This window comes from Rhodamnia argentea, chromosome 5 (assembly GCF_020921035.1).
Source record: "Rhodamnia argentea isolate NSW1041297 chromosome 5, ASM2092103v1, whole genome shotgun sequence".
NCBI lineage: Eukaryota > Viridiplantae > Streptophyta > Magnoliopsida > Myrtales > Myrtaceae > Rhodamnia > Rhodamnia argentea.
In genome coordinates, this window is record NC_063154.1 from 10,121,367 (window position 1) to 10,188,314 (window position 66,948).

At 40.9% G+C, this 66,948-nt stretch overlaps 8 protein-coding genes across 12 annotated transcripts; 5 read left to right on the forward strand and 3 right to left on the reverse strand.

Moving 5' to 3' along the window:
* Positions 1-16,088: 16,088 nt before the first annotated feature.
* On the forward strand, positions 16,089-19,719 carry LOC115747462 (putative ankyrin repeat protein RF_0381). Its single transcript, XM_048279068.1, has 9 exons — positions 16,089-16,247; positions 16,598-16,768; positions 16,946-17,077; positions 17,257-17,396; positions 17,996-18,082; positions 18,468-18,596; positions 19,086-19,232; positions 19,303-19,404; positions 19,600-19,719. Exons 1-9 carry the CDS (start codon positions 16,217-16,219, stop codon positions 19,717-19,719), a joined length of 1,059 nt encoding a protein of 352 aa, XP_048135025.1. The 5' UTR covers positions 16,089-16,216.
* A 5,628-nt stretch (positions 19,720-25,347) lies between these two features.
* LOC115747463 (glycine--tRNA ligase, mitochondrial 1-like) lies at positions 25,348-29,022 on the forward strand. The gene is made up of 9 exons (XM_030683647.2): positions 25,348-25,527; positions 25,622-25,983; positions 26,075-26,192; positions 26,385-26,579; positions 26,666-26,890; positions 27,330-27,389; positions 27,512-27,592; positions 27,689-28,094; positions 28,645-29,022. Exons 1-9 carry the CDS (start codon positions 25,348-25,350, stop codon positions 28,881-28,883), a joined length of 1,866 nt encoding a protein of 621 aa, XP_030539507.1. The 3' UTR covers positions 28,884-29,022.
* Positions 29,023-30,958: 1,936 nt separating this feature from the next.
* On the forward strand, positions 30,959-34,193 carry LOC115747519 (translocon-associated protein subunit beta-like). 4 transcript variants are annotated; one of them, XM_048278902.1, is made up of 6 exons: positions 30,959-31,197; positions 31,973-32,071; positions 32,159-32,267; positions 32,351-32,422; positions 32,551-32,557; positions 33,812-34,193. In XM_048278902.1, the coding sequence occupies exons 1-6, from the start codon at positions 31,013-31,015 to the stop codon at positions 33,886-33,888; spliced, it is 549 nt and encodes a 182-aa protein (XP_048134859.1). In that variant the 5' UTR covers positions 30,959-31,012; the 3' UTR covers positions 33,889-34,193. The 4 variants fall into 4 exon arrangements, with proteins under 4 accessions (XP_048134859.1, XP_030539574.1, XP_048134860.1 ...); XM_030683714.2 differs by having other exon boundaries at positions 32,551-32,556; positions 33,743-33,918; XM_048278903.1 differs by having other exon boundaries at positions 32,551-32,556; positions 33,712-33,883.
* Positions 32,293-37,071, forward strand: LOC115747523 (protein CYSTEINE-RICH TRANSMEMBRANE MODULE 10-like). Of its 2 annotated transcripts, none has more exons than XM_048278904.1 (4): positions 32,293-32,313; positions 35,007-35,143; positions 35,306-35,552; positions 36,703-37,071. In XM_048278904.1, the coding sequence occupies exons 2-4, from the start codon at positions 35,101-35,103 to the stop codon at positions 36,806-36,808; spliced, it is 396 nt and encodes a 131-aa protein (XP_048134861.1). In that variant the 5' UTR covers positions 32,293-32,313; positions 35,007-35,100; the 3' UTR covers positions 36,809-37,071. The 2 variants fall into 2 exon arrangements, with proteins under 2 accessions (XP_048134861.1, XP_030539578.1); XM_030683718.2 differs by having other exon boundaries at positions 36,751-37,071.
* Positions 37,072-38,736: 1,665 nt separating this feature from the next.
* Positions 38,737-40,581, forward strand: LOC115747522 (cysteine-rich and transmembrane domain-containing protein 1-like). The gene is made up of 3 exons (XM_030683716.2): positions 38,737-38,952; positions 39,052-39,301; positions 40,236-40,581. The coding sequence occupies exons 1-3, from the start codon at positions 38,910-38,912 to the stop codon at positions 40,315-40,317; spliced, it is 375 nt and encodes a 124-aa protein (XP_030539576.1). The 5' UTR covers positions 38,737-38,909; the 3' UTR covers positions 40,318-40,581.
* An 872-nt stretch (positions 40,582-41,453) lies between these two features.
* Positions 41,454-45,600, reverse strand: LOC115747516 (protein AUXIN SIGNALING F-BOX 2-like). The gene is made up of 3 exons (XM_030683709.2): positions 44,154-45,600; positions 42,476-42,971; positions 41,454-42,373 (listed from the first exon to the last, which is right to left on the reverse strand). The coding sequence occupies exons 1-3, from the start codon at positions 44,603-44,605 to the stop codon at positions 41,603-41,605; spliced, it is 1,719 nt and encodes a 572-aa protein (XP_030539569.1). The 5' UTR covers positions 44,606-45,600; the 3' UTR covers positions 41,454-41,602.
* An 8,228-nt stretch (positions 45,601-53,828) lies between these two features.
* LOC115747518 (acidic leucine-rich nuclear phosphoprotein 32 family member B) lies at positions 53,829-54,856 on the reverse strand. The gene has a single exon (XM_030683711.2). It carries the CDS (start codon positions 54,709-54,711, stop codon positions 54,055-54,057), a length of 657 nt encoding a protein of 218 aa, XP_030539571.2. The 5' UTR covers positions 54,712-54,856; the 3' UTR covers positions 53,829-54,054.
* Positions 54,857-59,966: 5,110 nt separating this feature from the next.
* LOC115747521 lies at positions 59,967-60,648 on the reverse strand. The gene is made up of 2 exons (XM_030683715.2): positions 60,463-60,648; positions 59,967-60,370 (listed from the first exon to the last, which is right to left on the reverse strand). The coding sequence occupies exons 1-2, from the start codon at positions 60,625-60,627 to the stop codon at positions 60,008-60,010; spliced, it is 528 nt and encodes a 175-aa protein (XP_030539575.2). The 5' UTR covers positions 60,628-60,648; the 3' UTR covers positions 59,967-60,007.
* Between the last annotated feature and the right edge of the window lie 6,300 nt (positions 60,649-66,948).

Consider the following 66,948-nt stretch of genomic DNA (forward strand, 5'->3'; position numbering starts at 1 on the left):
TCGAACTCCCCATCTCTCTCTTTCCAAATGGGAGGAGTAGTCACGGGCGCAAATCTCCAATGATTATTTAGACTTACTTAGCATGCCTTTGTTTGAGTGAAATAATTTTTTTGAGAATTAATTTTTCGAAATTTTATTCGTTTGGTTAGCTGAAAACGATTTAATCGACGGAAAATACTTTATAGTCAATAGAAAATTCATGCATAAAATTAGGAAATTCAATTTCTAAATTTAAAAAGGTGAAGATGTTTTTTGAAATTGTTCATCTCAACTTTTTAATAATTTATTAATTATCATTTTTTTATTTATTTTCTTTTCCCTAGGCCGGCTGCCAACAATGCTCGACGTCTCTTGTCTCAAGTAAGACCAAGCCTCGTTGGATCCGGTGAGCTCGAGACTAGCGAGGCTCGACCTCAAGCTCTCCAGAGCTCCAGTTCACCCGACAAGGCTTGGGCTCTCCGTGGCTCAACCACCGGCCATATAGAAGGAAAAAAGAAAAAGAAGAAAATAAAAAATTAATGTAAAATTCAACTTTTTTTTATTGCTTGAGATAAAATTATGAGATTGAAATCATTTCTCAAAGGAAAATTTTCAAATAAGAGCCCGAAATGCTCTTATTTTCTCAAATGAGGGCCTGAATTATTTAAATAAGGGCTTGAAGTGGCGTAACAGTTTCAAATGAGGCCTGAAACGACCATGTAATCTCAAAAAAGAGCTTGGTCTCAAGGGCATTTTCATAAATTATTTTTATTTTTTTCCTTTTTATTTTTTTTAAAAATTAAAAATGATAAAAGTTAAACAAATTATAATAATATATGCCCCTCCTGCTTATGGCCACCACCCCACTGCCAATGGATTGTCAACGATGGTCGGCCTTTTGTAATTCTAAAACAATGAAAAAAAAATAATTAAAAAAAAAGTAAATGACAAAAAATGTCATTGAATCCATGCCCTTTTTTGAGACTACATAGCTACTTCAGGCCCTTATTTGAAAACATATTCATTTAAGGCCTTTATTTAAGAAAATGAGGGCACATCAAGCATTTTTTTAAACAATGTTCACTTTAAATCCTTAGAGAATAATGGCTCTTTAGGCCCTTATTTATATATTTTTTCCTTTTCTAAATGAGATCCAAACATCAAAAAATATTTTCGGTTACATATTACCAAATAAATGAAAACTAACCATTTTTTTATAAAATGATATCCCGGAAAGCATTTTCCTTTAACATTGAGTTTTCTATGAAACAAACGCACTCTTAGGTTGATTTACAAATTTAACTTAGCGATTTAGGTGTTAGGTCACTATCGATTCTTCAACGTGGCCTACTTATGCAAAAGGGTGACTCACAACCTTAATACCTCACGTGATGAAGTGATTTCTTATGTTGTTGCTAGTAAGTCATAGCATTACTTATAAAACAATGTCGGAATAGAAATTTTGTCCGCATGATTCGGTACATCAGGCACGTAATGTGGGTTGAAGCAATTTAGATATGACAAGATTTGGCTTAGGAATTAGCATGATTTTAGGGTAAAACCAGAAATCGGAGAATTGGACTGGTCCGATTGCAAGTTGTATGATCTGTAGGGTAAGTTCCTAGTTTCAGAAATTGAGGAATAGGTTCTAATGAGTAGATTTCAAGTGAAACCTGGAACATGAAACAAGATTTTATGTTTTTCTTAGTCTATAACTTCGCGTGACCCCGCGATATTTCATGACGTCCAATGATAAATGTGCTTTTTTGGAACCACTAGTTTGATGTTGTATTTTCAATGATATTCATGACTGAGACTTTTACTTTGTTAATATTTTATATTATGTGTGTCTGAATATGAGTTCTGATAAGTTGATTGTAGCAATAAACACTAAACAGTGATTATGAGAGACGATGATTCACTATAATCATCCAATTAAGAATACATGTTAAACCCGTATAGACCTTAGAACCGACCCTAAAACCCGTAACATGGTAGGTTCTAGGTTTTAAAAATTTGACCACCGATTATGACAAGTAAGTTCCAGGTTTTATATGGAACTTGGACTAGCCGTGGAATGACTCACCCTTAATTGGGATATTATCAAGATTCCGTATATCTCGTAACTGGTTAGACCATTGATGGAATAAAATAATGTGTATGGTATGTTGTCTGTTAAAAAAAATTATTCGGAGGTAGACATGGTCAAGAAGAGCCTGACACCACCATTTAACACCGATTTTAACCACCACGAGGTTGTTGTTTTGAGAAAAGAGAAGATGGGGGGAGGGGCAGTCATCAAGCGGTAGTCGTGCTCTCACATGAAGGCGAGAGATGGGAAAATTACCAAAAACGAACTGCATTGAAACGAGATACGAAGAGATGGGAAAATTACTAAAAAAGTCAAACCTATTGTAATTGTGCCAATTTAGACCTTTTTTTTTTTTTTTGCCGATTCAGTCTTAAACCTTTTACAATTGTGCCAATTCAGTCTATCCGGAGAATTTTTGCAGACCAGCGCTAACGTGAATGCCAGCTGATCGGCGATCTAATAATTTAATAATTTTTGTAAATTTTTATGTTTTTTTTTCCTTTTTCAACTTTTTTTTGTTTTTTTGTTTTCCTCCCCTCCCCTTTGTTTTTCCCTTCCCTGTTTTACCTCTAGCCGGCGACCGACCGGAGGACGATCGGCGAGGCCGAGCCTCGCCATGGCCGGGCAAAGGCCGACCTCGCCAACCCAAATCTAGCAAGGTCCGGCGAACACGCAGCCGTGTGTTATGTGGATCAGCGTGGTGGCCCTCGACACGTAGAGCCACACCGGGGGCGCAACGGGGGCTTCAGCTAGGAGGTGCGAGGGCGGGGAGAAGGCAGAGACGATAGGTTGTGGTTGTATACGGTGGCGTGGTGAGTGGCCTACTGGTTCGGTTCTTCTTCTTCGGTGAACTGGTGTAGAAGAAGAAGAACAGTGAACTGGTATAGAAGCAGAAGAGCAAGGAAGTTGAAGCTGAAGAATAGGGGAGGGGAAGGGAAGAAAAAATAAAAAAATAAGAAAAGGAAAAGAAAAGAAAAAAATCATTAAAAAATCATAAAAATTTACAAAAATTATTAAAATATTGTGTCGCCGGCCGGCCGGCGTCCACGTTAGCGCCGGCTGGTTGAAATTCACCGGATAGACTGAATTGGCACAATTGCAAAAGGTTAAAAACTGAATCGGCCAAAAAAAAGGAAAGTTTGGGATTGAATTGGCATAATTGTAATAGATTTAGGACTTTTTTAGTAATTTTCCCATGAAGAGGTCGACACAAATTCGATCTTGCGAAGAGGTGATCGTTGGACCACATAAGATCAATTGGCCAATTTTAAGCACGTGGAGGATTACCCAAAACAACAAAGCTGCGTTTGGTCGTCCGTATAAAACTCGGGATATGATATGTTTTATCCTATCCCGTGTTTGGTATGTGTTTCGGATAGTATAATGTCGGATATAGGGGGGATATAACCCGGATAAAAAAATCCTAGGGGAGGGAGTAGGATAAGGTCGGATAGGATTTCTCTTATCCGTCATATAAAAGCTAACTTTCTTGTCTCATTTGTTTTTATTTTCATTTTATTTTATTTTTTTGCAAAGAGGTTTGAAAATCTAATAAAATGTGTATATTTTCAAGTTTTTTGTGTGTGTATGAGAACATTATTTTTATAGCAATAAGATCGGAATATTTCATGAGCATCACGTATGGCATATACGTCCTTTATATTGATATACAATTTCTACCAAATGCGGGATAGGATATGATATGAGAATATCCGACTTTAAATTCGTAGTTCACCAAATGATGGATAGGATATGGCCAAATCCTTAGATTTTTTATCCTATCCTATCCAATCCTATCCCGACCGTAAATCCCGACGACCAAACACAGCCCAAGTACATGGAGGGACTCTTAGACGCTCCGAGTTTCCAACCATAGTTAGCTATGATCTCCAATCAGAATCAACTCGACTCGAACTTGTCTACAAGTTTCCAACCATGTTTAGCTATGATTTCCAATTGGAATCGACCGGATGCGAACTCGTCTACTCATATCTAAACATAAATAAACATTCCGCGTTTTGTAGCTAAATTCAAATGATATGTAGTAGAACGCCAAGATAATTCAAATCTAATTACAAAAGAGCCTTTCATCTTTTTTGGAAGAATTACCAAAAAAATCATAAACTTATTACAATTGTGTCAATTCAATCCTAAACTTTATGTGTTTACATCAATTCGATCCATCCGACAAATTTTCGCCAAAAATCGCTTTAATACGCGCCAATCATCCTACATCATACTGCCGTCTGTTAGAATCGGTGCATAATTACAACGAAGTAAAATGAGCGAGAAAGAGAAAATTGAGACACAAGATTTTATTCTAATTCACTCTTAAATTAGAGTTACGTCCAAAGTAGGATTCAACTATATCGGCACCTCGCACATCTCGTTACATTATTCAATTATAAGAGAAAAAAAGTATATATATAACAGTAGCTATTCACGAGCTCAAGCCCAAATTACTAATGAAAAATTACAGACTTAAATCGTAAAAATCCTTTGATGTCTAGGGCCCACGTGCTTTTCTATCGCTCGGAAGTATAAACTTCACCCCAACAGGTGTTATATGGACACTTTAAAATATTTTTAAGGTACTTTTTTTCCTTTTTTTTTCCTTGTAGGTTGGACCGACAATGGAGTCTGTCCTAATCCAATTTGGGTGGGGGGCGTGTTGAGTTAGTCGCTTGCTTGTCTTGGACAAGGAAACAATGTGTAAAACGTTGTTCTAAAACGAAACGCGGGATCATGGGACAACGCGCTCTAGAAGGAATCAAGGGGTCGGCCCCTTTTAGAAAATCGAGCGAATCGCACGATATCGTGCCAAGAAATTCCATCGTCTTTCGGTCCACAGAAACCCCGACGGGTCGTGGATCTGTTGGCAGCCATTGTATATAGTCAGCTCGACCAGATTTGAATGTCCGGCCATGAGAAAGAGAACCAGATTTGAATTATGACACGTGATGTTGAGAAGGGCGGCGATTCTTCTTTCGGGTTGTGCTAATTCAGTCAGATGATGCCCCCACGAGCTTCACATCTCGGAAAATGAATTTTATCGATAGGCGATGAGAGTAATATTGCGTAAAATACCGGTACTTATATATTTTTATATTCGGCTTCAACCCTTTTTCGTAAAATGAAATAAAACACTAACGTGTGTTAAGATCTTGGGATTTTAGCATCATCTAAAAATCCGATTTCGAATTCTCGACATTTAATTAAGAAATTCGGATGGCGTATATTTTTCTTTCCTAATAAGCTCGGACTGAGAAACCTCAGCTCGGATATTTATCAAATTGTTTATTCTCGAGAGATGTGGTGATTACTTGTTAAAGTATTGTTATTAGAACCGAACCAATACTATTGATGTATCAGACATTTTAACAAACCGCCCACGCTTATGTTGGTTTTGGCTTTAATACTATGCGTAGGAAATATATCACACTGTAAACTTCCCTTCCCCGTTCTTTGCACAGTCCCGTATGTGAAGAAATCATTATTTTTGCTCTTCGCTCCCGCCATCAACGGCAGAGTGTCCGGGCGGCGCAACGATGCCGAATATGAACAACGAAATGTGAATTTTACAAATTGAATATGAGAAAATTACCAAATGTGTCTATACAACTTTAAAATGGAGCCGTGACATAACCCATTCTCTGGATTCGCACGGTGTTCTTGTGGGCCTTCCGGATGGTCAAACCGAGCCAATTCACGTAATAAAGAACTCTCCGTTCCGTTCCGTCGTGGGGGTTGTTGGAAATCCGGGGGAAACCATCATTGTCCAGCGACTCGCGAGATTACTTGCACACAGGAACGTGGGAATCGTGTTAATTTTCACATTGGGATTCGGTGTGCCATAAAGTCAGCAGCGGAGTGGCGCAGCTGTCGTGTCGTGCCGGGCGCTCCGTCAGTGGCGTGACGCGCACGTTTCAAAACCTCGAACCGAATAAAAAGCACGTGGTCGAATCGAAGCACGCGCCCGCTTCTCAACCCGCCACCACGCTGCCCACGTGCTTAATTCCGCCAAAGCCCCCGGTCCGGGACCGGGTCCTTTTTCTTTGTTCTCTCTCTTCCGTCGTCGCGTGACGACGGCAGGGCACCACGCGCGAGGAATCAATGCCGTCACCAACGGCGCCCACTTGGATTTGGCTAGACCATGGCAATAAAGTCGTTCGTGTTCAATTTGTGGCTCGAAGTTCTGGCGAATTGTGGAAAATTCGGATCGAGTATGGAGATCGAGATGGGTTGGGGCCGTGATTGGAGGCGCGCCGTGGTGCGAGGAGGCAGGAGATTGGCAGCTCGGGCTTTCAGCTGAGAGCGTCGGCAGCTTGGAGCTACTAAGCAACGAGCGGGGACTGAGCCAGAGGCCTAGATAAACCTCTCGAGTTTGTATATCTTCGAGACTGGTGCTCGAGTGTCACATCGACCTCTTAAAGATAGGGTTCCTATCTACTAAATTACATGTTAGAGTGAATATGATTTTTATCGTAAGATCCCCGTGAAAAATTATAAGAAAACACTTGTGAGATAATTTAGGGCTGGGAACACTTGAGCGATTTCGCAATTGTACTCTGCGATTCTTCAAATTCATAGTGAATTTCTTCATGATTAGCTCTCATCGTGGAGTAGGTTGACACACAATCGAACCACGTACCGTACTTCGTCGAGTTCTCTGATAATTTTTTCTTCTCCCGTTAGACTTGAAAACGGACCCCGTTACTTTCTGCGTTATATTTCCCAGTGGTGTTAGCTCACGGCAATGACTTGATTTATAATGGTTGCCATTATGTATGCGACCACCACCAAATGCCAGGCACAGGTAGATGGCCCCGCAGCCGAATGCAGCATGCACAAAATGACGCAGCGGAAAGAAAACGAGGATAGCGCAAATGACAGCTCGCATATAAAGACGCAACACGTTTAAAGTGCACAGATAAACTTCGTACATTGTTCTCAAAATTCTATGTCAGAAGCCGTATTAACAATGGAGAAATGAACCAATATACAAACTACAAATCCTAACAACCTCTACAACATGTCAAATCATATACAAGGAAACAAAATACATTAAAATTTTGGTAAATGCGTCCTGGTCAACGACGGCGAGAATGATAAATATTGAACATTCTGTTTCTTGAAATACTTTTGAAACAGGAAAGATAAGTTAAAATTTTCGATTTTCCTATATTTGGAACAGAAAGAAACGAGAATATCATTCACTCCCTTTCTCTCGTGTCTCTTTTGGCGGTCCGCTTGCCGATTGTCAGCCCGCCGGTCGCAGTCCGCCAACCCACTGATTGCCGACAATACTAGAAATTTTATACTATTATGGAACAGAAAATTTGCGTCGTCACCAAACGCGTTTGTTTGCTTATAAACTAATCCAAAAACTAGAAATAGAAAAATCTATTTCTGACCGTAAATCGATTTTAGAAACAGAATGGTTACCATTCAAGCCCTAAATATTCGACTTGTATTTTGAAGTGCTCAATGATTACCCCGATCCGATTTTCTCTTCAAGCCAAGATTACTGTCGAAGAGCCTACGCCTTCCAATCTCGTTTAACGAGATGGTTGTCTCTAGATTAGCTGGTCTCGAGCCTTGCATTGCCATGATTGACCAACGTTATTACGCTTGACATGGTGAAAACAAGAATAACACGAATCGCTATTCGCAAACACGAGTTGAACAAGAACAATACGAATTGCGATTCGCAAACACGAGTTAACGCTCGCTAAATTACACGAAGGCGCAACATGCTCGAGGCATACAGTGATAAACTTCAATACCATCTTCAAATTTCAATGTTAAGAAGTCGTCTTTATAACGTTAATATAATCAATATATGAACTTTAAACCTAGCAAAGGTTAATTCCATCATAACTATAAAAATGGAAATAAACAAATAAAATTTTATAAGAATCTTGGTGAATACTCGGTCCGAGTCATAAAAGCTAGCCTTGTCAGAAAGGGGAGGAGAGTGTGTGTTTGGCAGACATTTTGGATGTTAATCTCTGTACGTTAGTTATTTTGCTGTGGAATATACCTTTCTCCACCTTTCGACTAAGGTCACGATTAGAAAAATTCCTTTAGCGAAGCACGCGCCACGCGTGTATTGATTACTGATAAGTGCATAGCAAAATTAAAAATTACAAAAAAAAAAAAAAACAATCCTAAATTTATATTACGGATGTCAATTCAATCCTAAGTTTTTCAATTTGTTCAATTAGTCTTCAACCTTCCAATTGTTGATGTGGACGTCCATGGTCTTACGTGAATTTTCTTTTTCTGAATTTGCTATAAATATTTCTTTCTTTTCTTTTCGTTTCGTTTTTTCCCTCTTCCATGGCCGTCCTTCGAGGTCATCTGAGGCCGGTCATTGACCATTATAGAGGCGCAACGGCTGATGGAGAAAGAAGGGTAAAAATTAAGAAGAGAGAAAAGAAAACAAATAAAAATTCACAAAATTATAAAAATATCCAAAATAATTGTCCACGTTAGCTTCGGTTGTCGCCTTACCACATAGGACAACCATACATCAGCGATCATTGGTAAACCGTGATTGGAATTACCGTATTGATAAATTATCGAAAGATTTAGGATTCATTAGCTAAATTGAACGATTTAAGGCTGAATTGGTACATGCACAATATGTTTAGAACTTTTTTGGTGATTATCCCAATTGGAAAGAATGTGTGCATTTAGGATAGTTATGTACAGAAATCGGTCGTTATTTATTGAGCGAGTATTGTACACTAAAGTGGGTAATTTTGAAAAACCAAGAGCGAGACAAACAACATTTTGATGTTGAGGATGTACTCGCAGCAGAAGAAGCAGGAGGAAGAGCGCTAAGGCTGCGTTTTGTCGTCCCAACACGAATAGGGATATGATAGGATAAAGGGAGATTTAAAATCCTCCGAATATCCTCCCAATCGTAAAAATAACCCATCATATTTTTGGTGCGACCTAAGATAGGATTTAAAGGTAGAGCTACCGCAGCAGGGGAGCCTGATGGAGGAGGGCAAGCTACGGAGTGAAATGGAGGAGGGTGCCGCTTCCATGAAGCAAAATTCAGAATTGAAGGCGAGGAGGATCTCAGTCTGGCGTTTCATCAAACACTTGGTGAGCGCCTGGTTCAGAGTTGACCAAGAGAGAGATCGTAGAACAATGGAGGCTGAGAACGAGCAATCGGAGGTGAAGTGGAGAGAGCAACCTGAGAGATAACTCAGTGATGATGGAAAAGCTGAAAAAATCGACTGAGAAAGATAGGAGGCCACAGATGAGGTGGTGAGCCCTCGCCTTCCAAGTGAACCGTGAGCAAGGACACTGGCGAGGATACTCGAGGACGCTGGAGTGAGGGACCGTCACAGCTGACTGCCGCTGGAGTGGTGGTGGGGTGCCGCCGGTGAGAAATAAAAAGGACGGCGAGTCTTGTGGGGGTGGGGTTTTCCTAGTGCGAGGGAATTGTTAAGCTATTTTTTAAAATTTTACATCTCATACCCGTTTTATCCCATCCCCTACGCTGAATTTCTTATCCGGCATTTCGGGTTTATTCAGTCTGGAAAATATTACCAAACACCAAATAAGATAATTTGTTATTTTATCCAGATCAATAACGAAAATTTCGTAAAGAGGCTGAAGCAGGCTATCATGAGACAAAAGATCTTCTTTCTAAAAAGATTTGATTCGGAACTATTATATGTCCAAAGTCCAATATTGAAATAATTTTAGAGGTTTTCCTTGACTTTGTCTGTGTCAACAAACAATTCGAGATGCCTCGATTTTTTTAGAACAGGTCCGAGTCAAATAACAATGATTCGAAGCATTTCTTTTTATTTTTACACTATTTCGGAAACCCAATGACTCAATCATATGGATATGTAAAATATAGGATTTCCAATCTTAGCAGGAAAGGGAGGGAAATGGATACTCAATTTTAAGTGTGTAAACAGAATTTCATACTTTCTGACAAAAAAAAAAATAAAATAGAATTTCATACTTGAGCTCATGGATATATATCGAATTTTGTGGAAAGCCGTATTCGATGAAAGTCGTATGTACAGCCTGGAGGGAGATCTTTCTTTCATATCTTTCGAGATCTACTTTATAATAGGAGGTCCAAACACGGCACCGAACGCGGCCTTGGAATTTTCCCCTTTGAGATGTCCGTGATCAATTAAATATGTCAGCTGAGTTATTCGAAAGGGAGTCGACTCCCCATGCGGGCAGAGAAGTTGTCAACCAAAACGATTTGCCAAAGAAGAACAACAAAAGCAAATCTGAATGTTCCGACCAAAGAAGAAACCGGAAGAGCGACTAGGAACGACCGAACCACCCCCATAACCATAAAACACGCGACACGACGCCGCTGAACCAACGTGGTCGAGCTCTCCCCGACTACTTCACCCACCATCGTCGAGTTAGGTGATGCTCAGTTACGCCCGATCACGACGCGCAGCACCCTCCTGCATCTTTTCCTCCGAGGAGCAGATGGAGTGACGAACGTGTCTTCTGCGCCATCAAAGACGATCGGGTCGACACGTTTATGTCGCAGGTTTTTTAGGTGAAAAATAGATGGCCGAAAGCGATTGGACAGGAGAAGCAGGACCTCCGGTTCTAGACAAAACGTGTTTGGTGAGGATTGACTTTATAATTAAAGTGAGTGATCAGTAATAAATATGGAATCAGATGCCTAATCTTGTTCGATTCAGGGCACGTTTAAATTCCCGTGGCCCTTTGGGGACACGCTTTAGGTACGTCCTCACTGTTCAGAAAGTCATTTTATGTAAGGTTTCACGTTTCGCGCACGAAACGATCATCTCGGATTTTTCATGATTTCGTCACGAAAGACCCCGATGGATGCGGTGTCTTGAGCATTTATTATCTCATGTGGGGACTTCTCGACTTCTAGGGCTTCCGCATTGCTACGAAGACCGGCTCATATACCTCTTGGCGGGCCGAATAATTATCGATTTGAATAAGTATTATGACCACGTTCGAAGGGGTAGTTGCACAAGTCTCCCCTCCTCATCCTTTTTACCAGTAAAAGAGACATTTCATAAGAGGAAAAGGATACTAAAATAGGTAATAATCTATTACTTATTCAAGATAATGCCCGTTCAAACGTCCTGTTGTCATGAAAAGCTTGCCCGTCACATGTGACGGCAAAGAAATGATTCTCATCCTCATCGAGCCAAAGTAAGTCATTCTCTTTTTAGCACAGGCCGCTTTAAAGCCTATCAGTTCGGTGAATAGGACTGAACATAAATCTTGCTTGAATTTTTACTTTATGTTCATTTCGCACCCCGAGTTTTCACCTTGAGTTTTGTAGTTAGGCACCCCTTCAATTTGCACCTCGAGTCCATATACCATGGCGGCTTTATTTCCAAAATAGGGCATCTTTTTTCGAAAAATAGGATGCCATGGGGCCATTATCGGCTCCGTGCCGATCTCCACTTAGCTCGTCGTGCGCCATCGATCACCTTGGAGCTCGCATCTCTCTCTCACAATCCCCGACGTGACGACCTTTTGTTGGGATTGTGCTGTGGTGCCACCGCCCTCGATTGGAGGTCGCCAGCCTCGTTCAAGCCATGGATGACTTTGATTGGGGTCGCGCATCACGGTTCCCGGTCCATATTCATTTCATCGTGTTTGGCAATCCGTTAAGGGTATAAGCTCGTTCGATTCAAATACGGCAAATCATGCAAGTTAATGTGAGAAAATTCTCATCGTCATCTCTATAAACTTCCTCTCAATACATAGTTGTTTTTTTTTTTCTTTTTTGGGTCATACAATACATAGTCAATTTGTTAGTTAGTGCTGTTCTTTTCGTCACGTTTAATATGTTGGGGTCAGGTTCACCGTTCTTTGGTGACGTGGCCAACTATGAAATTTGCACGCAAGTTTTATTTTGTACTTCCTTGTGTAGGTACATCCTGGAAGACAACGTAACATATACTTTAAATATATGTTTGCAGTAGACACTACAAAATATCTCATTCCATTTGATTTCATGATTATTCCAAAAAAAATCTTCCATATTGGTCGGAAGAAGAAAGCTTTCTATATATGACGACAGAAAATGTTTCAATTGACATGTGAACAAGTACCCTTATTGAGTCATCCACAAGGGTCACCTGATGTCTAACATGTGTCCAAGTTTTGACATTACACATGATTTCCATTAACTTGCTTAAAAGAAAATGAAAATGAGACGGGGCTTTAATTTTATTTAAGGTTTGCGTCGACGAGGGCTGGCAAGCACCCGCCAAGGTAGGGGGGAGGGGACAAGCAACCACTCGCCTACTTGGGGAGGCCATGACACTCGCTGATGGACTGGTGAAAGCTGATCGCTCTTGCATTGACAATAGAGGAGGCAAAATGGGTCTAGGATCCATATCTTAGGCCATATTTAGTGGTACGGGTTGCATTATGTGTTAAAAACAAGCTTAGGCGATATCATAAATATGTTACCCAACTATGTTGAGTAGCTGATATCATTGTTTACTCAACTTTACAGCAGTTAGAATCAAACATTTAGTCACATTTTTGGGGATTATCCGAAGTAGCAAACAAATGGTGTACTTTCGATATGTCTTTCGCTGGCTAAATATGTTGTTCATGTCTTTTTTTCTGGAGAAAAGCATAAAAAAAAGTCTTAAATCTATTGTATTCGTGCCAATTTAGTCCTAAATCTTTTGATCCAGTGCCAATTCAGTCCTTTAGGCTAATTTTGGCTGAATATTACGGATTTGGATACCGGCTAGCCTACGTGACACAACCGATACTAATGTGGACATTTTTAAATAATTTTTTTATTTCTCTTTTTAATTTTTTTCCCTCCTCCTTCCAGTGGCCAACAAGGTTGGCCTTGCTTGAGCGATGGCGACCCTCGCCTCCACAAGTGAGTGCCGGTGAGGCCAGGAGTCACTTAGGCGAGAAGAGAGTCGGCCTCGCCAAGCCTTGCTCCGACCTAGGCGACGCTCGATGAGGCCGCTTGGCCCGAGTGAGGGTCATCCTCCTGTTGGCCTCGCCCGAGCCAAGGTGAGGTCACCCTTGCCCAAGCAATGCCCGGCCCTGCCGGCGCTCACCCTCGCAGGCCATGGCTATGCCAACCAATGGAAAGAGGAGGAAAAAAAGTGAAAAAAAAAGAAAGAAAAAAATAACAAATGACATATTTAACAATGTCCACGTTAGCCCCAACGGGCCTATGGTTGTGCCACATAGGCTGGCTGGTGTATGTCACGGGGATGACTTCTTGAGATTGAACCGTGAGGCGACTTAGGCTTTTCTAATTCGTTGAAACGCCTAAGTTAAGCCTTTCCCGAGGATCGTTTGCTCGTTCACCCAAATTGCAGAGAGATGGCGTATTTAGAGAGAGAAGTTTTGTGAGAGAATGCTTTGTATTGCTCAAGTGTTGGATGATACAAATAAAGAGAAAGCTCCCTTATTCACTCAAGAGGACCTCTCACTAGCATCGTTGATCAACTCTAAAATCTAATGGCCTCGAATGCATTTTCCCATCTAACAACTACCAACATTAAAGATTAGAAATCTTGAGTATGGTACATTTACCGTATTCCCCACCCCTAAGAATATTCCAGAGGACTCAAGAAAATCCTAGAGTTTATGACACTTTGCAGTTCATCCCGGCCATGTTGTCGATTGGTTGCCTCACGGAACCTCCGATCCGTGACACTTACACGTCAGTAATATTCTATCAAAATTAACCGGAAGGGTTGAATTAGCACGTTGAGGAATAAATTACACAATTAAAAGGTTTAGAAATAAATTAGCATTAATGCAATAAGTTTAGCTCTTTTATGATAGTTTTCTCTTTTTCGTGTGGTAACCCGGAGATAAAAACAAAGTGGAAGTTGCAGATTTGCATTGATCTCTTCTCTTGATTTTTTATCGCTAATTTTTTTTATATGGAAATTGTCTTAGTATTCAGTCTAAAATATGCGGAATTCTGCGGTGTTTCCCGTGATTCTAACATGCAAAGCCTTTAAAAAAAAAACATGCAAAGCCTCTGCCACAATCCGTATGTTATCTCACGAAATGATGTCAACTTCCAAGAGTTTCAAAGCTGCAAATTACCAATTTTTGAGAGTTCCTACATTTTTCCACAATTGATCCCTTGCAGTACTTCCTTGGAAGATTTTTATCATTTTCTCTGAACGCCACAATAATTTTGTTAATTACACATAAAATTTTCCTACATCAAGGAACTTTCTCTTCGTTATCAAGTTCCTATATTTTACTATGTGAATTCAGAACTCCGATTTTTTTGTTGCCCGAAAAGGGTAAATTCATATGAAACATGACGCAGTTCGACAAGTAATTCATATTCGAATGCGCATTCCGATCTTATATTTGATGAGGTATTCATGCCCTGGGTCAGCCCTGAAATCATTCAACTTGCACCAGGCACTTAAATGAAGGATATGGTGTGCGAAAGCTGCCGAGCGTCCATGTAGCACCTACGCTCGCCCTCGATTTAAGGGACTAGAGATGGAGATAAAATTGTTTTTGTACTTGAAACAGGATGTGATCCGTACATGAAGGAGATTCTATATCATGCTCTGACCTAATCCCTAGGGTTTGGCAACGGTTTGGATCGGGTCAGATCGGGACCGAACATGAAGGCGGGATGTTTCTCGTGACCCGACCGGGACTTGATCCAAATATCACCTAATCGGTGATTAGTAATCACCCTTGAGTTTTTTTATTAAAAAAAATTATTTTCTTTTTGTCCTATTTTGCTCTGCCAATTGTCAAGATCTTGGTCCGCCGGCCACAAGAGGGCTGCGACGTCCTTGTTAGGCCTTGCGATAAGGGCCGAATTCAGCTCTTCGCAAAGATTAGGGTTGTATGCAGTCTTTGGATGGCGTGGCCAACTCTAATTTTTGTGATCGATGCTTGTTTGTTTAGTGAAAAAAAAAAAATTCAGAAATACTTTTCCTTAAAATGTTTCGTTATTTCAGCCAACGAGAGTGTTTTCAGGGTACATCACAATGACATGTGATCAAATGTTGAGTCATCTACAAGAGTCGTCATTTTGATGCCAACATGTGTCCAAGCTTGACATTAACATGATTAGATGACATAAAAATGACATGCTTGGGGAGGTCGGGACACTTGTCGGTGGATCACCCTTGCCGTAACAACACGCAAGGACGGCATAGTCCTACGGCTGTTTATCGTCTTCTAGTATTAGATTTGCTATTCCTTGTAATTCCAGATTTTCGAAATATTTCAATTTTTCTAATATGAGAGGAGGGATAAAGATAAAGACTACACTTGTGCAAAATTACTACTACACACAATCTACTTTGCTAGCATAATACTCCCCCACTCTTTTGCAATATATTCTACTGTTTGATGCACCTTTTGACCTTATCCGAGGTGATGGTTGAGCAGCGATCCGCGTGGAAAAAAGGGGGCCTTGGCAATGGTGGTTAGCGGCAGTCTTCGAAGGGGCCGGCCTCGCGAAAATGAAGGTCTACGAATCGAGTGAAGGTGAAGGTGATCGATTCTAAGCGAAAAGAGAGCGTTTTTTTATGCCTAATAGTATTATCAATCAAGTATTTCCCTTTTTTATTGATGGCAATTCATTTTTCACATGCCTTTATTTATTTATTAAAAATTCGACACTTACACAGATCTCCCTTAAATTTTAATGAATTACGCCACAAAGTACATTTATGTTGTCGACGGATAGATGATCTGATTGTGTTGCTTAAGTCATAAATTTTTATCGGAAATTATAGTCGAGTTATAAACTTGTGCTAGAAAGTGAAATTTATGAATGTTACGTGCACGATTTTAGGTATTGTTCGCTAAAAGAATCGATTGTACGTATTTTTTCAACCATAAAAATATAAAGAGATTACGTAATAATTCTAAAGACTTTCAATGTACTTTTTTCTCCCTGGAATTCAGTTAGTACCCGAATAAACTAAGTCAGCAACGTCTAACCGTTAACTACCGGGACTCGGCATTAGCCCGGCCCGCTCTCCGCACTGAAGATTTTGGGCGGGGTTTGGCCATAAGAAACCGTTGAAAGACAATGCCCTTTCAAGATTTTGTCACACCTGATTTGCCGATCATACTTCATACTCTTTGAGCTCAGTGAAAGCGTCGACCATGGCATCTCCTTCGTCTACTCCCCTCACAGGTTTCTCTCTCTTTCTCTGCGCGTGAGTTTGAACAGGAAACAGAGAACATCTTCACCATTTTAGTTTGCATTGACTATAGGGTGCTTTTTGATGATGATGATGATGATGAAGTGATCTTAACCTTTGTTTTCGAACCAAATTTTGCAGCGTCCCCGAAATTCCTGGGTCTTCTGAGTGCTGTTTGGGCCGGAAATCTTGGCTTACTCAAGGGTACATCTCGGCTTCTTCTTTTTCTTGCTGCCTCTTTCTTCTTCTTCGTTTTTGGCCCTTTCGGTCCGAGCTTTGCTTTCTTTTTCCTTTTGGGTTTCTACATAACGGGCTGCATCCGTCGAATAACATGGTGAAACAGAGTTGGCTTCGCAACTCGATGATGGGAGAGGGATGGCAAGAACTATTGCGGATGCTAAGGACGATAATGAATGTGGGGCGCTTCATTTTGCCGCGATGGACGGCAATATCGAACTGTGCAAGTACTTGTTGGAGGAGTTGAAGCTTGAAGTGAACCCGAAAGATGTCGACGGTATCCCAGCTTTTAGCTGTATCTATCTTGCTCCGTTAGTTTTTGATTTTGTGTATAAGAGTGAAAGCCTGGTTTTGCGAAACTTTAGTAATTTCCGGCTGCTGCTTCTCACCAGGGTGTGGCTACCCTGCATGGTTCACGATCGATAATTATTTGAAAATTTTGTTTCTTTTTAAGGTGACACTCCCCTTCATCATGCTGTTGGGTTTGCGCATATTGAAACAGCAAAGTATCTAATAGATCAAGGTGCCGATCCTGTTATACCCAATGATAAGGGTATGTCGGTATTGCATTACTCTGCTGGGTCAGGTAAGTCAATTTCTGTAAGCATCCCCGTTTACGAATTGCCACAATTATGATTCTTCATATTAAGTTAGTCATCTCTCTTTCTCTCTCTCACACGCACACGAAACAAGAGCGCGTGCACATTGCATCTTGTCATGGTCAACTGAAGATGGACATGCTTATCTGTGCTTATTTCTTTGCAGGGAACATCGAATTGATGAGCTTTCTACTTTCTAAAGGGGTCAACATTGATTGTCAAAGCTCTTTAGGCAGCCCTTTATTTTTTTCTGCTGGCTGTGGTCAGCAAGATGCTGTAAAATTTCTCTTAGAGCATCATGCCAACGTAAGCTTGAGAAACAATAAATCTCTTAAATTTCCTCTTTCGTCGCAGACTTTCGTGAACCTGAATATCTGTATCCATAGAGAGAGAGAGAGAGAGAGAGAGAGTTGCAAAACTTCGTGGATATGCCTTCTGCCTGTGCACTTGTCTTCATGAACAAAAGGTGGATTCTCCTTAATCTGTTTCATGATAGGGAACAATCTGAGACTTGTTTAATCAACTTAGAGCATATGCTGTATTCCGAGTAAACGTCTTATCGACAAACACATTTTCATTGTGGACACATCCTCATCTTTGGATGCATTAACGATGAAGGGGAGGGTGGATTGAAAGTTGAGATATTGCCTTATGATCACTAAGATATTACTTCGATTCGAGATGGCAAGGAACAGCTTGCATACATTTTGGCAACAAAAGAGGGAAACAAACAGTGAAACGTTTGAGAATCATTTCTTCGTTTGCCTATCACATTGTTAAATTGCTATCTCATGTCTCTTCTCCATTGATACTCGTGCTGAGCTTATTCCTTAGCAGTGACAGAAAAGGAGTTTTGGATTGTGGCGGAGCAGTTGGTATCTAATTTTGTCACTACTATTTTGCAGCCCAATGCAGAAATTGCTGATCGTTTAACTCCGCTCTTTGCATCTGTCACTAACAGTTCGCTCGAATGCTTAAAGCTGTTGATTCAGGTTTGTATGACTTTTAGACATTTAACCGTTAATATCATTTTGAATGTACACTTGTTGTTTGATCACTTTAGTTTCTTGTACGCCAAGCTACCTTTCTGTCTCCGCCATAGTCATTTTATCTTTTAACAATTTGCATAGGTTAGTTGACACCATATTGCCTTTCTTGCTAACATTCAAGTTCCATGGAAGACTCAATTTAATCCCGAAAGATTTACTGAAAGGGATTGTATCTGTTTACCCCTTTTTAATGTTCAAAAGTACCATTCATACTCGATTAAACAGTACCGTGGCTGCTCGGAACTCCAACTGATGCGCTTGCTTGCTTTTATCTGCTTAGGTCTAGCGTTGTAACTCCCATGTGCACATAATTTTGATGTCCATACAGTGGGGTGCCGAGGTGAATGTTACTTTGCCTGAAGAAGGAACACTTCTGCACGTTGCTGCTTCCGGGGGGAACCTCGACGTCATAAATTGCTTACTAGAAGCAGGAGCTGATCCCAATGTCCAAAACGAGGTTGAGCATTAAAGCTTTAGTACTCCTTAAGTTCTAACTTCTTCTTCTGAAAGCTTGTTTGAATGCAAATGCACTAATTTGCAGAGAAAAAAGGAACAGTTCTTTCGATTGATGATTGTTTCATATTTTTGAGCGGTCCGCGCTCCATGACAATTTATTAACGTGTTAGTTGTTTAAACTAAAAGCCATCACATTATGCTTGCACTTCAATATCTGAAAATTAAAAAGATATCTAAAATCCAAAGCTTATGAAAAGTTTCTAAATGACTAAACTTTATATGTTTTGAAACGTATTTGACATTGAATGAAGGTACAATTCCAACAATGAAAGAGAGGAAAAAGAGAAGCTACCCTAAACAACTAAACTTAAATTCCTAATCGCTAATCTCACTCATTATTTTCTTCACCTTTATCGAAGTAGATTCATCGAAAGGTCTTTCGGCAGTGGATCATTCATTAAAGGCCATGGTTTTGTTCTGGTCATCACAGGATGGGATGATACCCATACAACTCGCAGCGAAAAGTGGCAATCGCGCAGCCGTGGAGATGCTTTTTCCAAAGACTGCAAAAATCCAAACTATTCCATGGAGTGTGGATGGAATCATGGTGCATGTGGCTGAACATGGTGATATGCAGGTATTCGGGTCCCTGCCATGGGGATATACCAGATGGATCCATCATGTATGTGATGTATTTTCTTTCTCAGGCGAGTGGAGATGCAAAACAGAAAGCTGCAGAAGCAAGATCAAGGGGAGATGATGCTTTTCAAAGAAAGGACTATCAAGCAGCCGTAGGCGCTTACCAACAAGTAAGTTCTTCTTCTGATTCCACTTCCTTGCAAATGTATTGTCGTTTAGTCGACTCGTATCTCCTGTGCAGCAACGATAGAAACATCTTCTGGCTACCATGTTATCAGATATGGCTCAAAAGAATACATCTAACTATGAAGTGCTCCCGATCTGACTCGAATGAACCAACCCCTCTTTTGGTTTCATTGTCACAGGCAATAGACTTTGATCCAGATGACGCCACTTTGCTTTTCAAGCGAAGTCTTTGCTGGATTCACTTGGGACAAACTGAACTCGCTCTAGTTGCTTTTCGAATGGGGCCCGGAGGAATTTAAACTCCGGACCTCCAGCTCTGATACCATGTGAGATCTCGTGGGACCACTTCCAATTGTTCTAAAACTTTAAGCTACTAGATGAAGAAGTGTGGTTTAATAATTTAATATTCTTCTGTCCATGGAGAAGATTTCATGGTCTAAAATGCAGCAGTATCTGTTTCTGGCAAATGCATCTTCGGTTGCTGTTTTTAGTAAACTAGAAGTTTGCATGAAATATATATGAGTTTAGCCTTTGGACATGTTTTCTCGTCTTTGCGCAGAAGCTGTCGAAGCTGGAAGGAAGTTACATGGTATGGACAAAAAGAGCTCTTGACTTGAAATGCTCGAGATGCCGAGACCCAAACAAAACAAAAAAAAACTTGATGCTTGAGTCGAAAGGACATTACTTGTTTTTTTTTCGTTTTTTCCCTTTTTGAGCTTGTACGAATTTTGTCCATCAATTGCAGATAGTGTTCTTGGTAATGAGCTCCATGCAGTTTTGTCCGAGGTGAGGCTTGCTGTTGCAAGGTTTCGCCGTTCATCGAGCATGGTTTGCTCGGCCTTGGTCGTTGAGCTGTGCGACCGATCTATTTGGTCTTGGCTCGTCGATGGGCCCAAATGAAAGAATTGATTTTGCTTCCAAGTATCATAGTTGAAGTTTCACATATCTTCTCTAATGGTCTGTCGAGGCAAACCAGGGAAACTCGAACTGTTCCCTTTTTCGGCAAATCCATGACAAAAATAGAATGCTCATCCACTTCCATGTATAAACTTATACGTTGATTCATGACTCATCACACAACCCAACTAGGAAATTGGAGTCTCATCTGTTGATATTTCATTGCTTATCCAATTCCATTTCCATACTCAATCTGTTACCTCACAAAAACGTGAGGAGAAATAGCAAAAAAATCCTAGAACTATTGCACCTATTGCTCTTTTGCCAATTTAGTCATAGATTGTTTCATTGTGCCAATTGATTCTATTTGAGTAATTTTGGTTGGAAATCGTTGACATGATGGCCGTTGAGGTGGACATTTTTTAAATATTTTTATGAATTTTTATTTTTATTATTTTTTCTTTTTTTACTGTGATCGGTGAGGGTCGCAGCCCTTGCCTAGGTTTGGACGAGGCCGCCTTGCCAGATTTGGGCGAGGTCGCCTTGCCAAATCTAGGTGGGGCCATGGTGAGGCTAGCTTTGCCTAGATCTAGGCAAGGGCTCCATGACCCTCGCCAACCACAATAATAAACGAAAAAGAGGAAAAAGAGAGACTATAAATATATATTAAAATATTATTAAAGGTTGTCTGTGTTAGTGTTAGTCCTGCCGCGTAAGACAGTTGATGTCCACGTTAATGATTTGTAGCCAAAGTTAGTCGGATGGACTTAATTTGCAAAACTTGAAAAATAGTTAAAACTCAATTAGCACAATGAAAATATTTAAGACTAAACTGACAAAAGTACAATATTTTTAGGACTTTGTTGGTAATGTCAAATCGGAGAAACAATAATCACTTAAGTGCCCTCCGCGAGAAATTCCGATGAAAATAATTACGTGGCATTTATAATAAAATTTTTTATCCGGCATGGAAATTTTTTTAAAAAATTGAGTGCACGTAGACTTCCATGTGGATTTCTAAAACTAAAAATAAACTAAAAATGCTTACAAATTAAATTAAATTAAATTTGAAGATAAGTTTTTTTTTTTTTTTGGTCATAATTTGAAGATAAGTTAAAAAAAATTAAAAAGAGAGAGAGAGAGGGTTGCACGAGCGACGGGGCTCGCCAGCCTCTGGCTTGGGCTTAGCAGCTGGGAGGGCGTGCAACCCTCTTTTTAATTTTTTTTTAGCTTAACCTTAACTTTAGCTTATTTTGAATTTTAGTTCTATTTTTTTAGTCTAATTAAATTTATTTTTGCAACATTTTTAATATATTTTTTGAAAATTGATAATTTTTTATTGTTGATTGGACCTCCAGTGAGCCACGTCGATTTTAGATATTAACAAAAAAATAAATTGGCACTTAAATGACCGTTTTAAAAAAAACCTTTTTTTTTTGTCGAAAAATTGTCATTTAAAGTGACCATTTTCAAACGTTTTAATGCATTTCCAATATAGTAATTCTAGCTAATTTTGACCAAAATATCTTACGTGACTTTCCAATTAGCGCTGACCATCTTAAATGGAGCAGCCGGTATCGTATGGACTATTTTTATTTTTATTTGATTGTTTTATAATTTTTATTGATTTTTTAATTATTATTTTTTCTTCATAGGCACCGCAGGCCAAGGGCCACGAAGTTCTAGTCGGTCGATGGCGAGGGCGTCGCAACACTTGCCCAAGGGCTGTTGGCCCCGTCAGCCTTGTGAAGAAAACTAAAAAAAGAAAATAAAAACTAAAAACTAAAAAATATTTAAAAGATAAATAAAAAATTAGGAAATTTTTCAAAAAAAAAAAAAGTAGAAGATCGCGTCTACGTTAGCCACGCCATTTCTAGGCCACCACATCAATTATTTTCGGCCAAAATCGGCCGAAAGTAGTACATTGAAAATTCGTGAAAATGTTAGGACTAAATTGACATATTGATAAAAGGTATAAGACTAAATCACCATAACTGAAAGGTCTAGAATTGAATTAATAAATTGTCAAAAGACTTAATAGCAAATCACCACAATTGAAAGGTTCATGACTAAATTGGCTGTAGTACGATATGTTTGGAACTTTTTGAACAATTTTTTCCTTTTAAGATATACAGATGTTATGTAAATTAATTGCTTTTGCGCACATCTAGAATATTTAGGCAGATTGTGCATGTCCATTTGCTTGCTCATTCGCATGCCATTGAAAAGGCAAACTTGAAAGATATCATATCTTGCGTTAGTAATCTAGATTGCCTTTTCCTAAAAGAGTCTCAGGATTTGCATTTTTATCTAAGAAAAGAAATTACATATTGGCATTGTCTAATAGGAGATTTAATTTCCTCTTTTGCATTTTTCCTCTTTCGGAAGTTATATAAGAATACTAACGTTGTCATTTCCCATGTAGTCTATTTAAGCCTACATTTTACACACAATGTTTTAGGTGACTTTATGATAAATCTCATTTCTTTTTTTTTTTTCGATTCATTCCTCTCAGAGCGTACAAACCGACGGCCGCTCCTGGATGGGTCGAACCCGATCGATCGGCACTTCACGGAGGTGCCAACGGAGTCGTCGCAAGAGTATATTTCGCTTGCCGCTCACGGCGCTCGGTCGCGGCTGACATCAAATTTGCGACAAGAAAAGTATCAGTCCTACGTCTTTTTGCATGTCAAAGGACCAAGGAGCAAAAGTGAATCGTGCAGTCGATCTTAATATTTAATGTCTTTGGACGACTTCTTCGCCGTTGGACGCGCCCAGCTGATCGGGGCCGTCCACACCGAAGATTGTTTAGCGAATGTGAAGATGACGCCCCAGAAAGCACCGTTGATGGTGTCGCCGGAGCTCTGTCGGCATCCTCCCGCAGGCGCCTCTGCAAGGCAAAACAACCCATTCAATCATTTATGGCACAGCAAAAGCAAAAGCAAATTCTTTCCCCCGAAAGAAGTCTCTGATCTCTCTCTCTCTTCTTCGAAAGCACGAGGGAGCTTTTCTGCCCATAACAAACTCTCTGACCTCTCTCTTTCTTCCATTCGTTAAAAGCCATGACAGCGAAAGCGCGAGGGTTACACCGTCACGCGTGAACAGGTTCCCAACGCTGTACTGCTGAATGCGTCAGCCGGGGCTTCCCAAGGGGAGACGAAAACGAAAGAGACGGGGTTTTTCTCACTCGTGAATGGAGATTAAGGCCAGAGCCCGATTCGATTTCCTCTCGATGCCCTTTGGAAAGCCCGCGTTTTTCTCACTCGTGACGGTTGCCGCGGGACAAACTTTGTGGGGCGGCGACGTTGGGGGGTTATCGATCACCGCCGCCGGAAAATTCCGAGATGTTGGGCAGCCAAGGATTCGAACTTGACGGAGCACCGGCGGCGTCCGTACAATGTCCCGTGCTGGGTTGTCCTGGAATATGTACAATTTGAACTCGAAGCTGTGCGTAAAAAGAGGTGGAAAAGTCCATGAAAGTAAAGGAGGGATACAAGAGAGTCGTCGCGGCTCTATGGGCAGTCCATGAGCATATAAATATAATAAAACAACTAGTATTTTTTTTTTATAAAGTGAAACTTAATGGAGTGGAAATTAAAACAAAATCTTTTAAAATCTCCATGTACATATAAATATAATAAAATAAATATATATTTTTTCATATTTCCAATTATTTCTAGTGAAAGTGGGTTAGCGGATTTCTTCCCCCCCTCCTCTCATTTTCGTGAGCTAACGTCATTATAAAATTGCATCGGAGCCACTGCTCACTATCTACTTCTTTCAAAGACCAAATCAACCTAATAATTTAGGGTTAATACCACGAAAAGTATATTCATTATAAATTTATCTAAAATTATTTTTTTGAGCACAAAAAATTTCAAACTAGTACATCTGTAATCAATTTATCCCAAATCATTTTTTGACCACAAAAATTATAAATTGATACATTTGTGACAAATTATTTTCATTAAATTTTACCGCCAAATTGCTGAGTTGCATGACACGTGACAATTGATAGGTGTATTCGTTTGGGATTTTCACCTTTTATTTGTCACGGATGTATCGTTTTAAGATTTTTTGTAACATTAATCTAATTTAATAGAAACTAACAGATGATAAATTTGTCACGTGTATATTAGTCTGAGGTTTTTCCATAATAAAAAAAATTAGTTCGTGACGAATTTATTACAGGTGTACTAGTTTGTGATTTTTCGTGATCAAGAAAATAGGTTGAGCTAAATTTGTGCGTCACGTGTATACCGATTTAGTGGGTTTTCGTGTTATTAACTCAAATAATTTAATTTAATGGGTCCCACCATTGCTGCTTCTGTCACCATGTCGCACGCGGGGAAATGTCTCAGACGAAACTCGAACACGAAGCTCAGCAAACAAAAAACCAAGGAAGGAAAAGAAGAGACGAGAGCCGCCCATAAGGGAAGGGGAAGAGGAGGAATCAGATGGGTTCATAATGATCCGAATATTGTACGTTCGATCTTCATTAAGTGTCTGGCCAAACAAACAAAACTTTGAAGTACGATAACAATGGCGGTACAGAGAGAGAGAGAGAGAGAGAGAGAGAGAGGGAGATGCATTCAACCCCAGTTCTGCAATTCCGCAGGCGCCTCTGCAAGGCCAAACAACTCATTTACGGCACAGCGAGAGCATTTCTTTCCCCCCAAAGATGTCTCAGATTTCTCTCTTCTTCGAAAGGACAAAGGAGCTTTTCTTCCCAGAAGAGACTCACTCCCTCATCTCTCTTTCTTCCTTTCGTTAAAAGCAAAAAAGCTAAATCACGAGAGTTCATCGTCACGCGTGCGCAGGCTCCCCCAACGTTGTACAGGTGAATGCGTAAGCCGCGGGTTCCCAAGGAGAGATTCAATCATGAATGCGTGTTGACTTCCCTTGCTCGCCAGCGAAGAAGTTGAGACTGACTCTGTCTCTCTCTCTCCCCCCCTCTCGAGCGCCTCCACCAAGAGCCCCGCCGGACGTAGCTGCTCACTGAGGTTGAGGCGATTCCGTGCCCCGCTAAGATGGAGGAACAACCACGTTTCTCCATTCACGAAGCCCTCGCCGACGACGGCGCCGTCACGAGGGAGGAGTTCCGTGAGACGGTGATCAAGGCCCTCAAGGACTGCAGATTCTACGGTCCCGGCGGCTACGGCTTGCCTGGCAACGCCATCAAGTTGAGCGTGTTGGGGCTGTGGAAACAGGTTAGTTTAGCTAAACCAAGTAGTATCTAGATTAGGGTTTGTTGCTGTGCTGATTTTTTTTGTTTTTTTTTTGCTTTCAAATTTATTTTACTAGCATTTTGCTCTCGAGGAGAACATGCGGGACATGGTCTGCCCTTATGTCATGCCGGATGGGGTGAAAGAGACGGTTCCCATGGTGAAAGATGAGGAAACTGGGGTCTGCTATCGAGCCGACCATCTGCTCAAAGATTTTTGCAATGAGATCCTCCAAAAGGATTTGAACATCTGTGCCGACAAGGCTGTCGAGCTAAAGCATGTTCTTGCGACTGTGGATGATCTCTCTGCTGATGAATTGGGTGCCAAGATAAAAGAATATGGCATCACTGCTCCTGTCACCAGAAACCCTCTCTCCGATGCTTGTCTGTTCACGAGGAAGATAAAAATGTCCAAACACCTGGTGCCGCCTTTCCTCGATGAGTAAGTATCACCGGTAGATGTCTAATTAACTTTTTGTTTTGGTTTTACCTCTTGAGATTCACCGCGGTTCTTCCGCCTCAACCTTCTGTAGACTGTACATACGACCTGAACCACTAGACGCCGGCTATGAATACCTCGAGCCCCTGCTGCATAACAGCAAGGATCTTCCCGTTGCCACCGCTCATATCCGTCCGGCTTACAGGGAAAAGGTTGTCCATCCTGTACTATTATTGCATGGCATAACCTGTTTTAAGATCGCATTGCATGTAAGATTTGATTGTCTTGCTTTGTCAATGGGCTTAAATCGTGGTCTCCAATGCTGTAGTAGAGATCTTGTCATCTTCTACATCCGGCCCTTGCGTTTTGACCTGCGATGATTCTAATGCTTTTCACACGTCTAGATCGATCCTCGCAAGGAACGTCTGACCGTTCATCAGTTCACTGTCGCTGAGATCCAGCATTTTGTCGATCCGGAAGACAAAACCCATGGTAAGTTTTCTGCAGTTGCAGATGTGGAAACTTTTATGCTCTCAAGGGAACGAAAGATTTCTCACCAATCTGCGATTAGAAGACGGCTTGGTGAAGCAGTTTCAGAGGTTAGTTTGAATCATCTTTTGGACTTGATTTTTCTTACCCTAACTTGTTCACTTTGAGTCTCACAAATTTTGATTTTTGCTTTTAGGGAACTGTTAACAATGAGAATCTCGGCTACTTCATTGGAAGAGTCTCTTTATTTTTAACTCAACTTGGCATAGGCGAGGCACACGTGCGGTTTAGGCAGCGTTACGGCAACGAATTGGCTCCCCATGCAGCAGATTGTTGGACTGCTGAGATTGAGTGTTCCTATGGATGGGTTCAGTGTGCTGATATTGCAGATAGGTCGGCATATGATTTACGAACACATACGGTAAGAGCTATGCTGCCTTCTTTAAAGTATTTTTTCTTTCTGGAAGGCGCGGGTGTGAGGAATGCTGAAAGAAACAACTCACAGCTGCATCTTTTGTTATCTCAATAAGTGAAATGATTTTGTCGTGAGGTCCTCTCAAGTCTTTTTGGAATCCTTCCAGAAGTCTTTCTAATTTTTAGGTGGCAAAAGCAAAGTTATGGAATGTGAATATAAGCTGCCAACATGCCTAAGAAATTAACAATATTTGCTTTTCATTTTATCCATACTACTTCTTTCTATGCATCCGTGTTACTTCTTTCTATGTATCCCGTTATTGTGTTATATGTATCCTGCACATTTTGAGAGGGTTGAGAACTGGATAAGAGAAAGTTGAGAGATGTATATGTTCTGCTAACCATAGAGGCATCTAGTTGGAGTGATGATTGTTGTCGTTTGACAGGAGAAAATTGGAGTGTCTCTTGTTTCCCATGAAGAATTTGCTGAACCCAGAGAAGTGGAGGTAACTCTTCAGTCTAGTTAATTTTGCTGGCTGTTCTTGGAGTACATGGAGCAGGTTTCTGCACTTTATTTGTGAATGCTTGGGCATGCTATCATGAGTTACTAATTTGAGTATCAATGCAGAAACTGTTAATTGTTCCAAACGAGAAGAAAATAGGTCTTGCCTGTGAGGGGAATGAAAAGATGGTGGTTGAATCGCTCTTGGTATATGCTGGAGGTTCCTTGGTTTTTGTTCTTTTGCTAAATATATTCGGAATCTGTTAATATACTTTATGCTTGCATTTGTATTGTTGACACCAGGCAATGAGTGAAGAGGAAGCTTTGCAGATGAAGGCTGCTTTAGCATCCAAAGGAAAGGTTGCATTTACTCTGCGCATAATGGGGAGGAGGGCAACAATCCACGATGACATGGTCGAAATTTCTACGAAGAGGATGAGGGAACATCAGAGGGTTTTCACACCATCTGTTATTGAACTGTCTTTTGGCATTGAACGCATAATGCACTGCCTTTTTGAGCATTCTTTCTATACAAGGCCCGGCCAAGCGGGGAATGAACAAGTAAATGTGTTCCGCTTCCCTCTACTTGTAGCGCCTTTGGAATGTGCAGTTTTCCCACTGAGAAAGGCACCAGAGTATGAGTCGGTTGTTCAACTTATTAGCAGATCACTGACTGCTGCTGGTGTTTCTCACAGGAATTACATTGCAGGTACTTATCCGGTATAGCATTTAGGTTCTTAATGTCTTGCGCAAAATGAGTTTGTTTTGTACATATTTTACATGAAGCTTGTATCTTGGTCTCTCTCTTTTCTTTACTCACCACAGAAGGGGATTTTATCGAGGGGTGCTGATGCCTGTATCCTTGAAAAAATTGTCATTTATCATTCTAGGATCGGCTCCATCGGTTGATGGACTTCTTTTTTCTCTTTCCGTTTTAAGAAAAGAGTGGATTTTCTGGAGGGATTTGAATGCCTGTCTTCCTAAGATCGAGTTCTTTTATCCTAATGCTAATATCAGCTCCAGAATGAATTGGCATCTTCTCTTTTTCCCATGTTAAAATCTGAGCTATGATCTGTGGAAATTTCTGTGGTTTGTTACAGTTTTGCCGATCCGAGTGATGCACAAATGTCTTCTATGAGAACTTGTTTTGTTATGGAGCTCTATATTTGGGTTGAGATTTTTATCTTCTTATCCTTGGCGAAAGCATCAAAGTTGCATTGGATGATCACCCTGCTGCTGTGCCCTGGCTATGTTCACAGGCAACACCATAAGGGAGGCATATGCGAGAAACGACGAGCTTGGCGTGCCGTTTGCAATCACTGTCCATTTGCAAGTTGATGTGACCATTCGAGAGAGGGACAGCGAAGATCAAGTTCGAGTGAGCGTCGGGGAAGCGGCCTCAGTGGTGAAGGAGATGATCGATGGGCACAGGACCTGGTCCGACATATGGTCGAGTTTCCCACATCATACACCTGCATCTGCTGAAGAAGATGAATAGTCGAGTTGCTGATATCATTGTCTACTTAACTTTATATCAGTTAGAAGTTGGAATCAAACATCTCGCCCCTTCCTTCGGGGATATCCGAGGTTAGCAAACAAATGGTGTGCTTCTGACTTGTCTTTTGCTGGCTAAACATGCTGTTGTTCGTGTAGTTCTGTGCCGGTCTCTCTTCTCTTGATTTTCCGTCGCTAATTTCTCGTGGAGATTGTCTGAATTATTTGAGTCTAAAACACGTGAAATTTTGCAGTGTTTACATGTTGGTCTAGGGTGGGTTTATTTTGCCGAAAATGGGAATTTCTAAAAGCCGGAGGATAACATAAAAAGAGAATTTCCTATATCAATGAACATTTTGACCGTTATCATAAGTTCCTATATTTTACAATTTAAATGTGATATGAACTCAGAACTTCGATTTCTTTTTATAAAAAAAAAAGTAGGTTCATATTGAAATTCGACGAGTAATTCATATTCGAGCGCATTTTCTGATCTTATCTTAGATGAGGATAGACATCCATCGAAATTGTCTTACTGTTGAGTCTAAGATGCACGAAATTTTGCAGTGTCCACATGTGCGATTAGCGTATTTCTAAAAGCGAGGCACTAGTTTCCCGTGACTCTCATATGCAAAGCCCCCGCCACCGTCACGGCTTTTGCTCCGCCAAATGCATACATTAGGTGGAGGCTTTATACTATGCTCTAATCTGATCACTAGGTTTGGCAACGGTTCAAATCTGGCTTAGGACCGAACGTGAAGGCGGCGTGTTTATCGTGCCCCGACCAAGACCTGATTGAGATATAGCTTAATCAGTGATTAGTAACACCCTTAATTTTTTTTAATATTTTCCCTTTCCTTTTCTTTCCCTTTTTTTGTTTTTTTTGCCTATTTTCCTCTGCTGATCGTAAGGGTCTCGCTAGCCACAAGCAAGGGCCACGGCGTCCTTCTGGCCCTTGCCTCATTCAAATTAGTCGTCGTACAATACGTTTATGACTTTTTGGACAACTATCCAAATTACTCTATTTTCAATAAATTATCGATACATCAGAGTATTTTCTTGGACAATAAAGTTAGAGCACGAGTGTCACTAATCTAGTAAGGGACGTGTATGTTTGTTTGTTAAACTAATGGTGAACAATAGTCTTTTATTTTTTATTAGATTAAGATTAGAGGTGATCGATTTCGGGATGGGCTGGTTCCCATCCTAAAATCTGAAATCAAACCGGTCATGGTCTTTTTTCTTGTTTGTAAAATCGAGAATCAACCTTGTCCACCCGGGAACTAGACCAATCGGTCCCAGTTTGATTCTCGGGACAATCGAGGAACTAGTGACGTTCCCTTTTTTTTTTTTTTTTGGGTCTTCTGATAAGGTATTTAGCCTCTTTCCCAAATCAGCAACTCAAAAGTACAAAAGCCAGTTTTTGCTCATTCATTATACAGATTTTTCCATTTCAACATCCGGTGATATACACGTGAGTTGAATTAAGATAATTAGCTTGCTACGAGACCGCTAAGAAATAAAAAGTATATTATGGACTGGTTCTTTCCGTCCAGTTCCTGGCAAGGGATCAGAAATCGGATCGGTTATTTTTGCTCATTCATTCTACAGATTTTTCCATTTCAACATCCGGTGATATACACGTGAGTTGAATTAAGATAATTAGCTTGCTACGAGACCGCTAAGAAATAAAAAGTATATTATGGACTGGTTCTTTCCGTCCAATTCCTGGCAAGGGATCAGAAATCGGATCGGTTATTTTCGATTCCAAATTTATAGAATCGAGAATCAAACTGATTTTTGTAGGAGACATCTAAAATCAGCCGGTTCAATTCAATTTTGAGACCGGATCGAGACTGAATTCCGCGGGAATCATCTAACATCAGCTGGACCGGTTCGGTTTGCAGATTCGATCGATACCGATGCACACCTGTAATCACGATCGCCAAACATCAATGCTTGTGTGTTAGTTGCCACGTTAGCATGCTGTCAAAAAATTGTTTGGATTTTCAATTAAAATGCATAAATTGCAAATAGAAAACAATAGTTTAGTTTCGATCGCTGTCTCTCGCTGAACCGGAAAACCGCAGTCCGCCTCTCAACCCAAGCTCTGCAATTCCGCGAACAGAAGAAATGGCGGAACCGATCGTGAAGCCGGTGATCTCCGCTCTCGTAGCTCTGGTCCTCGTCTCGTCGAGCCTCGCCGCTTCGGAGGTCGTGCCTTTCATCGTCGCGCACAAGAAGGCCTCCCTCGGCCGGCTCAAAGCCGGCGCCGAGCGCGTCTCCGTGACCGTCGACATCTACAATCGCGGGACTTCGTAAGTCGAACCGGTTCGCGTTTGGAAGTTCTTTCGGGAGTCCTGTTTGAGGGATCTAGCTTCGGTGTGCTTTTCGGTCGGCGTTTGCAGATCTGATTGAGCTCGCGCACGGCCCCGTTTGTTTTGGTTGACCCCCGAGGATTAGCTCGATTGGTTCTTCTTTGGTTGCGAGTTCTGTTTGGTTACTGTGTGGAGCGAATTCGTCTTCCTTTCGAGCTGCATGTGTCTTTCTTTAGCGGGAAATTAGCGATTCTGGTAGTGTTCTAAGCAGTAGTGACATGCAAATTGTATCCGTAATTTGATCGCGACATTTTTAATTGCTTTCTTCTTGCAAAAGAGTGTAGATGTCGGATGAGGCTGTCCCATGGATTCACTTCAGTTATGTGTACTTCATTTCCAAATGTAGGGCAGTTGCGTGCGGTAGTGTGTATGTTGCACAAGTGGTGTTTAAGTGGACTGTTCGTATCATCAGATTGTAGTTATGCATACTTCCCCTGAGATGTAAGCATTGCCATGGACAGATCTTGCGTGGGATGTTTCTTACAGCATTTCTCATCATTGTTCGGTCCTCATAGAATGTGAAATGTTACCTCTCTTCCCGGTATGCGTTCTGATCATGTTTGGAATTCTACGAGTCCTAGTTCTTTGCTTGTTGGATGACTCTTGAGCTATAGCTCATTTGGCATGCATCTTTGTTCTCCCTCGCATTAAGCCTAGAGTACTTCATTGCGATGGTAAAATTTAGTATTTCCTTTTCCTTACATTATATCTGCAGGTCTGCTTATGATGTGAGCCTTGCGGATAATAGTTGGCCGTCGGATGTTTTTGCTATTGTCAGCGGAAACACATCTAGGACATGGGAAAGGATCGACAGGTGAGTCTTCTTTTTCTTGCTTATTTCCTCCATGATTTGCCTGTTCTATATTCTGAAAGTGTGGCGGTCAATATCTTTGGATTGCAGTGGTGGTCTCGTATCGCACTCTTTTGAATTGGAGGTCAAAGAAAAAGGGATGTTCGCTGGGGCCCCTGCAGTAATTACATTCCGAATCCCCACTAAAGCTGCTCTTCAGGTGCGACATCTACTTTAATGTGACATTATCTCTCTCTCTCTCTCTCAATGTGTTGCTTTACTCATCGAATTGTTGGTTTTTAGGAGGCCTATTCTACTCCTATACTGCCTCTCAATATCCTCGCAGATAGACCACCACAGCAGAAGATTGACTGGGTACGTTACTGCACTATGTCTTTGAATGTTTGGAATGCTATTTCTCTGCAAATGAGTTTTTCTTTGGTGACTGATTCATTTTCTCGTTTTTCATGGAATTGTCTTCTTCCTGGACCGAATTGTTGCAGGCTAAGGTACGAGTAGTTTTGATCTTGCTTCTAATCTTTCAGTTTCAGCTTAAGTGGTTGTCAATGGATGTCATGGTATTTTGTTCTAGCATCTCTTTCTTGTCTGTTTCTGGATATATATGATCTTATCAAGCAGTGAGTGTAAATGGAAAAAGGATGTGCACCTATATCCACAGCAATAAAAGGAGTTAGCATGCCTGGCAATATTTGCTTCTATCTTTGATTTTTCTTATCGTCTCTCCTTTTTAAGTATTATAATCATCTAGTCAAGTGGCATATCATGGTGCGAAACAACACTTTAGTTTAGCTTCAGTCTGCAGGGGTTGATTTGTCACCATCCTGATTTTACCTCATAAAAGTGGATAATGTGATTCTGCCTCTCTCGAACCCTGAGCTCACTTCCTCAGCTGTTTTGAAGATACTGTATAGTATGATTATATCAGGCAGAGGGTGTATCTTCCATTTCCCTTACCTCTAAGTTCAATTGTTCTTTACTGCAGAGGTTGCTGGCACAGTATGGATCTCTAGTTTCTGTAATTTCCAGTGTGGTTCTCTTTGTGTACTTGATCTCCACACCATCGAAATCAAGTGCTACAAAAGGTAGCAAGAAAAGGCGCTGATCGAAGTGCGCTCGTTTCTCATTAGATCTTTGCGCTGTTGTACGAGCAAGCAATTAATTAGCCCATTCTATATGCTAGGGAAACATAAAGTGACCTTTGCGGTCAGGAATTTCCTTCATAGGTGAAATTTAGCGCTTGAGAGGACCAGCTAATTTCTAGTTAGAGTAACAGCTGGTTGAGAACTTAAATTAGTTGTCTCCGTACATTTTGTGACGAGCCATCAATTTTGCATTGGATAGCATGTTCTGCTTCAAGTTCTATTTCACTTGGTTTTTATCAGGCATTGTTTTCCCCGACTGTGTTTGTCTGCATGTGTTAATGAAACTGCTGCACACAAGACGACTGCACACAAGACGAAGGTTGCATCGTTGTCTTGTTATCTGCTCTGTGATTCAAGTAAACCCCTTGATTTGTTCTTTCTTGCGATTAAAGAATGTTGCGGTACGACTTCATTGCACTATGTCTAATTTATTTCCATGATCTGGCTATTGCATGTCGATTGGTGGATTATGTTCTAACCATTCGTACACATTCTGGGAATTTCATTTTCAACCTTTGAATAAAATGCGAAGTTACCTGAAAGAATTAGGCTTCTGACCGATGTCCTTCTCGAGCAATGTCATCTACCGATGGAACGTACATGAGGGCAAACGGGAGTTTTCCATTTGGAATGTACTGTGAGGTTTTGTGGCTTATAGCTTTGGTGCCGTGGCTCTAAAGGTCAGTCTCTTTTTGAAATTAGCGTGCTGGGGCTCTGTAAAGTTTGTGCCGATCGTGTGAGCTTCCTCGGCCTAGTTCAAGGTCAATTCTGAGCTTGAGCGCTGATGAAGCGGGAGAAATAATAGAAATTAACGACACTTGTAGTAGTTGTTGTAGCTCTGAGCGATCCTCCTTTTGGTCCGGCTTTTTACGCGGGTCGACATGCAAATAGATCATTTAACAAGAAGCATGGATCATGAGCCGTCAGGAGCTCCTGATGCAATGGCAACCGAAGTAGGAGGTGCACTTTGTCCATGCTCAAGTTAGCATGGTCGAAGGAACTTAGGAAAACTGAACCGCAAAACAATTCCCGTGGCCAACCTCTTTGCCTCCTTAGTTTCATCGCCCATCCTGACAAGTTGCACAGTGCAACGTGCAAACAATTATAGAAGGACGAAGGCGCCAATGAAACACAGTGGACACTTTTGGACAGACGAAGTTTCCTTTGATGGACAAAAGAGTGTCCTGTTCTCAATAAATCGTTGTTTCCGACGCGATTGTGGGCAAAACTCTGGCTCGGGTTGGAGTTCGCATAGCCGGAGATGGAGAAAAGACTGTCCGTTCTCGATAAACCATCTTACTTCTAACTACTAAAATCCGTTATTAGTGTCATCACGTGCCCTGATTGATATTTGATAAGTCAAATCTGTGATTTTTTGCCCCTTTCTATTAAGAAATAATTCAACAAAAAAATATTGATTTAGGGTGTTCATTTTGCAAATATATATATATATATATATATATATATATAATATTTTTATAAGTACGATCACTCGCATCCCATAAAAAGTAAATGAATAAAAAAAAATTTTATTGTTGCTGAAAATATGTCGATATAAATTATTACTGATAATAAAAATATTATTAATTGTCTGATTATTTTAAGTGATATGAGTATTTTTTAAAAAGTAATTTTTTAAATTTAATATTTTTCGCGAAACAAAGATCTAAGTAATATGGTAAGTGCTTTATACGGTATCCTTAACAAAGCCGAGGGTAATAATTACAGACAGGTGTGTTTCGCCGTAGCAATTAAGAAAGCCACGAGATAGAATAGACCGACAGAGCACGACTTCATCTCTCTCTCTCTCGATCCACATTTACTAACACAAAACAAGAAAATCTATGACGGTTTAAATTCGTTGTCGCAGAAAGCAAAACAGGAGAGAAGATGAGCTACCAGAGAGCTCCTCACGACCCTTACCCTCCACCAGGTGAGATCGGAAACCCCTTGTCCATGTCCACCACCGTCCCTCTCTCTCTCTCTCTCTCTCTCTCTCTCTCCATGATCGCTTTTCTTGATCGAATCCCTTTTTGATTGCTGGGCAAAAGTAACTTCTTTCCCTGGTAATCTGCTTGAATCTCGCTTTTCACAGGGTACCCATCTGCTCCCCCTCCGCCGCCGGGTTACCCTTCGGCTCCGCCGTTCGAAGCCTATCCGTACCCTCCGCCCCCGGGGCCGCCGCCGCCGCCTCGACCGCCCTTCGAGGGGTATCAGGGGTATTTCGCCGGAGCGTATCCTCCTCCGCCGCCGCAGCCGCAGCTGCCTCATTACCACCATCACCACTATGATCATAGCCACTGTAATGATCAGCCGGGCTGTGCTTCCTTTTTGCGGGGCTGGTATGATAACTCTGTTTTGGTAGTTTTGGTTAATTTTTCCTTCTCTTTTTTGTTGACCTTCGGCTGTATTTTTCTTTATGGTAATTTTGGGTAAACTGTGGATGATTTTAGTGACTTAGTTCCTAAGAATTGCCTGAGGAGTGGAGAGAAATGTGCTTTTGGTTGCTGCTTTTTACTAGTAATGGGCTTCTGGTTTAATCTTTATTGGAGAGACGGAACTGTTTGGTCCATGTTCATTCTTCTTGTATCGTTAACTGGGACACTTGGTTTTAGCAATGAATTTGAATCTAGGCACCTGGAAGTATTCTTCCCAAGATGGGAAAGATTTATTAGGATGGAGAAGAGTTGAGAATCGAGAGAGTTTGATCCAAAATTAATACGAGTAGCATTTACAAGATGCTGGTGTGAGCGGTATTGGGGGAAGGTTTCAAGTGTCCAACTTGAGTTAGATCAATATGGCCTATTATTTGTCCTGCTAGAACCCTTGTTTTTGGATGACAACAGCATGTTTGGAGCTCAACTAGGAATTGCTGACTATATGCCGGTTGAGGACCCAAAGGATAGTGCTTTGCGAAATGAAACTCTATTCTTTAATTGTCCGGCTATAAATTCTGCAAGAATATTAGGGTCCCCATAAGGTTTTGTAATTCTTGTAATAGCAATGTTGAGTTTTCGGTTCACACAATTAAGTTCTTTTTGTACGTTCATCTATAATTCTTCGATTCTTCGACGTCTTGCCTTCTAGTAATAACTTTGGGAATCCCATATAGATTATGATTTAAAGTTAAGCCGATTCCACCCTCTCTTTTTGTCTGCTTGTAATGAATTTTCGCAAAATCAAGATGTTGCAGTGAGGCATGCGGAGATTTACCTCCATCACACCTTTATGTGAACACTGTCCTCGGCGGCTGCAATTTCATTGACAAGGATCATTTTAGTTTGCGAGGGATGGTCAGTTGTCATCAACAAGCTTTCTCTCGCTCCTTAGTTGTTGTTTAGTTGTTACTGTGCCAGTTATGAAAAGACATGATAATTCTCAATAGTCATAGCTCGAGAAACTCTTCCACTCTTACTTTCCTTTGTGAAGCTCTTTAAAAAGCTATCCATCATGTGGCAGAAATTGATACTCAAGCTGTTACCTTTTGCTCTGGAGAATAGGAAAGGAATTGTTAACTGTGCCCTTTTCTGTGTTGTCCAGCCTTGCTGCGCTCTGCTGCTGCTGCATGATGGAGGAATGCTGCTTCTTTCTTCGCTGAAGACAGATGAATTACAATGCCCGATATACTGGGTGGATACTGTTTGCAGCATTGCCCGTGAATTGTTAATATTGAAGAATGTTGTTGAATCTGGTATACCTTTGTTATAGCCGTTTGCTGAGAAAGGAATGGTGTTGAATCTGGTGTAACTTTGTTATAGCTGTTTGCTGAGAAAGAAATTGTGTTCCATGTTTATTGAAGATAGAGTTGTGGAGTCTGATAGAGGGAAGCAATATTAAAGCAGAGAGACTCTTTACTGCTAATGGCACACATGAAATTTCCATGTTAAAGCATAGAAGAGAATATTGTTGCTGATGACATATATGTGATTTCCATCGTAACTATATATGCCCTACATGCTTGTTATATATTTGAGCAATATCTCTTATAGTTCTAGCTTTGAAATTTGTAACTCCAAACTGATAATGATGGTCAAGAGATTGTGTTAGTGTGGTAACGTGATTTTTTCTTTTCTCATTTTGAAAGGGGTGTTCCACGTAAAACGATTCACATTCTTCAAAAAATGGTATGATAGCTTGACTTGGGGATATAGTGGGAGCAAATAATATGGACAAAGACAAGTCAAAAGCAAAATTGACGAGGGGTTTGTAAAACATGTACGAGAAGCCATTTGTGCCAAACAAGATATATCTAATGCATCATCTCTTCAATGTGATAGATCACATTAACGAATTTAACATGCTCAGGTAAAAGTTGCAATCTTGTTATCTTTTCTCCCTGAAAATGGGAGTACGACTTTGATCGCAGTGAGCAGTTCTTCTAATTAGAAAAAGTTGAAGCTTTAGGTAATCCAATATTTGATTTTTAGTGAGTATATTCACAAAAGAGAGTCGGTGAATTGTTTAGCATTGCCTTGAATGCCGAAGCTTGAGGAAGAAGCAATCAACGAGGTAGGAATTAGTTTCACTCTGCTTTGTGCAAAGAATTGATGCACAATTTTGCTGCTAGAAAGATTTATATTTTATCGACAATGAACTTTTGGACATTATGGTTAAGGTCGATGTTCACATAGACATAGCTCTTGGAAAAATTGTTAAAGGTGCTATGGCCGTGACACAAAAGTCAGGAACATTGTACATGACTGAAAGCAGTAGCTCGGTGCGGGCTCACCGAGAAATAGACCCCGATCACAAGGCGGGTTCGGGACGGATCCAGCTTCGGGCATTACAAGCATAGGCCATGTCAAGGCAGGCCCGCCCAATTCTTTGGGCTAATTTTACAAATCCCAATTTGAAGTTAATCCCGCATGAAGAGAGACCTGGTCTTAGAAAAACTTGAGCTCGTGTTTGGCCCTTTTGTTTGTGGTAGACCTGAGGATTGGCTTGATAGGACAAGGTCAGTTCTGAGCTAGAGAGTACTGATAAATTGTGTGCCCAAACGTCCTCATTCCGGTTTCTCTGGTGTTGACTCGGGGTTGAGACGCCGTATGCAGACGGCGGGAGCGGGTTAGAATTTCCGGAGATGATCTTCGGCGTCCCTCTGCGAAACAGAGTCTAGCTGATCAAACACGGGGAGAAGGAGTTGAGGTCAACTCCGATGATGAACTGAGAGGATCATAGAATCCGTCAAACACTGACCCCGCGTACGAGTCCCACATGATCAATGTAAGCGATCGCTCGCGTATCCGAATCAACCAAGGGTTGCTCCGAATCCGTGCTGCAATCTCGTGGATCCCCCCTCGTGAATTGGGGGGGTCTAACCTCCTTAACGACCAAAACCCATTAAGGTCATTATGTTCCGGCAATAGATATTTGCTAAATTGAGGATGTGGGCCCTTTTTTTTTTGCCCTTTTTTGGGCAATCCTCCTGGAATAATTCCACATGATTATGGAATTTTGGATATTTATTTTAGTAAGTGTTAACTTTAAAGATGCTTTGCTAACAAAAACCATCGGCGAGAACGACAGACAGGTGTGTGTTCCGCTGTCGCGGCCAAGAAAACCACGAGATAGGACAGGACAGAACAGGACTTCATCTCTCTCTCTCTCTCTCTCCCCATTTACTAACATAAGAACAAAAAAGAATGCTTTTTGACAGTTCGAATTCATCGTCGCGGAAAAGCAAGACGTAGGAGAGGAAGATGAGCTACCAGAGAGCTCCTCAGGAACCTTACCCGCCACCAGGTGAAGGCCCAAATCTCTGTTTCTCTCGCCGTGATCGCTTTTCTTGATGGGGGGAATGTAGTTTCTTTCGCTGATGACTCGGATCTCGCCTTTCATCAGGGTACCCATCTGCCTCTCCTCCCCACCATCCGCCGCCGAATTCCCCCTCGGCTCCCCCGCCGCTCGAGGCCTATCCGTGCCCTCCGACGACGGGGCCGCCGCCGCCTCAACCTCCCTTCGAGGGGTATCAGCGGTATTTCGCCGGAGGGCACCCTCCGCAGCCGCCGTCGCCTCCTCGTTACCACAATGACCACCGTGATGATCACCGCGATAATGATCAGCCGGGTTGCGCTCCCTTCTTGCATTGCTGGTATGATTACTCTCTTTGGGTAGCTTTGGTCATATTCCCCTCTTTTCTTCTTGTACCTTCAGATGTATGTTTCTTTTGGCAATTTCAGGGGAAATCGTTGGGATTTTGTTATTGACTTAGTTCCTGAGAAATGTATGCGGAGTGGAGAGAAATGTGTTTTTCCGGTTATGGATGTGGTTGCTGCTCTTTACTAATCAAGGGCTTCTGGTTTTATACTTATTGCAGAGAAGGAAAAAGCAATGCAGAGTTCGTTGATGTTTCTGTGTAGTCAGGGGGTGTTTGGTCAATGTTCATTCTTCTTATGATGTTAATAGGGACATTTGGTCTTCGCAAGGAATTCGAATCTAGGCACGTGTAAGATTCTTTTCGAGATGAGGAAGGGATGTTAGGATGGAGAGGAGTTTGGTTTGAGATTGACACGATTAGCATTTACAACCTGCTGGTGTGATTGATGTTAGAGCAAGGTTTCAATTGTCCAATTTGAGTTGCAGCAATTCTGCCTTTCGTTTGTCCTGCTAGAACTCTTGTTTTTGTACAACCAGCATGTTATGGATATTGTTCCTTGTAATGAATTTCGCAATATCAAGGCGCTGCAGTGAGGCATGCATGGATTTTACCCCCTGTTACCTTTGTGTGAACGTTGTTTTCAGCGGTAGCAATATCATGGGCAAGGGTCACTTTAGTTCTCGAGGGAGTTGTCATCAACAAGCTTTCTCTCGCTCCGTTGTTGCGGTTTAGTTGTCACTGTTCCATTAATGAAAAGAAATGATAACGCTTAAAGTCTCGAGAAGCTCTTCCACTCTTTACTTTCCTCTGCCAAGCTCTCTAGAAAGCTTATCCATTATGTGGCAGGAATTGATACACTCAAGCTTTGACCTTTTACTCTGGAGAATAAGAAATGAGTTGGTAACAGGGTAGTTTTCGTGTTGTGCAGCTGGGCTGCGCTCTGCTGCTGCTGTATGTTGGAGGAATGCTGCTGCTGTATGATGGAGGAATGCTGCTGCTTTCTTCGCTGAAGACAGATCAGTTGTAATGTTCGACACACTGCCCATGGATTGCCATTATTGAAGAATGTTGGTGAATCTGGTATATCTTAGTTGTATCTGTCTGCTGAGAAAGAAACGGTGTTTCATGCTTATTCGCCGGCTGAATTAAGTGGAGTGTTTCCGTCAATGTACATGAGAAAGATTTTTTCTGTAAACTATGTACGGGATAGTCTCGACGCGGTTGCTTAATTTCTTGACTCGTTTCTGCTCAAATGAGCAGTGTGGTTTGGTCATGAAGCCTGTTGAGTGACCTTTTTGTGGCTTTACTCACCTCGCATCCTTGGTTTTAACAGATTTGGTGTCCATATGAAAATGCCGGAGAATCATCGGCATAATCAATATCTGACAAGAGGAAAGAAAACAGGAAAAAGTTGCAGTCCTCAATAAACAATCCATACGATCATGATTCTGTGCCACGGCTCGTTTTCATAGCTCAAATGTTTGGAGACTACTTCACATTAACTCGTGTGATCCGTCTTCTTCCTTGTGCTGTTCTTTTTGGTGGGAGTCTATCGTGAATGCCTCTTTCAGATTTTACACTGTTCTTCCAACTTCCTTGAATTGGGGAACATACATTCAACTGAGATCTCCTTCAGTAGGACCAGAACCAAGTCGTACCACTGCTAGCAAAAACCAAGGAAATGTCTGAAATGAACGATCAAGTGACGCAAAAACAAGAATTTTCCCGCTGAACAACGAGACGAACCCTCAAGAAGCTGCCAAAATCACCGCATAAATGTAAATATCAGGCCTACACCGGTTCAGTATTCACAGACCCAGTTGTGCCGGTAACTTTCCAGTCATGCTGGTAACATACTGTTCTCCTGGCGATACAAAAGATCATAATTAGCGGAATAACGCCCGTGCCAGTGTAGCGAAAACAAACTTTCAACAGAGCGGGATGTCATAGAATTAGTGCAATGAAGTCAATCTGCACTCTGCACTGCATTTCTGACTAGAACACGCTTTCACAGAACTTCATTACAGCTAACAAGAGCCTGCAAGCTTATTTCAAACCTGTAAATATAACAGGTGAATGCGCCCCGCCAAACCAACCAACATGAAAAGTCGCATCTTTGAATGCATAGTGCTAAAGAAAAATCTCATAACTAGAAGCACAATAGCATCTCTTCTGAATAAAATAAAAAATCATCATACAACTAAAAATCCACAAATTACGTGCCTAAAGGAGGTACAATGATGATACAACAGGAGACTTAGAAGCAGAGGCACGACGATGCACCTCGAGTGAACCCTACAATGTCCAGACATAGTCCGGTGCATCCTTCCTCGGCCCCACCAAGGTTCGGTAAAGGTACAACTTTTGTACTTTCTGCTCATCATCAATGCAATTCTCCATCTCATTGTTTTCACTGAAAATCTCCACATTCAGCCTCGGCATCTTCTTTGCTAGGGTTTTGCAGCCTCCAAGGGTAACTTCGCAGGACGACATCCAAAGGGATCGCATTGTTTCATACTTTCCCACGTCCGACAGAAGTGCGATGTTACCAAAGGGGCATTCCATGATTTCCAATTTTCGAATCTTCTTGCACCCATTTAACACATAAAGCATTCCCTTGTCGCTGTCCGCAGCAAATGCAATAGAAAGCATCTCAAGCTGTTCAGCGTACATGCCGATATAATAGAAGACCTGGTCAGTGAGAAGGCCAGAAAGTGACAAGCGCCTGATACCCTTGCATGACTGTACAATAGCCCCGAATCCTTCATCAAGAGGCTCATTGGTTGACGAATCCGGTTTTGTGGGGTCGAGGATGCACAACCGGAACTGAATGAAATTACGGCAGTTCTGGGCCACAATTTTCAGGGCAGCATTTGTCATCTGCTGGCAGAAGTATAGCAATGAGGTGAGCTTTGGACAACCTCTGGAAATAGCAACCAAGCCTTCTTCAGTCACTGAAGCATTTCCAACTCCATAAGGATCAGATGGAAAAACCCTCAATTCCTGCAGCTCTTTGCAGCTTGAAGCCACGACACCTAGTCCTTTATCCCCTATGCAGTCAAGTATCTGCAAAATTTTGACACAGATTGATATGAAGACGAATTTCACTCCCAGCAACATAAATATGAAAATAAATTCGATATTCAGCAAAAGGCTAGGATATCACACCCATAAGCACTGAAGTTTTCTGCAATGACGGATTAACTTAGTTAGCTCACTTCCAGGGATCCCCGGAGCGTAACTCAGATTCAAGGAGGTCAGGCTTGAACATATGGGATAAATAGCTGGTAGGCAGTAAGCAGCAACCTCCAAAAATCCGCATAAGCTCCTCATAGATTTGCATTTTTCAATTGTTGTCAATAACTTGCTGTAAGTTTCAGAATCTGGGTCATGGACAAATGAGCCCACGCCTAAGTCCACCAACTGAGGTGCTCGGACAAGGATCTTCTGCAGCGTTTCAAGAGGGACAGCACGGCTCAGTCTCAAGCTCTTGAGATTTGGAGATCTTGCCACAAGCCTCTCAAGTGTTGCTAAATTTATATCTCCTTTTAAGCATGCAAAATTTAGGGAGACAAGAGAGGTGCAACTTTCAGGAAAGCAGTTTAGCCACTGGCCTCTATGATCCTCAACTTCATTTTCTTGCAAGTCCAGCTCCTTAAGAGACCTAAAATGTTCCAAGTTCAAAGAAGTAGATTAGGGAAGAATAGAAGCCAAACTCAAGTCGAGTCAATTCAACTGGAGTCCAGTCATGCATGTTGATCCCCATCATCAAATCTGTTTTGATACTGCATAAAAACTCATCTATGAGACCCCTTCACATGACAGCACAGCATGAAGTATCGGATAGCTTGCACCATCCACAGGCCATGATAAACTCGAGCAATTAGGACAGAAATTAGTAGTATTCAAGAAAGAACAACAACAAGACTGCCTAAGTCTTACCTTTATTTAATTCTTAAGACAGAAATTAGGAGATTGTTAAAACGGAAAGAGCCAAAAATATGCTGCCATGCAATGTTAGCATCCAGAAGTGTCGACTTGCAATGCCACCGGAAAATTAGATGCGCAGATTTATTCATTCTGATGTCTATTCAATGTGATGCTAGAAGGCATGACCCACCTATTCTCTTACAGAATTCTGACATAACCATCAGCCTCAAAGAGAAAACTACAGTGACCCCATATACACATTAAAGACCACAAGTTCCAGCTGCATAAGGCTGTATAACAGGCTTGAGATAAAGACTATATGAATGCATGCAGAGGGACCAGCCAATAAGATTAACGGCATAGGGGCTTCTAATTCATGTGACGCACCACCATAGATATATTCATCCCATTTTTGGCTCTTCATGCAGCTAAGATAACAGTCCACGTCAACGAAGTGCGTGGCACTGGCATACCTTTACCACTACATGGTGCATGTGAACCACATTCTAGGTGCTGCTTACAGCAGAATGTGATCAAAGTAAAGACAATTAATAAGCATTCCTGTACCAATACATGGTGCATGTGTACCGCATTCTAGGTGCTGCTTACAAATCAGAAGTATGACCTGTGAGCGTTCACCACATTCCTGTTGAAACTTGAACCCACCAGGTTTTCTATGGCAATTAGGTTACATCCGAAACAAACTAATAACCAAGATAACCAGCTAAACAATCAGCAAAGTATGGCAGATATATGAGGGCACAACCAGCGTATTTATAAATGGGAGAATATAAAGAGACTGCATGCTAAAATGCAAACACAACTGGGACTCTGACAAAACAAATCACAAATTGCCCAGGCATGACATTGAAAAATCAGAGTTAATCAACAATATGGAGCTACTCAAAGTACTCACCTACAGTTGGCTGCTATAGCTGCAAGGCCATCAGTAGTGAACCCTTCGCAGGTAACAAGAACCAAAGACTTGAAATTTACAAAGGATCTTGAAATCAGCTCAAGACCTTCATCTGTAACCACCATCCTCTTCAACCTGAGCTCCTCCAAATTAACCCTACTCCTAGCCAATACCTCGATCCAAGGGTACACGTGCCCTCCCCAGTCATGTGGCACTAGATTGAAGTCAGCGAAATGGGGTTTTCCCTTCAAAGTGATTGATTTTACCCCCGGAAATCTGGCGATCAATCTCTCGGGACTTATCGCGTAGCAATTCCCGATGAACACTCTCTGCCTGCTTAGCCTCTCGATCCTATACCACAATTTACACACTAAAGAGATCGCGTTGCGGTCCCTGTTCGACGTTACAAAGTCGAACACGTGCTCCATAACTTCATCTGGAAAGTAATTCATCTTCCCTTCCCCTAGAGTCAAATCCAATTTCCCCGACTAAAAATCCCAACTTTCAAACAAAATCAGCCCTTAATCCATCCCTCTCGGGGGGGAAAAAAAGAAGAAAATAGAAACCCTAACGAGAAAAAGCTGGGAAAACAACCTAATCCCAACACAACCCTTCAACAGAAAAAGGCAAGTAGCTCGGAGACAAAAATGTACAGAGAGTAAGCTACAACTTGCGAACTAAATCGAAACCTACCCAACTAAAACCAGATCTAAAACGCTTTTAAAACTGCGCGAGACTTGAGAGGAAATGGCGATGGGCAAAACCCTGAAGAAGCCCTCACATAGCTACCTGATTCCGATTAGATCTGAACGGGAACAACAAACGCTTAAACAATTTCTTCCGAGAAAGAACAACAGCTCACTGGGTTAAGACTGGAAAGCTCAAAAAAAAGAAAGAATCCCTTCTTCAGCTATCATCTACAAATCAAGAAGTCATGATTGTAGCTGCTGAAGAGGAAAAAAAATGAAAAAAATAAAAAGAAAAGCTCCCGAATTTCTCAGATCGCAGAATCTACAATCTCCATGAGTAGATACAATCTTCTCAATGACCTGAATATACAGAGCGCTCTCTCTCTCTCTCTCTCTCTCGCTCTCTGTGAACCACAATGCTCTGTTTGAGTTTGAGCTCAACCCAGAGAGAGACAGAGCCAGGAAAGGCGTGAGCTGACCAATCATGGTTACGTATCCCGCAGCGACAGCTTAACCATGGTTAGATCGGACGGCGGTGGCCGCGTGGTGGAAAAGACGGATGGGATCTGGGCCGTCCGTGGGTGACCAGTGATGTAACATGCATGTGTCCTTATCTCTCTGGTGTGAGAGAGAGAGAGAGGGAGGGCGGGGGAGAGGAGGGGCCAAAAAAGTCTTCCAGTCATGTTCCTTGCGAAAATGACACTCGGTCACGCACTAAATTACGACCCGTGCCACTCTGTAGATAAGGCCTGAGACCGCCCCACGCGCGGGAGTGGGCGTCACTCGCTGGCTCGGGCGCGTGGCCCCCTCCTCCCCCGTTTCGGAACAACGCAGGGTGACCGCTAGGAGGGCGAGTAGCTTTTGCTGCATACTCGCGCGGAGGAGATTCTCGGGCTTACTTGTGGGGCTTGGCTTTGTCGTGTCAGAAAACTAATTATCGCTCTTTTTTTTTTTTCTTTTTCCTGCTTTGTCTTTTTTATATTTTGCCTTTCTGAGGATAAGTGAATCGTAACCATTTTAATGATTAGGGCCATTAGGCGACTCGTAAAAAAAAAAAAAAAAAAAAAAAAAAATCGATTTGGACAAGATCTAAGGCTGCAATAAATGCGCCCCCGCAAATAGTGAAAAAGCGAATTTGATTTTTTTTTAATTTTTATTGTATTATTACTGGAAAAAAAATATGTATGGCTCGGAGCGATTTTTCTATTTCCAGTATTCTCGACATTATTACTTCTTTTAGACTTGAGTGAAGTCCCTTAAACTATTTCATCTCAACTCCAAGACATAAAATTTGAGGATATTTCCTTAGATGAATGGAAGATAAATATTCTCTCTCAACTTTTGAAGTGATGGTGGAAAAAGTAGATTTCACGTCATCTTCGGATGGTTATTACGGGGTAGGGTTATATAATACGTCCCGTGCCATGGGAGGGTGAATTATCAAACCTTCGTCTCTCGCATCGTCGACCCGTGCTTCGCACGGCGTCTTTCAATACTATTACTTCTTTACTGTTTTATTCTTTCTACTAGTTTCATTCCTAATTGATTTTCGAATGATTTACTCAATAATATCATGCAACAAAGGCGCTCTTTGCCTCTTTTTAAAATACACAAAAATCGAGAGCTGCTTCTCTCTGCGAATTTCGTTCCCTTTTTTTTTTTTCATCGTTCCGACCGCATCCGTAATTTCGACAAGGAATAATCGCGTAGGGGAGACCTCATAGATTTATCCCAAAAAAAAAAAAAGAGAGGAAGGAATGAAGGAAGGAAGGCTCGCCCTCGCCCACTCTTCGCCTAATTTTCTATAACCTTTCTCCTTAGAAATTGACATTGGCCATCCCCGTCTTTGTCAGCCGCTGTATTATTGGATGCAAGGGGTCGACCTCAAAGTTAATTTCCTTGGAATAGCGACCCGGGGCTCGTATCGACATATGATCAAGGTCATAGTGGAAAGAGAAAGGGAAGAAAGTCGTACCTAAATCTTTCGAAATCGCGAGGAAATCTCACGTGTTGACCTTCTTTTCCGACCGTGGCAACATCCCGTACAGAAAACCACCGCCCGAACGGAGGTGTTTTCGGTCCGTCATCTTTTTTACACGACCGCTAATCGATGTCCGGACCGGTCTTTCACTTGTTATGATGTTCATCTTTGATTTAATTTCTCCGAGTTCGGATAGCTTTATATTCGTATTGCTTGGTTCGTCAAGTCGACGGACTATTTCACGAGTCGGCCTACTTAGAAATGGTCCGAGCCCAAGAAAATTAATAGTTAGAAATTACGAGTAAATTCGTTCCATCTCCCCTAAAGCCACCCAAGCATCTTCATGTGCATCTACACATTTTCTTTGTTTGTTTGGGAATTTTGGATGGATGGAGACAAACGAGGTGGGAAAATCAAATTAAAATTCAAGACGGGTGAAGAGGATGATGCATATGATGACGACGATGATGATGATGATGATAATGAGGGAGGGAGTAGCACTCGAGATTCCGCAAAAGCACTTTGGAGCAGAACCGCATGATTGTTTATCGTCCCCTCCCTCCGGTTCGCGTTGGCCGCGGGTCAACTTCTTCTTCCTCCTCCTCCCCCTACTGCTCCTTCCCTCTCTAATCATGCCACCTCCCCTCGAGATTGGACCACGAGGGTGGGGAGTTCGAACAAGGAGCGACTCATGATAGATTTTTTCAGGATGATGAGGAAGGCATATACGAACCAAATTGCATATCGAACAAGGAGGAAGCGTGCTCGGTATAAGATTAGTGTATTTAATGAAAATTTGACACCCCCGACTCTCAAGATGACCATATTTGATGAGAAAAACATAGGCAGTGTGAAAAAAAAAGTAAATATGAAAAATAAATTAAAAAAACTACAAGATTTCTCAACCATTTAAAGCGGTCATTAATTTTCATATTTAGCTTATTATTATTGCTAACCCATATATTTTACTAATGTAATTTGAACGATTTAGCAAGGGCTTTTACCACTAGGAAATTTTCGGAAAAAAGAAGATGCTAGATTATCCAATTCACTTTTTTTTTTTTTGAAATTATTTTTCACTTATAGATATCGAGTCTCTTAAAGTTTTCCTTTTTCTTAATCTTCATGTACACTAATCCTTTCTTAAATTACACATTAAACAAAGCACTTTTTTTTATTTGTTTTTATTTGTACTTTTCTTAACCGAATAGATTTAAAAAGTTTAATTTAGATTTAATTGTGACAAATTTACCTGACAAAAGAATATTGAACACAACATCAACGAAAAAGTTGCACTCGAAAGGCATATGCACGGCACGTGCTAAAGGAAAAAGTTAATCATCTTAACAAATGCAAAAATAACGAAAGTTCTTGGGGGTGCAATGCAACTTTTTAAAGTTCGAGGGTCAACACGAATAACCCCCACAATTGAGGGGGTAAAATGAAAACTTTCCAAAAAAAAAATTATGAATATTTCATTAAAGCTGGATTTGTTTCGCGAAAATTAATTTTTTTGAAAGAAAATATTTTTTTAAAAATAATTGCTTATATAATTTATGAAAATAAACGAACGAAAAAAGTTTTCATCATCCACCAAAATATTTAGTCATAAAATGTCGTCGACGATGAAGACATTTTCCATCGACTAACTATTTCAAGCGATACAAGAGATCGTTATTATAAACAAAAAAAAATGCATTCCAAATCATTCATTTGCCACCCGAAAGACGACGCCGGAGTTTGCATACAAATAAACTAGAAAAAACGACATTGAACTACCACTTAAGTGTGGTAGCTCGGGTGATAAACGAATCACACCATCTTTCGTGAGGTCACAACTAATGCCCACAGTAGGTCGCCGCACCGAGCGGCCCCTTTCCGCCCATCTCGCCCCGCATAGAAAAACACCCCCAAAAAAAAAAAAAAGCAAAACAATGTTCGGATTAGGCTTTAAGCTGGGAGGAGAGCAAGAGAGTAAAGAGGATTTACACGACCAAAACGTGTTCGGCTGAGGAAGATTCTTGTCTTCTCTGCGCCTTCCTGGAAACAGCTTAGCTCCTTGCAAGAGCAAAAAAAACAAAGAAAATGCAGCTTATCACAAGCGAAGCCACCCTCCCAACGTTTTGGTCACACGACAGATTCTTTATGATTTTCAACCTTTTGGGGGCATTTCACTTCCAATCATGCCATTCTTTTTCCCCGTCCAACTTTCCCATCTCTCTCCCTTTTTTTTCCCACCTCAAAAGAAAGTTATCTTAATTGACTAAAGTCCCAAGTCCAAGGCGGCACTTGGCGTTTGGATCATCTGCCCAATTTCCACACTCGCAAGCAATTCACGTCTCTTCCATCCAATCCGTTAGGTAGTGATTGGTATTACATCACGATAAAGATGCAACATCGAGGTCTAAATCCCAATTAAGATAACACCCCCCCCTTTTTTTCCTTTCCTTTCCTTAATCTTTCTTTGTCGTGACGGCTAGCTTAGCTGTATGTCTATGCTCGAGCTATTGTTTTTACTTGCTAGAGAATGGCAAGTTAATTTCGTGGGAGAGTCACTATTAACAAAGGGGTTTTCAACTTTCCGAGTGGGTTTGAGTGGTTTATTTTCCACGTGATTGACAAGACATTCCGAGACATTCCGATCGTTTACGAGACCTAAAAAGATAATCTTCTCATCCTAGTAAAGTTTGACACGGCGATCGGTGTGAAAATTCGAACTCGATACGTGCGTTGTCGATAGTCATAGAGCAAGCCTTGATTTGAAGTATCGGAGCATGATATTCAAGATCAACCCTTCAATGACTATGAACAGTTGGGCACGAAATCGACACGAAACATAACCAACGACCAAGTTTTAGAATAGATGGGTATTCGCCAAACTTTCTCCGTCGCCAACTTCCGTAATTCTCCTTTGGAGCACGAAGGTTTGAACCATGATTTCCATCCACATATGTTGAGCTCGCACGATTGAATGCTTTCCTCATTCTATAAACGTTTGAATGAGGACGGGGGTGTTAAGGATGTAAAAGATATACGTCTGGTCCTAATTAGCAACTAATCTTCTGGAATAACTATTAATACGGTTATCGTTCATCGCCGAAATATAAATTTCTCGTCTTTTCCACGATTAATCCTAATAAAATCCCAAAATTCCCCGCGCGACATTGACGTCCAATGAACCATCATTTTGCAAAAAATCTAGACATACCCTTTGTCCTTACATGGCCAATTAAGTGTCAATAATGATAATCTCTTTCTAACGAGTTAGACTTCTGTACTTGTAGAGGCCAAACCGACGACTCTTTGGAAGCTGCTGATAAGCCTCAACATTACTTGTCCTAGAGGCCTAAGTTAATCGCAAAACCACGTGGAAAAGTCTCTCTCTCTCTTCTTCTCCCCTTTGATTAAGATTCAAGGTCCATGTGCACCAAGAATAATGCCCTCTTTGATTACGGATTAAACTAAAAATATAGTGTGTGGGGGTTTCTAGCCTGGCAAATTTTGTCTGACATGAGGCCTAATCACGACAAAGAAATAAAAATTAAATAAGTAAATTTCGATTTAATAAATAAAGGGGAAATTTTTTTGAATTACGTGGTAAGGGATGACGTGAGCCGAAGCAATGTGTACAAAGGGTTTAGCCAATGGAGAGAGAGGAAGATGCAATTTGAGAGGAGAGTGGTTAAGCCAAAAGGCAGGAGATTATATCAAATTCAATTAGAGCCCCACTTGCCTATAATTTGCAAGCAAGAAGAGAGGAAGAGGGATGATTGAAAGCGATAGAGAGGAGAAGGATAGAAAAAAAAGAGGAAAATTTCTTTTAATGGGTTCATGATCATTTCCAACTCGAGGATGCAATCTCCCATCATTTGCAGTCATGTGATTAGCATAGTGTAACAGGTTTTTTTTTTTTTTTTCCTTCATTAGCATCTTCTGAAGAAGAACGTTGGATTCCGATATACTCCCGAATCGTGGCACCGGGTCGCGTGACGATATGACGTTGTGGGGCGATGCGCGAGCCGGGATTTGGAAATCTGGCACGATATGTCATTTGCCGAGCGCTCTTGAATGCTGTATTCCGACGGATTTAAAGCCGGTGGTCCTCGAGGCAGACCGTGCAGCGAATTCATATGCTAACGTGATACAAGAGCCACGCGACTACATGATAACGCATGGCGCCGCGCCGCTGCGGTCCATCCACCCTCCGCGTTCGACACATAAATTGGGAACATCGATGAGGGGAAACCTCGAATGTCCTCAATTTATGACCGGCTCTCTAAGAGTGGTCCAAAAGAAGAGCACGAAAGGGACTCGTTCTAAGGAGGGGGGCAGAGGAAGGCAGCACGCAGAGGAGGAGGGTACGACAGCAGCAGAGGTTGGCGCCTTGTCGCTGGCGTTGGTGGTGGTGATGGTGGTGGTCTCCAATCACGCACAGACGATTCTGAAAATAAAACGACGAAAAGGTGAAAGGAAGAGAGAGAGAGAGAGAGAGAGAGAGGAGGACCACATGATTGGGTTTGTTGATCTCAGCCTCCCTCTTCTCCTTGCTTTATTAAAGAGGAGGAATAAATGTTGCAGGCCCACCATGTTAATGTCTCACATTCGCGTTCTGTCGGAATGAATCCATGTCTTCACAACTTGGGGTGTTTCACCGTTCACGGTTACATCACAAGACCTTCAAATGTGAAACGAATCGAGCAAATCGAGCCCAGACATGACAAGGGGTTGAGGCCTTCCTCAAAAGTCCAAGAAACTGGTTTATAAACAATGAGCCCAATGGCTCCAAGAAGAAGCAACCATATCGACCCACCCCCATGAGCCTCATAGGTTGTCTGTGTTGATTTTGCCACACTGACAGAGCTTTACTACATTACCTTCTCTAGGAAGTCGACGCAAGCTCCTCGCCTCTGGCCACCAAGCCGCGAGGTAAGAAGAATGGCTATTGGGACGACGACGTTATAAAAATGTTTGAGATCGATCGGAGATTCCAGGCTGAGAAAGCTTAGTAGAGTGCTTCAGGGATGATCTTGGTAGGGATGACAAGGGTAGGTCATCTTAATCATATACCATATGAGTTGCCGTTTTTTCTCTTTCCCAGGAGAATGGACGTCCACGCCATGCTTACCGCATTTGAGAAACAGTTTATGTCGGAAGATAGGTAGGAATACCTGTTTGAAGAGACAGGTGTTTACCCAGAAGATAACAGACAAGAACAGAAGTACCATATCCAAAGCTGGAAGGATATTTTTCGCTAAGACACAATATAGCAGAACTCTAGGGAAATCGCTAAATGTGTGGCAAGGGGAGTCCAATAGTGTCCGCCGAAGAAGGTTATAATGACACGGGCATACTTCAAAAACTTACTGAGAAAGAATGATGCAGAGGATCTTAGAGGCTCAGAGACAAGGCCAGGATTTCTCAATGCCCAATTTGTTTACCTCTGCGAACTTTTGCCTCACAGTTGATTTCATCCCGTGCATGAACAGTGCAAGGATTTGACCGGAATCTATTTCTCAGCCATTAATGGCTTTGACCATCAGCCACACTGGAGATAGCCGATAGGGCTATCAGGGTGCTGAATTTGAAGCTGGTAGTTCAAAAAATAGCAGAGTGCAGAAAACAAAGGCATGAAGAACACCTTCTACCAGGTACAAAAATTAGGAAGAGCTCTTTTACCTTATCCGCCGTTTCTAAGGAAAACACTTCCGATTGGGAACCATAATCACCAAAATCTATGCCTATCTACAACTGCCAGAAGGGCTGCCCAGGAGAATTCTAATCAACATTTTAAGGAGACTACAAGGATAAAAGTTGAAGCTTTCAATAGAAACTACATCACGAGCTTAAGCTTCCGACAAATACTAGTCTAAAAGGCAACCTGCAATATTTGCATGCAATGGCACCGGGTGGATCATCACTCCGGTGAAGATAGTCAAGTAATGAGCTTCAATGCGATGATAGTTAGGAAACTTTGCTATATAACTACGGTCAGAATAAGCACTTGCTAGGTTATACCGACTACAGATGATCCAACACTAGAGAAAGGGCCAATTACCAATCTAGCCTAAATATACTTCCTCCCACATAATACCGGTTACACATGCTTGCAAGGGTGAGTGACTGCTCTTCATGTGTGATTCATGACTGCATGCGTGCACGCTATTTTCAAGTTCCATTATTGGCAATCTAGATCACATTGCCATAAATGTAGAGCACTGTTTCTTGATCTTAAAGTAATTCAAGTAAACGCCACATTTGACTTTGCCAAAAACCGACTGCAAACTCCCAAACCACTATAGCACTGAAACAAAAAAGGAAAAGAAGAAGATGGGATCTTCTAAGGTTAAAATCTTCTCAGCTCACTAACAACCAAGGTTCATCATGCTAGAATGCCACTGATGGCATCTTGCATTGTTACAGGCTCTACTAGATCAAGGAATTTCAGTACGATACTGCACTTCTCTCCACAGGCCGTGCAACATCAAAGCCTATGTTCATAATATGCGCAACTCCATTGATATCTAATACAGACAATCCAACCAAACGAAGAATGTCTAACTCCAAGTAATTGCAACTGAATTGAAGGTCTGACACCATAAAAAGTTTCACAAGCATAGCCTTTGACACATCTATGATGCTATAACGAAATGTAAGCTTTTCAAGATTGCGAATCAAAGCATAAACTCATTTGGGACCAATTAATGCTAAGGGCGTTACAATCATTGGCCATATTTATATTCTACAACTGGATTCGTTTTTTTCGGCTCTTTCCGACTTCCCAATATGACTGCAACCACCAAATATCCAAAAAAATTCCAACTAGCGAAATTTTCGGCACCTAAATAAGCAAGTAGTAGTTGTCCACTCCGTACCGGCGCCTCACTACTACTTCATTAATTCAATCAATAAACCAGCTGAACTTACTTCTTAACCTTAACCAGTTAAACTTACTTCTTAACCTTAACATACTTATCAGGTGATCATATACTAAAAAAAGCCAAGTAATTTCCAACGATGGCATGTGACAGAAAAAATTTGGCCTGAGGAAAAGACCATGTCACAATACAAAATGTATCACCAGCATTGCCAAATTCCGGTCCCTCGGTGTCACATTTGCCGATCAACTACACCTATCAGATATAATTCCTGACCTCCAAGCTCGATCGCATCAACAACAATTCAATAGAAGGTTCCTACTTCAAAACCAGCAATTAAACGAACCTTCAAATCCCTACGATCGATCATCTCCTCCATCCTTACGATCCCCGGCGATAAAAACCCCGGGCCGAGCCGTCCGCTGCCGAGTCCTCGACGGGAGAATGTTGTCCATGTCGACCTCCGCGAGCGGATCGTCGGACAGATCGCTGTCGCTCTCCGAAGGAACGCCAACACTGCCATAATCATCGCTGCTGCTATCGCCACTATCCTCGTCTTCTTCTTCGACGATCATTTTGCCCTTCCCCTTATCGTCCTTCAGAGTCCCCTTACCCTTCACATACACCTCGCCGCCTGCATCGCCTGCATCCTCTTCCTCTTCATCATCATCATCATCATCATCCTCCTCTTCGTCGTCGTCATCGTAATCGCCGTCCTCCTCTTCCTCCTCCTCCTCCTCAACCTCAACCGGAGCATCCGCGTCCACTGGCTTTTCCTCTGGAACCAGGGCCTTCCCCGAGTGATTCCCCTCCCCGTGCGCGTTCCCGTCGCCGGACTCCGAGGGTTTTTCGTCGTTGCCGCCGGTGTGGTTGAGGTTCTCCAAAGGTTCGAGCTTGAGGCTTTTGCTGGAGCGATCTCCTCCTCCTCCTACTCCTTCGGTCTCGCGGCGGGGGAGATCGGGCTTGCGCTTGGCGGGGAATGCGAATTCCTCGCGGTTCTCGGTGTTCGCCATGAACAGGGCCCGGTCGGAGCTCGGGTTTGAAGGCCGAGGGGAGAGAGATTTGGGGGTGGTTTCGCCGATCGGAGGAGGGGGACAGAGACGCACTCGGTGGGAGTTAGCGAGCTGACTGGCGGTGTTGGATTTGTGCGGAGAGACGGGCCACCGCTCGACGTCCGTTTCAGTTTTAGGGCTACGGGGGTCGTTAAAACGACGCCGCGCAATTAAATAGAGTACACTCTATGGCTTTCAATTTATGTTTTTCACAAACCGCAAAGCGCTCTCTAGCTCTAAAGGATGAAATTAGGGCAAAATTGGAACAAAGCATGGAAAAGAGAAAAATTTGTCACTAAATCCGTGCTTGAGGGACCAAGCACAATGTCGGATTCATCGACCCGGTCGAAATTTTGGAGTTTAACCCGACAGCGGCAAAATATTGCGATTTTTTTTTTATGTCAATACCTAATTAAGTGGTAAGCCTACTTGAATCATCTTGTTTGGAATTAATTCCGTTGACCATTACATATCGGAATGAACAAAGGGCGAAATATAAGCAGGCGTTTTGCTATTTTGTCATAGTTGGGAATCCAATTCCTTCAATAACACTCCCTGTGGGTGGCTTTACGGAGTTTGGAGAAAATGTGATATATTCGGCTCTTGTTGAATACTACTTGGGGGTTGAAGCATGAGTTTGTAAATTACGCTATTAAAACTACCCTATAAAGTTCAAAAGTCTATGGTATAGAATTTCTAACTGTACCTTGAAGAATGGGACAATGTAGATTTACAACAAGGATCAAGGGTTAGCAATTGGTGGGTCTAGCATTAGGATTGGGTACGATTGATGCTCATGTCAAGGAGAATCGACAATCGACAAATATTGTTGATGTTGAATTACTAGATGAAGTTGGGTTTAAAATTGAGAAATAGGTTGAAATAGGAGATGAATTTTCACTTGGGATTGGGTTAGGAGGAAATTCGAGCTCAAGTTAGGGTTGGAACGGGGCTAGGCAATAAATTTGATCGCTAGAAATTTACGTGCTAATTGAATTCTGGCGATCAACTGGAATGTTCCTCTAGCGGGCCAACGATCCGGTCGCCAAAAGCCTCGAGGACGAGAAATGGCAATTTCTAAAATCCAATTGGTTGCCAAGTATCCATTTACAGCCACCAACTGGGCGCCAAGGAGTACATCAGGCCACGCCAGCCATGGATGAATTCTAGCGACCGGAATGCTAGGTCGCCGGAAGCCTTTGCCGGGAAATGTTTGGCTACTAACTTCTTGCCACCAAATTTTTGGTTGCAATAATTAATGATGACCATATTTGACCTTTTCGCGATCAAATTTTTTCTTCACAAGAGGACTTTTTTTTTTTTTTTTTTCGTGATGAATTGCACGAGGCTTTACGTTACACTTGACAAATGCGCACGTGCATTACATGTAACAAAAAAAAGAATAACATTAAAAGATTTACGCGAAATTACCGTATTACGAAATATTTAAATCATCAAAATTGCGGTGAGAGTACACAATACTAATATATTGCATAGTAAATATGAAAGCTACAAAGAAACAAGAGGTCTTTGGGCTTTTTCAAATGTTCAACACGCTTTCTGAACTTCTAATTTCTTTTTTTTGTTCAGTTGAGTTTTTGAACTACGTAATTTTTCGTTCGAGCCTTACATTGAAAAAGTGATTGAAATGGCCTGAAGTGACCATTAATTTGCCGCATCCTCATGACATCTTATGTCGCAATGAAAAGCATTTAGAAATATAGAACAAACGAACATGTTTTGTGTCTTTTTTTTTTCCCCCACAATTCAAAGAAAGGAAGTCTGAGAAGCCCATGTCGCAAATGTAACTTGTTGCCCAAAATAAGAGAACTACTGAAGATTTCTTATGTTAGTATTCTTATCCAATGAGAAAGAAAAAGGAAATAGCGTAGAAAAAAAAAGGACTTTTGAAAACACCGCGCTTTTAAGAAAACTAACCATGCTTTTTAGATGGAAGTAGTCAAAATTGTCCCATCCTTGTCCTAATAATGTGTCTAAATTTGACGGGAAAGCGAAATGTTGTTCTTTCATTTTTGTTTCCTCTTACGAATAACATAAACAGAGCAGTCCTAATTATACAACTTTTCACTCACATAAACAGATTCAGCTTTTATAATTCAGAGACGTTGGTGGAGATTGGGTTGTCCGGAGGCCCATAGACTACCAGCCTTTAAATTTCGTACATCGTTATTGTGCAAGTTACTTGGACCCAGAGCAATTTGCGCGCAAGCGATAGGAGTTGAACGTTGACCTCCAATTCTTTAACGGTAAATTCTCAACACCCTAATTATTTGCACCGACTAAACCTTGAGGGTTAATCATATCGAAAAAATCTCTAACTTAGGCATTTCAATCTATTTGAGCGAAATCAATACATACGGAACTATGTTTAAATGTGCATTTAGGACTCTTATTACTGAGCATCCAAACAAAGAATTGCGATGTGTAGTTAATGTTTTGAAAATCCCATATTCGCTCATTAAAGCATGTTTAATAAGGGTGCATATGATAACGTTTTTGTTCTCGAAACAACTTTTAGAACAGAAACACTATTTTCTGTTTCTGTTCCCGGCAACGATTTTTGGGAACGGAACAACCTTTAAATTTCGTACATCGTTATTGTGCAAGTTACTTGGACCCAGAGCAATTTGCGCGCAACCGATAGGAGTTGAACGTTGACCTCCAATTCTTTAACAGTAAATTCTCAACACCCTAATTATTTGCACCGACTAAACCTTGAGGGTTAATCATATCGAAAAAATCTCTAACTTAGGCATTTCAATCTATCTGAGCGAAATCAATACATATGGAACTATGTTTAAATGTGCATTTAGGACTCTTATTACTGAGCATCCAAACAAAGAATTGCGATGTGTAGTTAATGTTTTGAAAATCCCATATTCGCTCATTAAAGCATGTTTAATAAGGGTGCATATGATAACGTTTATGTTCCCGGAACAACTTTTAGAACAGAAACACTATTTTCTGTTTTTGTTCCCGACAACGATTTTTGGGAACGGAAATGCGTTTGGTAACTACAAAAAAATTCTATTCCCGAAACAAAAAAAGAACAGAAACGCGTTTGGTAATCGCATTAAGTTTCTGTTCTCGGAACAAAAAAAGAATAGAAACTTGTTTGGTAACTGAAAAAAAATCTGTTCCTAATTTTTTCATTTAATTAAGGTGACTAAATATATATTAAAATTAAGATGTCTTTATCTTTTTAACTTACTAAATCAAACTATATCTTATTTGTTCAATTTACTAAATCAAATTAGATCAATATATGTGTAAGTAGTTTATGCAGGATTTATCAAATTACAATATGGACAAGATCAACTATAAAAAAAAAAAATTGAAAGAGAAGACATATTGAAATTAAATAATAAGAACATCAAATATGCTTTTCATACATAGGAAAAAAAATATAATTATGAGCCATACATAAATGTTCCCAAGTAGTTATAAATATGATTATATAATTGAAAAATACAAAGTGATGGAATTCCAGGCATATTGTAGTCACTTGCCATTTTATTTGCAATACTTTTCCTAAGCATGTTCATCTCACTTGCTTGCACATCCGATATATCATGAACAACCTCTTCGTCCGTAAACCCATATGCATAGTTAGAATCACCATATTCGGAAAAGTTTCTATCCATCCTATCTTGGTCGTGAATATAATTATGAAGAGTACAACATGCAATCACAGTGAAGGCTTGCTTTCGAATTGGAAAGGAAGGCATGTGTTGCAATATAAAAAATCGTTTCTTCAGTGCTCCAAATGCTCTCTCAACTATGTTCCGAAGTGAAGAGTGCTTATGGTTGAAGATTTCTCTTGCTATTGTAGCCCGTCTCCCTCTACCTCTATAATCATTCAAATGATACCATTCACTTTTAAATGGCGTTAAAAATCCTAGAAGTGCTGAATAACTAGAATCTACCATGTAGTATTCTCCTATAATATGACACAATATAGATTTGTTATGATATGCAACCGCAATATGATCATAAGAAAACTACTATTGATAGACAAAGAACATACCTGGTGGTGGTCGAGGAAAATTCTGTATGGGATCCTCAAGTGCAGCCAAGAGCACTCGACAATCATTAGCTAATCCTTCTCATCTAGTGTACACATACGTAAATTTCATGTCAAAGGAGCAAGCACATAGCACATTCTGGATGGTGGTGCCTTTCCTATTTCTATATGGAACTTGCTTCAACGCAGGCACAACAACATTAATGTGCGTACCATCAATAGCACTTATGCAGCCTGTGATTTTACAAAAGCATAGTGTTATACAAGATTATCAATTACAATTATTTGATGATGTAAACTTAATATTGAAAACATACCTTAAAGTAGCGCGAGTGGTTAGGATCTAGCATAATCTCCTTCGGGATAACCTCAAAAGAAGGTGTTTTGATGACTTCATTTGAAAGTTTTACCATTGCTTTCAACACTATAATTAAATACTTGCTAACTGTTTCTAGGGAATGTTGGAATCTCTCGCATAAATTTCTCATAGAGCTCTTATGACCAACCATCAACAAGAAGATACCGAGTTGTTTATTTATCTTAATATATCGACTATCTTTCAATCAACCCTTTTCTATCATTAAATCACATAGATTCAAAAAAACATGTCTTTCCAACCTAAATGCCTCGTATATTCTATCTGAGTGTCCATGAATAATCTCGCTTACCCATTCGGCTCTCGACATGGTTCTTTTATGTGCAAGCACTTGTCCAGCATCCGAGCGTAGATCCATAAACGTATTATCTTAATATGAAACTCATTTAAGCATGATCCAACTGGAGCTAAATGTCCAAGAGACAGAATACTTGACTCCTCTTCCATTGTACCTATAACATCACACAAATATAATGACATTAATGTAGGTACTTGGAAAAAGAACACAAATTTCACACAATCCACAATTGTCACAGCAAATACAAACATAAGAGTGTCAACATTAATATCCTTAAAACCAAACAATAACCGACGAGATGAGTCACAAAATGAAATGAAACTAAGCACCACATAATCCACAATACATTTCCCAACATCTACTAAAGATTTCGGAGAAGTGCATTCTTCTTTTCGGAGGTGCTTGTGATGAAAGTCTCCATCCATTCAGCACTAACATATGTTTTGTCCACTCCTTTGGCGTAAATACCATCGTCTAACTTAGGTATGGCAAGCGGGACATTAACCACAGCAGCTACGGAATATGGGTTCTCGGGTGGCTATGAGGTCGCCGAGGAGGACTTGATCATATATTCAATGGCTTTGCAAGTTGTAGTTAAATTATACTGGCCACTCTTTCTTCTTCTCTTGGTATTCGGAGTCCTATCCAAGTTGTGCTTATCATGAATTGTAGTACTAGGATTGCCAAGTGTGAAGCCTTCCTCATCAAGATGGTGATTAGCAAAACCCTTCAGAAAATCATTAACATCATCTTCACAATTGTCCTCATCATCCGATAGTGTCAAATTGTGGCCACTTCCTATTGCTTGCTCCCCAAGAGCATATGTATCACCAAATACAATGCACAAGTCGGGATAAAGAGGAAACCTATCCTTCTTGAACTTCGCCCACTCATTATTATCCTACAATTTTCACAATAAAGAGGTACATTAGTAACATAATAAAACCTTTTAAAACTTGCAAGTGTAATGATTTAAAAATGATAAAATGATACCTTGATGTGAAGTTTCCATATGCTTGGATCATCGACGGTCACTCTTTTATTGACATTATCCCAACCAAATCCAGATTGTGAAAGAAGTTTCTTGAAACTACCATACTGTGCTCTCGACTTGTTCGCCTTATTTCTTAGTTGTCCTTGGGTATATTGGACTCCCATCTTGTTGTTGAATGCGGTTCGTATGTTTTTTCCCCTTGCTTTATTGGAAGTATAAGAGGTGCGATTTCTTTTTTTTTTTTTTACCTCTTGTATCATCAAACTCACAAACAAGTTGGTGGAACTCTCGGTCCATTTTGCCAAGGATGTCTCTTTTTGGGATGCCATCTTGTTGTTTACTAATGCATCATCATATTAACAATGCAATCACAAGCTCAATCAACAAAAGTGCACTATTACCAACATGAACAAATAATGAATTTATGCTCATATGAGCACCAAAACACCTTGCATGCAACGTTATAAGAGCCTTCAAAACAAACAGAGATACTTTCTCGCAACAAGTCCTATGCTGTAGCATGAACTCAGAATTTAAATGAAGTGCTAGTAAGGTAACTGCCTTCTTATTTAAGTTGCAGGCATATACTACGGCACCGATGAAGAAATCGAGAATGAAGGAAATAAAAACCATAAGATATGTATCTTTGATTAGCCACATTCACTCAAGTTTTCATAAAAACAACCATAAGGAAAAATCATGTAAGCATTTGACTACTTGAGCATGTGTAAGGCAAATATATTTTACATGTAAAGTTAATACTAGTTGTAGTCATCCATCACATTACCCAACAAAGTTGAAAGCAAAAATCATGAATCAAAACCATATTGATCAAACATAAGTAAGATGGATTGCATGGGCATGCCAAAACCAATGAAATGCAAGTATAACACACCAAGCTACACAAACCAAAAACAAAGAAAAGCCAAAGAACAAGCAAAGTACAATGGCCACAGACAGTTCTAACAACACCGGGAAATTCCCCCTCTCTTTCCTCTCCTTCTCTTTAAAACCAAGACAAGAAAATCATGAATCACCCTAAGAACCAATAAGCCCCTTTAACACAAAGTCAACAACACACCTAAGCAAATAAAGCTTCTGCAACTTGGGAAATAGGGAAAAAAAACACCTTCCATGACTGGCATACAAAGTACATCTGAAGAGGGGACAAAATGTTTTACAACAACACGACTTTGGAGCCATACGACAACTGCTAGTAATACCTAGTACCTTTTAGCTAGTTAAACTCAAGGCATTACCTTCGACTCAAAAGCTGATGGATCTTGGGATGAGACTTTTTCCTTAAATTTTCTGAAAGTTCTTGAAAAAAAAAAGAAATACATCATCAAAACCATTCCACGACAAGATGAAGTAATAAAATCAGAAAACATCAATGTGCGCAATAAGGCATGCACTGTAGGAGATAGACATGGCCAAATGGAATCGTGGGCCCGGAACCGGCTTGTTGATCGGGCCCACGGTTCCGACCCATTTAATTTTTTTTTAAAAAAAAGTGGGGGGGTGGGGCTCTATGGGGAAAGAGCCGTTGGACTCTTCCCCGTTCCCTCCTCCCTCGACGGGCCCCCCCAACAAACGGCTCTTTGGGCCGTTGCATCATTGCAGCAACGGCCAAATTGGCCATTGCTGCACAAAAAAAAAAAAGAATATTTTTAAAGTTAAATAACCCTCGCCTTCTTTATAAATACCTATCCTCCCTCTTTCATTTTTCTCACAAATCCTCTCAACAATTCTCTTAAATTCTCTCAATCCCGCCTCAATTCACTCAATTGGATTTCCGATCAATTCTCTAAAAAATGGCAAATGGAAGTAGAAATACTAGAAAGGCCAAGATGACGATGGGAGATTCCGAGTATCCTATTTCTGGATATGATCCTTGTGAGTGTGCATGTTGGGAAGACGACGACAACGATAATATCAACGTTGTTCCCATTCCGAACGTCGAGCATGTCCCAACACAAGAAAGTCTTCATCCTCTTCTTACGGTGTTGAAGAAATGTCGACGACAAATGAGCTATAACGGAAGGGCCGAGAGAGTACATCCGACTTATGACTGCACTTCAACAAGGTATATGATGAAAGCGAATGTAAGTATAATATAAATTGTAAATATTGTTCGCAAACATACAAATTTATGAAAGGAGACGGCTACGGAATATTCCATTGGCATTTAACGAAAAAACATCCAACGTAAGCGGGGATCAACACTACACAACAACAAATTTCCGGGTACGCCAATTCTAATACTCATCATTTATTCCGTTACACTTATGCACTTTATAAACAAACATTAGCTGAATATGTTGCCTTGATCATGCTCCATTTACTATTTGTGAAAATTTTAATTTGAAATATTTGATAAATCTTGCGTTGGTTCCGCAAGCACCAACTATTCCGAAAAGTACTCTTAAACGCGAACTTTTGCATCTTTATAAAAAATAAAAAAATCTTTAGCAAAGTTTTTTACGGAATTCAATGGACATGTGCATTTAGGTACCGATATTTGGAGTGGTCCTTGGTAAATTCATTCTTATATGAGTGTCACGTGTCATTGGATAGGTGACGACTAGACCATTCAAAAATAACTTATTGCATTTCGAATTTTTGATAAAAACATTCGGCTCATAATATTTATAGAATAATTAGGCAAGTTTTAGAAGAATATAATTTGATAAATAAAGTATTTTTAATTGGTTTTAATAACGCCGCTGCAAATGCCGCTTCCATTTCCGAATTAGAAAATATTTACAAACCCTCTTTTGACGGACAATTTGTTCATATTAGATGTGCTTGCTATGTTTTAAATTTATGTGTACAAGATATTTTACGAACTCTTAAGACTTCTCTCGCCCCAATAAATGGTGCAATTAAATTTTTATGGAGTCGTGCCCATTTTATGAAAGCATAGGGAAAATTTTATGAACAACATGGCAGAATGGCAAAAGGTTTCCAAAAGATATTCCGACTCGTTGGAATTCTACCTACGAGTTGCTTTGTCAAATTTTTTATTACAGAGATTTATTATGTATGTTTATTTCGTAAAATATTCCCGAAATTACTTTACTTCCGCAACATTGGGACGTTTGCAAATTTTTTTTAGATTTTTTGAAAATTTTTAATGATGCTACTAATACTTTATATGGTATTTATTATCCTACTACGCATTTATTTTTAATAAAGTGTGTTAATATTGGTGGTATTTTTAGTAAATATGGAAAAGATACTAAATTAACTCGGACTATTTTAGTAATGCGAGAAAAATGGTTGCATTATTATTTCAAAATTCTTCTTCTCTATTTAGTTGGTATTATTTTTTATCCACGTATTAAATTAGATGATTTACTAGATTATCCAAATGTGTATTATTATGATTGTTTATATTTCGAAGATGCAATAGATATTTCAAATATACAATGAGAGGTTAAAGAATTTATAATAGTATTATATGGAGAATTTTGTACTAGATACGGTTTAAGTGATTGTGAATCTTTACAATCTACCGTCTCACGAAGCGAAACCGGTAGTTCACTTAGTAGAGGGTACAATATGCTCAAGAGTAGATAAAAAAAATAAAAAAGAGGCAACAAGTAGTATTTCTGAATTAGAAAAATTTTTAACCACTCAATTTGAGTTTCGTTATACCGAACATAGTATAGATTTCCAAATCTTAGAGTAGTGGAAGAGTCACTCAATCAATTACCCAGTTCTCGCCCTCATCGCTCGCGAGATATTAACAACCCCTTCTTCAACGGTTGCGGTTGAACAAGCATTTAGCATTGGAAGATTAGTTTCGGACTCTCACCGTTCAAGATTAAGTCCGGAGTCCGTGGAAACTCAAACTTGTGTCGACGATTGGATAAAGGCTAGATTTTGACATCAAGAACTGGATTGAGAACACGAATTTTTTAGTGAGGATTGTGAAGATACCACTATCACGGGTGCCACAATAGGTAGCGACAATTGACAATGAGGTAAGTTGGGGTTATCAAAGGTAAAAGAACTACATGGGCTTTGATTCTTCTATCCCTAAGAAGATATGTAGGCGCTTAATGATAATTCATTAAGCTCAAGTTCATTCCTCCTCTCTTTCTCTTTTTCCCAAATTTTATTATAATGTACAATTTGATTATAATTTATTATGTTTATTTTATTATTTATTATTTTAAAATTTAAATTTAAAAAACGTAACCAAAACCGGCCCGGAATAATCGGTTCTACCTTTTCATGGAACCGGAACCGACGGTTCGGCCGAACCGACCATGTCTAGTAAAAGAGCCCCCGGGTAGGTCGCCGAGGAGAGCCTCGCCCAGATTTAGGCGGGGCTCGGTCGAGGGTGGGTCGCCCGGGCGAGCCCCGCCCAAATCCGGACGGGGCTCGGCCTCGCGCGGTGTGCGCAATGTTGAATCATGCTTGTGGCGTGCGCGAAGCCGACCTGTGCTCGCGCGAACTCGCTGGATGTCGGGTACCACGTTGCTGAGAAGATGAATAAGAAGAGGATGAAGCGGCAGAGACTCACCGGAGGAGCGGCGGCTTCGGCTAGTTGAGGAACGGTGTCGGCTGTCGAGGAACAGAGGAGGAGCAGAGGAGGAGCTGCTCGTGTCTTCAAAAGAGAATGTGAGGGAGCAAGCGGTGGAGTCTTCAAAAGTGTTCCTATAGCGTTGACAAGCTTTTCTAAAAAGTGTTCCAAAAGGTTTTTAAAAAGTGTTCTCGGGAATACGAAACAAGTAGTTTTTGTTTCTTGTTTTCGCTTTAAAAATGTTCTTTTTTCTGAGAAGTGTTCTGAGAATATTTTGGGAACAATTTTTTATCATACGCGTTTCTGTTCCCAAAGTGTTCCCGTAATACTTTGGAAACAGAAACACTTTTTCTGGAGCATTATCATACGGTGCCTAAGTCTTCGAAGCACTCTTTAATAGAATTCCTGTAGAAAAACTTTTGAACATAATTTTAGTTTGTATTTTGTGAAAATCCAACCAAGCGAGCACCATCGAGAGCACGTATTACCGGTGTTTCTGTGAAGGATAATGCGGAGTTTTTGCATGTTCTCCCATTCATTACCCAAACTCCGGAACCCAAGCATGGCGTTTACCAAAGGAAGTAAGAAGAGCTTTTGAAAACGTGCAGAGAAAGAGAGAGAGAGAGAGAGAGAGAGAGAGATTCAAAAATTACAATTAGGTTCTAAAATTTGTAAAGTTGGTACAATCGAGTCCTTAAACTTGTTAGCATTTGCAGTATGTCAAGTGTTGGTTGTACAAAATTGACAAGTTTTAGAATTTGATTGCACTTTTTGAAAATTTTAAGGAATCAACAACACTATCGTGATAATTTTTAGGACTTTCAATACATCTATCCATTAGGTATCTATCTATCTGAAGGACAAATCCATCTCCCCGCTTGAAAAACCACCATTTCACTTTGTTCTCTCCCAGAAACTGCAAGCTTAGTCCGACAACATGCGGTAGCTCTTCGATCTTTCGACAATCTCGCATCGAGGATCGAGTGGTGAAGTGTATGCTGTAACAAAACCAAGCGAATATACTAGAAAGATTTAAGAGGGAAAAGCTACTCCTAGTACTATCCGCCGTTGCCATCGGCGTCGTCTATCCAACGTTATCTTCTTATCTAGGTCCCCTACTTCTTAAATGGCTGATTCCTATATGAAAAAGTGCAGAATCCACGGAAGTGAGTCGAAGCTTAATGAGCAGGATTTGCTAATCCGATCGATTGAACTATCTATTTGTCACTCGATCGGACGAAAACCAAACAACAAGTGTCGAGCACACAGAGCAAACGAACAATGAAACAACCAAGCAAGATCGGCACCAATTACAAGCAAAATAATACTCGACAATGATTCCACGCATTATGCAATATGATCCTCACACTCATGAGTACAAATATGATCCTTTGCTTTTTCGTTTCCACTTGAGAATTGATCCATGGGATATAAGCAATGGTTTATATTAGGGACACGAGCCTCATTTCAATCCGAGGGACACATGCCTTAATTCTAAGGGATAAACACCTAAGCCTTTCGTCCATGGGACATCGGCCATGAGAATCATGAGGGAGACATACCTCAATTTTCTTCCAAACTCCAGGGCTTTCGAGGGACATAGATCTTAGGCATTCTATTTCAATAGGACACAAGCCATGGACTTCTTGATTTGCACTTAGGCTCCCACAAGGTATTATCCGACTACGTAGCACGGATACTCCTCGGAAGATGTTTTTTGCATGTCGGTGTCCGATACGCGCCGGACATGGTTGGACACGCTCGGACATGTGGTCAACGCGTGTCCGAATTTTCGATACGTGGTCAACGGAAAGGACACGCAGGGACTCTCGTGTCCCGGGTTATTCTGGGAAAATTTCGCCTTTTTAGGGGGAAAAAGAAATCACACCCTTTTTGGCGCTCTCCATCTATGGGAAGAAGAAAGAAAAGGAGAGAAGTGAAGTGAGAGAAG

What these genes read in the sequence shown, in the direction of transcription:
- LOC115747516 (XM_030683709.2), bottom strand. Translation starts at nt 44,605, where the DNA reads ATGAATTACTTTCCAGATGAAGTTATGGAGCACGTGTTCGACTTTGTA. An exon ending in GCTATAGCAGCCAACTGTAG is followed by an intron (nt 42,972 to 44,153) that starts GTGAGTACTTTG and finishes GGAACATTTTAG; the next exon opens with GTCTCTTAAGGAGCTGGACT. An exon ending in GAAAACTTCAGTGCTTATGG is followed by an intron (nt 42,374 to 42,475) that starts GTGTGATATCCT and finishes AAAATTTTGCAG; the next exon opens with ATACTTGACTGCATAGGGGA.
- LOC115747518 (XM_030683711.2), bottom strand. Translation starts at nt 54,711, where the DNA reads ATGGCGAACACCGAGAACCGCGAGGAATTCGCATTCCCCGCCAAGCGC.
- LOC115747463 (XM_030683647.2), top strand. Translation starts at nt 25,348, where the DNA reads ATGGAGGAACAACCACGTTTCTCCATTCACGAAGCCCTCGCCGACGAC. An exon ending in ATGATTTACGAACACATACG is followed by an intron (nt 26,891 to 27,329) that starts GTAAGAGCTATG and finishes GTCGTTTGACAG; the next exon opens with GAGAAAATTGGAGTGTCTCT. An exon ending in TGGTGGTTGAATCGCTCTTG is followed by an intron (nt 27,593 to 27,688) that starts GTATATGCTGGA and finishes TGTTGACACCAG; the next exon opens with GCAATGAGTGAAGAGGAAGC.
- LOC115747523 (XM_048278904.1), top strand. Translation starts at nt 35,101, where the DNA reads ATGAGCTACCAGAGAGCTCCTCACGACCCTTACCCTCCACCAG. An exon ending in CGACCCTTACCCTCCACCAG is followed by an intron (nt 35,144 to 35,305) that starts GTGAGATCGGAA and finishes CGCTTTTCACAG; the next exon opens with GGTACCCATCTGCTCCCCCT. An exon ending in GCTTCCTTTTTGCGGGGCTG is followed by an intron (nt 35,553 to 36,702) that starts GTATGATAACTC and finishes CCTTTTGCTCTG; the next exon opens with GAGAATAGGAAAGGAATTGT.
- LOC115747522 (XM_030683716.2), top strand. Translation starts at nt 38,910, where the DNA reads ATGAGCTACCAGAGAGCTCCTCAGGAACCTTACCCGCCACCAG. An exon ending in GGAACCTTACCCGCCACCAG is followed by an intron (nt 38,953 to 39,051) that starts GTGAAGGCCCAA and finishes GCCTTTCATCAG; the next exon opens with GGTACCCATCTGCCTCTCCT. An exon ending in GCTCCCTTCTTGCATTGCTG is followed by an intron (nt 39,302 to 40,235) that starts GTATGATTACTC and finishes CGTGTTGTGCAG; the next exon opens with CTGGGCTGCGCTCTGCTGCT.
- LOC115747462 (XM_048279068.1), top strand. Translation starts at nt 16,217, where the DNA reads ATGGCATCTCCTTCGTCTACTCCCCTCACAG. An exon ending in GCTTAAAGCTGTTGATTCAG is followed by an intron (nt 18,083 to 18,467) that starts GTTTGTATGACT and finishes ATGTCCATACAG; the next exon opens with TGGGGTGCCGAGGTGAATGT. An exon ending in CTGAACATGGTGATATGCAG is followed by an intron (nt 19,233 to 19,302) that starts GTATTCGGGTCC and finishes TTTCTTTCTCAG; the next exon opens with GCGAGTGGAGATGCAAAACA.
- LOC115747519 (XM_030683713.2), top strand. Translation starts at nt 31,013, where the DNA reads ATGGCGGAACCGATCGTGAAGCCGGTGATCTCCGCTCTCGTAGCTCTG. An exon ending in ATCTACAATCGCGGGACTTC is followed by an intron (nt 31,198 to 31,972) that starts GTAAGTCGAACC and finishes TTATATCTGCAG; the next exon opens with GTCTGCTTATGATGTGAGCC. An exon ending in ACATGGGAAAGGATCGACAG is followed by an intron (nt 32,072 to 32,158) that starts GTGAGTCTTCTT and finishes TTTGGATTGCAG; the next exon opens with TGGTGGTCTCGTATCGCACT.
- LOC115747521 (XM_030683715.2), bottom strand. Translation starts at nt 60,627, where the DNA reads ATGGGAGTCCAATATACCCAAGGACAACTAAGAAATAAGGCGAACAAG. An exon ending in TATGGAAACTTCACATCAAG is followed by an intron (nt 60,371 to 60,462) that starts GTATCATTTTAT and finishes TGAAAATTGTAG; the next exon opens with GATAATAATGAGTGGGCGAA.